Source organism: Enhydra lutris, unplaced genomic scaffold, assembly GCF_002288905.1.
Source record: "Enhydra lutris kenyoni isolate GAN:26980312 unplaced genomic scaffold, ASM228890v2 scaffoldscaffold11, whole genome shotgun sequence".
Classification (NCBI taxonomy): Eukaryota; Metazoa; Chordata; class Mammalia; order Carnivora; family Mustelidae; genus Enhydra; species Enhydra lutris.
The window spans coordinates 171,657-235,159 of record NW_019154095.1 but is presented as its reverse complement, the minus strand read 5'-3'; the positions used below and the strand labels follow the sequence as shown (position 1 = coordinate 235,159).

At 48.2% G+C, this 63,503-nt stretch overlaps 1 protein-coding gene and 1 long non-coding RNA gene across 7 annotated transcripts; one reads left to right on the top strand and one right to left on the bottom strand.

Annotated features, from left to right (window-relative positions):
- Positions 1-21,038: 21,038 nt before the first annotated feature.
- LOC111144590 (zinc finger protein 596) lies at positions 21,039-37,844 on the bottom strand. Of its 6 annotated transcripts, none has more exons than XM_022498960.1 (6): positions 37,813-37,844; positions 30,908-30,992; positions 29,158-29,284; positions 25,441-25,536; positions 24,890-24,972; positions 21,039-24,425 (listed from the first exon to the last, which is right to left on the bottom strand). In XM_022498960.1, exons 2-6 carry the CDS (start codon positions 30,917-30,919, stop codon positions 23,178-23,180), a joined length of 1,566 nt encoding a protein of 521 aa, XP_022354668.1. In that variant the 5' UTR covers positions 30,920-30,992; positions 37,813-37,844; the 3' UTR covers positions 21,039-23,177. The 6 variants fall into 6 exon arrangements, with proteins under 6 accessions (XP_022354668.1, XP_022354669.1, XP_022354667.1 ...); XM_022498961.1 differs by lacking the exon at positions 37,813-37,844 and adding an exon at positions 37,133-37,476; XM_022498959.1 differs by lacking the exon at positions 37,813-37,844 and having other exon boundaries at positions 30,908-31,530.
- Positions 37,845-38,209: 365 nt separating this feature from the next.
- On the top strand, positions 38,210-39,616 carry LOC111144598. Its single transcript, XR_002640415.1, has 3 exons — positions 38,210-38,334; positions 39,304-39,464; positions 39,587-39,616. It is a non-coding gene; the product is annotated as an uncharacterized LOC111144598 (long non-coding RNA).
- The last annotated feature ends 23,887 nt before the right edge of the window (positions 39,617-63,503 follow it).

Here is a 63,503-nt window from a genome sequence, read left to right as displayed (position 1 = left end):
TTCTCTCACCTCTTGAGAGAGTCATATTGATTTTCACTGTGTGTTAATGTGGTGAATCACCGTCATTTAAAAAGTACTGATTCAACTTTGACAAAGCAGGAAAGAATGTCCAATGGAAAAAAGACAGTCTCTTCAACAAATGGTGTTGGGAAAACTGGACAGCCACATGCAGAAAAATGAAAGTGGACCATTCTCTTACACCACACACGAAAATAGACTCAAAATGGATGAAGGACCTCAATGTGAGAAAGGAATCCATCCAAATCCTTGAGAACAGAGACAGCAACCTCTGTGACCTCAACCGCAGCACCTTCTTCCTAGGAACATTGTGAAAGGCAAAAATGAACTATTGGGACTTCATTAAGATCAAAAGCTTTTGCACAGCAAAGGAAACAGTCAACAAAACCAGAAGACAACTGACTGAATGGGAGAAGATATTTGCAAACGACATATCAGATAATGGGCTAGTATCCAAAATCTAGAAAGAACTTATCAAAGTCAACACCCAAAGGACAAAGAATCCAATCAAGAAGTGGGCAGAAGACATGAACAGACATTTCTGCAAAGAGGACATCCAGATGGCCAACAGACACATGAAAAAGTGCTCCACATTACTCGGCATCAGGGAAATACAGATCAAAACCACAATGAGATACCACCTCACACCAGTCGGAATGGCTAATATTAACAAGTCAGGAAATGACAGATGCTGGCGAGGATGAGAGAAAGGGGAACCCTCCTACACTGTTGGTGGGAATGCAAGCTGCTGCAGCCACTCTGGAAAACAGCATGGAGTTTCCTCAAAAAGTTGAAAATAGAGCTACCCTATGACCCAGCATCGCACTACTGGGTATTCACCCTAAAGATACAAATGTAGTGATCCGAAGGGGCATGTGTACCGGAATGTTTATAGCAGCAATGCCCACAATAGCCAAACTATGGAAAGAACCTAGATGTCCATCAACAGATGAATGGATAAAGAAGATGTGGTATATATACACAATGGAATACTATGCAGTCATCAAAAGAAATGAAATCTTGCCATTTGCGACAACGTGGATGGAACTAGAGGGTATTATGCTTAGTGAAATAAGTCAATCAGAGAAAGACAATTATCATATGATCTCCCTGATATGTGGAAGTTGAGAGGCAACATGGGAGGTTTGTGGGGTAGGGAAGGAAAAAAATGAAACAAGATGGGGTTGGGAGACAAACCATAAGAGACTCTTAATCTCACAAAACAAACAGGGTTGCTGGGGGGAGGGGGTCAGGGAGAGGGTGGCTGGGTGATGGACACTGGGGAGGGTATGTCCTATGGTGAGTGCTGTGAAATGTGTAAGCCTGACGATTCAGAGACCTGTACCCCTGGGGCTAATAATAGATTACATGTTAATAAAAAATAAAAAATTTTTAAAAAGTATTGATTCAAAAAAGAAGTACGATTGATCCTTTCATTCATGGGAGGATCTCTATATTGTTTTAATGTCTTACCCTTTTTGTATATCATTGAGCATTTTTGCTTGTATGTGTGTGGGTATATATGTATATATAATGTATGTAAACATAATATACCTTTACATTTTTAAAAAAAGATTTTATTTATTTGAGAGAGAGAGAGAGAGTGAGAGAGAGCATGAGAGGGGAGAAGGTCAGAGGGAGAAGCAGACTGCCAATGGAGCTGGGAGCCTGATGCGGGGCTCAATCCTCGGACTCTGGGATCATGACCTGAGCCGAAGGCAGTCGCCCAACCAACTGAGCCACCCAGGTGCCCTGCCTTTACATTTTAACATTTTTTTTTTTTTTTACATATTAACATTAAAATAAAATCTTTATTTTTTTCAGCTTTACTGTGGTATAATTAACATTGCAGTTGAATATACTTAAATTATAGAACATGGTAATTTGATATACATGTGCATACATATACATAGTGGTGGATTCCCACAGTCAAGTTAACCAACACATATATCACCAGTTGGAAATCCAAGTATACCTTCGGACTTCCCACAAAACCAAGCTACGAATAGGCTATCGTTGCCCGGAAGCCTTACCGATAATGTAGTTAGTCATCACATATTTATACCTTCTATGTGTTACACACTGTGTTTTTACAGCAAAGTAAGCCAGAGAAAAGAAATTATTGACATTAAGAAAACTGAAGGAAGATATACAGTGTGTTACTGTACCGAAAACAAGGCATGTGTAAGTGTCCTGTGCAATCCATGTGTACATACATACATAATACATACGTGTGCATGTGCATGTTCGTGTGGTGTCTTCTCCCACAGCACCCAGTCAGGCCTACGCTTGTCTACACACCCAAGGGAGCATTGACCCTGGACCTCTTCTCACAAGTCAGCTGCTGGAAAAGAAGCCCACTGTGAGATCCATGTGCCCTACAGGGTCTCCCATTAGAAGAGAGTGTCACCTCACCCCACAGACAGGTCAGATCAGAGATGGCTGTCATGCATCCAAACACTCCGGCTGGGACCCTGCACTCATCATCACCTGCCTGGCAGATGGGCCTGAATGCTGCCCCCGTGATGCTCCCTAGACTCATGACCTGAGCCTTGTCCTAATCCATCAGGCCCAAATCAAGTGTCATAATATGAATTCAAAGCTGAACTCACAGACTGCCACGTGGACCCGGGCTCAGGACTCTAAGCTCAGCCTCCAGGCATTGGGCAAGGGCTCTGACAGGTGCCCACCCAGACCCAGTCCCTTCCAGATCACCCAGTAGAGGGCAGACACTGAATTTGGAGCCTGTCCAGACTCTCCAGTTTCTGTGCATTGCAACTGGACTTGGACCTGAAGCAGCCCCATGGGACAGGAGGACGCCAGCCAGGGTGCTGGGCACTGAGCTCACCCAGGGCCGTCTGTGCCCGCCTTGGTCCTCGCTCTTCAGCTCCTAGCTGTGTTGTGGGCCACCCCTCAGAATGGTCGCCCCACATCAGACAGTGCAAGATGGGGCTCCAGTCCCATGGCAGCTCTGGTTCCCTCCTCCACTGCAGAGCCTTCCGTTCCTCCAGACTGTCCCTCTGTCCCCTTGAGTGATGACCCCGTGCAGGAGGTGAGCTCACCCTTCAGTCTCATGGGACGTGGAGGTGACTGTCGCATCCACACAGGGAGAGGCAGGGAGCTGCTGTCCCAGGTCCAGAGTGTCCCGTCTCCAGCCCATGTGCCCATGGGGGAGTCCTCGATGGTGCATGAGGCACATGTGCACCCACTGCCTGTTTAGTTACGTAAATATAAACTGTATTGAACCTGGAACTTATTAAACTGGCATATCAACTATTTTTAAATTAATGACTTTTATTAAAAATGAATCAAATTGTGTGAGTAGGTTTTAAATTATAATGTAAATAGAATACTACAAAATTAACCTGCATTTGGTCTGCGAATAATTAAATTTTTTTAAAAAACATTTTTTCTAAAGATTTTATTTATTTATTTATTTGACAGAGAGAGATCACAAGTAGGCAGAGAGAGAGAGAGAGAGAAGGAAGCAGGCTCCCTGCCGAGCAGAGAGCCCGATGTGAGACTCAATCCCAGGAGCCTGAGATCATGACCTGAGCCGAAGGCAGAGGCTTAACCCACTGAGCCACCCAGGCACCCTGAATGATTAAATCTTGATAAAGTTTGGGAAAAGCGCCCACCTATCTGGTGTGCATCTTTTAAGCAGTGTCCTGTACAGAGACAAGAGTTTTTGGCTCTGTTGAAGTGTTTCAGTGGGAACCATTATGGGGAATAGTCTATTGTCTTGTATATATTGGTTATTACACATCATTATAAATATGTCTTTATTTTTTAAAAAAATTATTTAGTTATTTGAGGGAGAGAGAGAGCACACACAGGTAGGGGGAGCAGCAGCAGGAGGAGCAGCACGCTCCCCACCAAGCAGAGAGCCCAATGTGGGGCTCGATCCCAAGACCCTGAGATCATGACCTGAGCCAAAGGCAGACGCTTCAACCAGTGGGCGACCCAGGAGTCCTTAACTAATTTTTGAAAGACTTATTTACAGGGGTGCCTGGGTGGCTCAGTCAATGAAGCATCTGGCTTCAACTCAGGTCATGATCTCAGGATCCTGGGATCGAGCCTGACATTGGGTTCCCTGTTCAGCGGGGAGCCTGCTTCTCCTTCTCCCTCTGCCTCTCCCCCTGCTAATGCTTGGACTCTCTCTTTCTCTGTTAAACAAATAAAATCGTTAAAATAAATATATAAATACATACATAAAATTATTTCAGGGGCACCTGGGTGGCTCAGTGGGTTAAGCCTCTGCTTTCGGCTCAGGTCATGATCCCAGGGTCCTGGGATCGAGCCCCACATCGGGCTCTCTGCTCAGCGGGAAGCCTGCTTCCTCCTCTTTCTCTGTCTGCCTCTCTGCCTACTTGTGATCTCTGTCTGTCAAATAAATAAATAAATAAAATCTTTTAAAAAAAATTATTTCAAAAAATTTTAAAAGGTTTTATTATTTATTTGACCGAGATCACAAGTAGGCAGAGAGGCAGGCAGAGAGAGAGGGGGAAGCAGGTTCCCCGCTGGGCAGAGAGCCCGATGGGGGACTCGATCCCAGGACCCTGAGATCATGACCCGAGCCGAAGGCAGAGGCTTAACCCACTGTGCCACCCAGGTGCCCAAATTATTTCACTATTAATAAAATTCTCCCAAATGGGATATATAGGTATGTTAACTTTTAAGCACTGAAAAACATTCTGTAAATTAGTTTTATTTATCAAGATTTATTTATCTGGGATGCCTGGGTGGCTCAGTCTGTTACGTGGCTGCCTTTGGCTCAGGTCATGATCCTCGTGTTCTGGGATCGAGTCCCGCATCAGGCTCCTTGCTCCATGGGGTGCCTGCTTCTCCCTCTGCCTCTGCCTGCCTGTGCTCTCTCTCTCATTCTAACAAATAAAATCTTAAAAAAATATATTTATTTAACTGGGAATAAAAGGGAGCTTGGTAGGACCTGTGCCTAATTAAAAACACAACCTCTGAGGCAGAATTCAGCTCTGGTGCATCAGGATATGCACAGAAACAATGTTCTGGAGTGGACCTTATGTGTATTAAATTCCGGAAGGCCCTGCACCCACACGGAGTCCTCTGTTTTCTCATACTGGAAGCAGTTGTTCAGGTTTTCTTTATTTTTGTAGCAGGTGTTGAGTTTTAAAACATTTTGGATGTCTATGCTCAATGTCCAAGATGCCAGCTCTGTGTTGTCACTGTCGTGGTCTGACTGGAGCCTGTGTGCACCCAAGGGTTTACATGGGGTCCACATGGTGGGAATGGGCAGCAGCATTTGAGAACCATGGAGCTGGAAATGAGATCACCGTGCCTCATGCTGTCTACATCTTCTAACCTCGGAAAAATGGCAACTATCACCTAGAACGGTGGTCTGGCTCTGTCGGGGGGAGTTCCTTCCGAAGAGCACGTAGCTACTCCTCCCTCCCTCACTACATTTGCCTTAGCGGTGCTTCCTTCTGTCGATGGGATTTCGTCCCTCAAGTGCCAGCTGCCCCCTGCAGAGCAAGGAAAGGTCCATGGCTGGGCCAGTCCCCAGGTCTTCCGTGACCCATGAGATGCCTAGTCTCCATGTTGTGGGGTCACAGGCTGTTTGTACTAGCCCTGGCCTCATGGTCCAAATCCTGCCTCCTTCCTCTAGCATGGCTCTGCATTTCTGGCAATACTGAGAGGGTCTGGAGAAGCAGAGAAAATTCCTCTCCCTTCTGGAATCTTTTAACAACAAAGGGAGTTAAAGAATTTTAGGCTCAAACATAAACAGCAATTAGAACATGGGGCTGGGGGTGAGGAGTGGGCTACAGCTTGCTGGACGTGCAGACACAAAGAGGTCAGGAGGCATGAACGCACTGTTAGAGCAGCACCACTGCTCAGTGCCCCTCCAGAACACTTGCACTCAAGTCTACGACAGTTGTGTGTCTTACACTGTCCAAGGGGTCCCAATAGGAAATCAGCATTGAGAATCATTTAGCTAAATGCTGCTGCTTAAACCATAACATGCTTACAGATCTCCTGGAGAGCCAGGTCTCAACACCAGGAAATAATAATTGAAGAAGTTTGGGATGGAACCATAAAATTCCACCTTAAAAAAAAAAGATTTTATTTATTCATGAGACAGAGAGGAAGAGGCAGAGGCAGAAGCAGGTTCCCCAGTGAGCAGGGAGCCCGATGTGGGAGTCAGTCCCAGGATCCTGGCATCATGACCTGAGCTGAAAGCAGCTGCCCAACCCACTGAGCCACTCAGGCGCCCCCTGCTTTTTTTTTTTTTTTTTTTTTTGCATTGCATTTTAGAGAGGCCACCTCTTCATCCAGGCCATCTGAGTGGCCCTCCCCCGACTGCTGTCTAACCACTGTGCTGAGGTAGGACTGGATTTCTCCTGAAAAAAGCAACAGTTCTTCAGGCACAAGCTCTTCAACAGAATGCCTGGAAGTTCTTTTTAAATTGTGATGACAGCAAAGAAAAGCAATTGACTTACACTTCAGTGCGCAGGCCCTCCTGTTTGCCCACCAGTTTCCATTAGCTCTAACTCCAGGTTAGTGAGCAGACGCTCAGAGGCGTGGCACGGGGACCGCGACTGACACTGTGGGCCCCTGTGAACCCAGGAGGCCTGAGGTGGAAGTGTAAGGGCCTGACCCTCCCAGAGGAACTTACTTGTAAACCACGGATGTAGGGGCAGGCCAGGCCAGATGGAGACATCCAATCAGTGGGGCGTGTATATATTTGCTGAGGTGAGTTGAGATCACATTGGCCACCTGTGTGTGGGCCGGGCTCAACCACCTCTATAAAGGTTAGTTTGCGAGGCTGGGCGGGGGCAGGGGGAGTAGTAGGAGTAGTAGGAGTAATTAGAGTAGCTGTTAGGGAGAGCTGTTAGAGCCCTTAGTTGGGAGAGCCATCAGGATAGCCACGCTGTTGGGAACTGCACCGCCCCTACCGCCCGGGAGCAGCCTCGCCACTACCGAGCCGCGGCCCCGCCGCCAGCGGCCTCGCCAGGGGCGGCCTAGCCGCCAGCAGCCTCGCCACCACTGAGCCGCGGCCCCGCCGTAAATGGCCTCGCCGCCCCCAGTGGCCTTACCGCCCCGAGCTGCGAGCGGTGTTGCCACCCTGAGCCGCGAGCGGCCTTGTCGCCCCGAGCCGCAGCCCCGCCGCGAGGGGCCTCGCCGGAGCTGCGTCATTCCTGGGAGCGGCTTCCTCGACGTGAGGCCTCCTTGGTGAGTGGCCTAGTCAGGAAGCAGCATCATCTGGGGAGAGGCCTCGTCTGGAGCAGGCCCGTCAGGGAACGGCCTCGTCCAGAGCGGCCTTTGCCTGGGAGTGGCCCCACCGCCGTGTGGCCTCATCGTTGAGCAGCCTCGTCTGGAGCGGCCTCGTCTGGGGAGCGGCCTCGTCTGGAGCGGTGGCCTCCTCTGGGGAGCAGCCTTGTCAGAGTGGCGTCATGGGGAGCAGAGTCTGTGTCATCGGGGTTGTTGTCCTCCTTGTCATCATCGCTGTCGTCGTTGCCTCTTTGTCATTGGGAGCGGCCTTGTCCAGGGAGTGGCCTCGCCGGAGCAGCCCATGTCCCGGGAGTGGCCCTGTCTGGGGAGCAGCCTAGTCCTGGGAGCGGCCTCGTCCGGAGAGGCCTCATCTGCAGAGCAGCCTCATCTGCGGAGTGGCCTTATCTGGAGCGGCCTTCTTGGGAGTGACCTTGTTGGGGTCATCATCGTCGTCTCTTTGTAAGAGATGGCCCCCACCAGTTTGATTTTTGATGCTTGGCGCGAAATAAAGCTTTGTTTGATTTTTGCTTTGTGTCAGTCTCGTTCGTTTGATCACAGACCCTAACATTGGGGGCTCATCCGGGATCAAACGATGAGACCTGAGCCAGCATCGGAATTTTTGGGAAAAGCCTCCAGAGGTATTGGGATATTGGGTATTGGGATCTTGTCTGTCTGTGTGGTTGGAGCTCCAGGGTATGGCCCACTGGGGAGAAGCTGGACGTAGCCATGCTCCCCAGGGCTGGAGTGGATGCGGGGACACCCCATCCCTCTGCTGATAGATCGACTGGAGGTTCAAGTCCCCCTGGGCTGTCTCTGGGGGATCGAGTCCCCCTAGGCAGTCAGGGGATCGCCGGGGGGTTTGAGTCCCCCTGGGCAGTCAGGGGCCTGCCGGGGGGTTTGAGTCCCCCTGGGTGGTGGCCGGGGGGGTTCAAGTCCCCCTAGGCGGTGGCTGGGGTGTTAGAGTCCCCCTAGGCGGTCACCGGGGACTGAGAAAATCCCCACCAGCGGCAGGAGAGCTGGGTCTGCGGTTGTCTTTTTGTCTTTTTGTTGTCTGTTGTGTTGTTTGTTATGATTGAAGGGATGGGGCAAGCAGAGAGTAAGGGGACGCTGACTTTCGTCTCTCTGTTCCTCATAATAGATGTGGGGCTTCTCCCTCACTCATTTCGTGTGTTAAGGGCTATAACTGGAGCCAACTGGGGTTAGTCTAATGCTGGGTTAAGGTGCCCAATGCTGATGCTCATTGGAGCCGGGTGTGGAATATGAGTGCCTAGTGGGCCACTTTTGGTAAGCAGAACTGGCACTGCGGGATGAACCAACCTCAAGACAGAGACTTTAAGAAATACTCTCAAGCAGCTGCCGAAACTCCGTTTGTTTCGGGGAATTCCTTGCCTTCTCTGGCCTGACGTGGACTGCCTAGCCCCTCCCCCTTGCTGGCAGGGAAAGCATGGCATCTGAAGTGGAATGGGCCCAGGTGGAACATGAGGTCTGTTGGCGGAGGGATGGCTGGGCTGATGGTTAACTGTCTGTCTCAGGGTTTTAATGGGTAATTGTTAAAGTAGCTTTCTGAGTCTTCGGTAACCTGAAGCTTTGAAGTTTTGCTTGGATGACAAATGGGATGAAGTGCTAGGGCACTGGTTGCTGGAAGTAGGTTGGTGCTTTTGACATCTATTGGTAAACATGTTTTGTGCTTAACTGCTATTGTGACAGTTCACAATTGGTTAATATTTAGTCTTCACTAGAGATTGAGATGTTTCTAAGAAAATGTAAATGGTTTTGTCCACCCAGAATTGTAAATGAGACCTCTTTGACTCATAAGGCATTTCCCTGATATGCAAAGTTATTCAGGAAGTTCTGCTAAATCAGTGATAAACCTTGGGTTACATTTGGGTAAATGCTGTAACTACTCCAGAGGTTCTATACATTTCCTAAAGTTTTAATGTTTTGATAAGGGTCATTATTTGATATTTAACCATATCTATTCTGAGTTTTTGTCATTTGTAATTGTTTTAATTCTCTTGTAAGATGAATTCCACCTTAAAGGAAATTCATATGGGAGACTTTCAGAACAAATACAGGTCTTTAATGTGTTGAAGTCCTGGAACTGAAATGGGTAAGAATTTCCAGAAGTAAAAACTGCACTCGGACTAAACAGAATTAGTACGGTGCCTCAAGGTAAGAATGAGTCTCCAGGAATGTTCCTAGAAAGGCTTATCGAAGCCTACAAAATGCATAGCCCGATCGACCCTGAGGCACCCCAAATATCAGAGGGCAGTGAATCTTGCTTTTGCCAGTCAGTCAGCCCCAGATATAAGGAGGAAACTTCAGAAAATCAAAGGATTTGAAGAGAAGAATCTGACTGAGTTAGTGGGAATAACAGAAAAGGTGTTTAACAACAGGGATGCACAAGAGGATGAAAAACAGACAAAAAAAATCTGGTTAAGGTTTTGGCATTACATGAGGCGGGGAGGAGACAGGTAGGGGATAGTAAATGGAAGGAAAAGCCTAAGCACAGAGAAGGCAGGCGGGAAGACTTAGATTCAGATCAGTGCGCATACTGTAAGGAAAAAAGGACATTGGGCCAGGGACATTGCCCCAAAAAGAAGATGGCAATGCTGGCCACCAGAGTAAAAATTAAAGTGGAGGGGAAATCAGTTGATTTTTTGGTGGACATGGGAGCCCAATTTTCGTCATTACTTAAACCTATGGGAAAACTATCTGGAGGGGAAGTTTGGGTACAAGGAGCAAATGGCACAGAGAGACATAAGTGGACAACAGAAAGGACTTTAAATTTGGCCTCAGGAGTCGTTAAACATTGATTTTTGGTCCTCCCTAATGCCCCATATAACTTGATGGGAAGAGATCTCCACAAGTTAAGAGCTGGCATTCAGTTCTCGGAAGGAGGCATGACTGTAACCTTGAGACAACCCACTGTACAAGCGCTTATGGCAGCACTAGATGAATACCTCCTTCATGAGCCAGTCTCAAAAACAGAGGAAACAAAGGGGGGGAGCCTTCTCCAAATCCTACAGGATGAGTTTCCTGAGGTCTGGGCAGAAGGGAAGCCCCCTGGCTTGGCCAAGGAACAACCTCCAGTGGTGGTACAATTAAAGGTGACAGCTACGGTTGTTCGCATTCAGCAGTACCCCCTTCCCCAGGAAGCAAAGGAAGGGATCAGAAAACACATTAACTGCCTCCGGGGAGACGGGATCCTAGTTCCTTGCAAATCTCCATGGAACACACCTTTTCTGCCCATCAAAAAGGCTGAGACTGGGGAGTACCGACCCTTTCAGGACTTGCGGGAAGTTAATAAATGGGTTGAAGATATCCACCCGACAATGCCTAACCCCTATACCTGACTCTCCCTCCTGGGCCCCAAAAGAACTGTGTATACCGTCTTAGATCTCAAGGATGCATTTTTCTGTACATCTTTAGCAAGGGAATCTCAGCCCCTTTTTGCTTTTGAGTGGTCTGACCCACAGAAAGGGTTTCAAGGCCAGCTCACCTGGACAAGACTTCCCCAAGGATTCAAGAATTCACCCACCATTTTTGACAAGGCCCTACATGAGGATTTGCGTGAGTACAAAACCTCCAACCCAGGAGTCACTCTGTTACAGTACGTTGATGAGTTGCTAGTAGCCGCTGAGGACTATGAGTCATGTTTGCAGGGGACAAGAGCTCTCTTACAGACTCTGCAGGAAAAAGGGTATTGGGTGTCAGGGAAGAAAGTGCAGCTCTGTCAGAGCCATGCCACTTATCTAGGCTTTGATCTCCACGAGAGAGTGCGTTCACTGTCTGAGTCCAGGAAACAGGTGATCACCCGATACCCCCACGCCACCACGTCCCGACAAGTGAGGGAGTTTCTTGGGTCAGTGGGCTACTATAGGCTATGGATACCGCAGTTCGTGGAGATAGCCAGACCTTTCTATGAACTGGCAAAAGGAGGGCTCGCTATGATAGAGTGGACAGCTGAGGCCAAAGGAGCATTTCGGGAATTACAAACAGCCGTACTGAGTGCCCCAGCATTGGCCATCCCAGATATTACCAAGCCCTTCCAATTGTATGTGGATGAAAATGCAGGGGTGGCCAAAGGAGTTTTGACTCAGACTCTGGAGCCTTGGCAAAGGCTGGTAGCCTATCTTAGCAAGAAACTAGATCCAGTAGCGACTGGGTTCCCCCTTGCCTCTGCATAATTGCTGCCACGGCCCTCCCGGTCAAGGATGCAAGTAAACTGACTCTGGGTCAAAATCTCAGCTTGACCATCACCCACGCTATCGAGGGACTTTTCCAGACTCCACCAGACCAATGGATGACGAACGCCCGAGTGACAGGGTATCAGGTGCTCCTCCTCAACGAACCAAGAGTGACCTTCCGGCCCCCGGCAGTGCTAAATCCAGCCACGCTGCTGCCAGAGGAGCTAGCTGACCATCCACACGACTGTGGGGAGGTCCTAACCCAAGTCACAGGAATAAGGCCAGATCTCAGAGACATCCCCCTCCCGGATGCCGAGATGACTCTGTTCACAGATGGGAGTAGCTACATGGTCAATGGAAAGAGGTATGCGGGGGCTGCGGTGGTTTCTCCTGAGCAGAAACTCTGGACAGCAGCCCTGCCACATGGAACCTCGGCGCAGAAAGTGGAACTGATTGCACTCACTAAGGCACTGCAGATGGCCAAAGGTAAAACCGCCAACATCTATATGGACAGCAGGTATGCCTTTGCTACTCTCCATATACATGGGGCTATTTATAAAGAAAGGGGCCTATTAACAGCAGAAGGAAAAGGAATTAAAAACAGAGGAGAAATATTGGCTCTCCTCCAGGCTATTTGGGACCCAAAAGAGGTGGCTGTTATGCATTGCCCGGGACACCAAAAGGGGACTGATCTGATTTCAAAAGGAAACCAATTGGCAGATCAAGCCGCAAAGCAAGCAGCCTGAGAAACAGTGCAAGAGCTGGTTATACTCCCAGCTCTAGCCCTACCAGAAAAACCAAACTATTCAGAAGAAGATTTAAAGTATTTACAGAAATGGGTTAAATTGGACTGTGAAGGGGACTGGGCTAAGAGTAAAACAGGAAAAATAATTCTTCCTCGAAGATTAGGTAAGAAGTTAGTAGACCAGATACATCAGGGTACTCATTTGGGGACACGCAAACTCAAGGAACTTATAGGCAAGCAGTTCCAGGTTTCTAAATTAGGGCGTATGGTTCAGGATGTAGTTGACAGATGTGCTCAATGCCAGGCAGTTAATGTGGGAAGAACTAGAATGGGAAGAGGGAAAAGAGAAAGGGGTAAGGAACCAGGAATTTATTGAGAAATAGATTTTACAGAAATGAAACCCGGAAAATATGGGCACAAGTATATGTTAGTTTTTGTAGATACCTTTTCAGGCTGGGTAGAGGCTTTTTCTGCCAAACATGAGACAGCAGGAGTGATAGCCAAAAAGCTACTAGAAGAAATAATTCCTAGGTTCGGGCTGCCTCTCGCGATCAGGTCAGACAATGGCCCTGCATTTGTGAGTTCAGTCTCACAGGCATTGGCCAAGGCTGTGAGCACTAATTGGAAACTACATTGTGCCTATTGGCCCCAGAGTTCCGGGCAAGTAGAGAGAATAACTGGACTCTTAAAGAGACCTTGACAAAACTAATTCTGGAGACTGGCGGTGGATGGGATGATCTCCTTCTTTTTGCCCTCCTCAGGGCATGATGTACACCCTACTTAAACAAGGTGACTGCATTTGAAATAATGTTTGGGAGACCCCCCGAGGACTTGGGAGTCCTCGGCTACAAGAGGTTGCCCTAGCAGAAATGACTGATCAGTCTGTACTCCAGTCACTGCAAGCATTACAGTCTGTCTTAAAAAAAAAGCCCATGCAGGGATCTGGACTGCCCACACTGGGACAGAGACAGAGACAGAGGTGGAACCACATCCTTACCAACCCGGGGACTTGGTTTGGATATGTGGCTATCAAGTGGGAAACTTGGAGCCTCGCTGGAAGGGATTGTTTACTGTTATCCTGACCACCCCCATGGCAGTAAAAGTAGAGGGCATTAGGGCCTGGGTTCACATGGGTCACATCAAGCGAGCCGAGAACAAGGACACCCCCCCCCCAGAGATGGAAGCCACAGTCGATGGACCCCGCTGACCATGGACTAAAGCTAAGACTAAAAAACTGTGAGTTTATTGTAGCTCCTTTTGTTACCTGTTTATGTAAAGTATAGGTGGGAAATTAGATGAGCAGAATTAGGAAAAATGGAAAAGGTTATACAAAGCGCTGAATGGCTAACCCATCAGCCGACTGCACTACTGTTACTTTTTGTCCCCTGTATTATAAACGCCCTAATGTCATTTGTACCAAAGAAAATTAGAGCGATAAAAATGTTAGTCTTACATTCTCAATATAACCCCCTTACAACAGGAGAACATAGAACTGGCTGAAAAGTCAAGGATTTGACTAATTTCCAAAGAAAAGGGGGGAATGTAAGGGCCTGCCCCTCCCAGAGGAACTTACTTGTAAACCACGGATGTAGGGGCGGGCCAGGCCGGATGGAGACATCCAATCAGTGGGGCGCATATATATTTGCTGAGGTGAGTTGAGATCCCATTGGCCACCTGTGTGTGGGCAGGGCTCAACCACCTCTATAAAGGTTAGTTTGCGAGGCTGGGCGGGGGCAGGGGGAGTAGTAGGAGTAGTAGGAGGAGTTAGAGTAGCTGTTAGGGAGAGCGGTTAGAGCCCTTAGTTGGGAGAGCCATCAGGATAGCCATGCCATTGGGAACCATGCCACCCCTACCACTGGGGAGCAGCCTCGCCACTACCGAGCTGCGGCCCGCTGCCAGTGGCCTATCCACCACTGAGCCGCGGTCCTGCCGCGAGGGGCCTCGCCGGAGCTGTGTCATTCCTGGGAGCGGCTTCCTCAACGTGAGGCCTCCTCAGTGAGCGGCCTAGTCAGGAGCAGTATTGTCTGGGGAGAGGCCTCGTCTGGAGCAGCCCCATCAGGGAACGGCCTCGTCCAGAGCGGCCTTTGCCTGGGAGTGGCCCCGCCGGCGTGTGGCCTCATCGTCGAGTGGCCTTGTCTGGAGCAGCCTCGTCTGGAGCAGCCTTGTCTGGGGAGCGGCCTCGTCTGGAGCGGTGGCCTCCTCTGGAGAGCAGCCTTGTCAGAATGGCGTCATGGGGAGCAGAGTCTGTGTCATCAGGGTTGCTGTCCTCCTTGTCATCGTCACTGTCGTCGTCGCCTCTTCGTTGTCAGGAGCGGCCTCGTCCAGGGAGCGGCCTTGCCGGAGCAGCCCATGTCCCAGGAGCAGCCTTGTCAGCAGTGGCCTCGTCCTGGGAGCGGCCTCGTCCTGGGAGCGGCCTCGTCCAGAGTGGCCTCTTCTTGGGAGTGGCCTTGTCTGCGGAGCGGCCCTGTCTGGGGAGCAGCCTCGTCCTGGGAGTGGCCTCATCTGTGGAGCAGCCTCGTCCAGAGTGGCCTCATCCAGAGCGGCCTTCTTGGGAGTGACCCTGTTGGGGTCATCATTGTCGTCTCTTGGTAAGAGACGGCCCCTACCAGTCAGTTTGATTTTTGATGCTTGGCACGAAATAAAGCTTTGTTTGATTTTCGCTTTGTGTCAGTCTCGTTTGTTTGATCACGGACCCTAACAGAAGGTGGGCTGGAGGCTGGCTGGTTTACACCGACAGGTGCCGTGACCTCCAATCAAAAGAGAAAAGTGTCTGAAGTAAACTTCACTCAGAGGCTTTGGGAACATGGATCCTTTGAGCACCAAGTACCACACAGACCTCAGACCTTCCTGTGTCATCCTTGGGGCAGGTCTGAGCAGATGGGACCTCCGTCCTGGAGGCCTGCAGTGGCCGAGACGGCTCCTCCGCCGGCTGTTCCTGTCCCTTTGCTTCAGGGAAAGTTAATTTCTACAATTTAAATCCAATTTAGTCGATATATTTAAAAACATAAACGTACTTAACATTTGGGGAAACCGGTGTTACTTGCGGGAATGTCAGAAGAGGGCTCCTGCTTAGAAACACCCTTTACGAAATGCATGCGGCAGGAGCGGCGCCAGGACGGCTCAGGCGACCAAGCGCAGGGTCTTGGGTCCCAGCTCAGGTGCCACCTCAGGGCTCTGGGACCGAGTGGGGCTCGGCAGGGGGTCTGCGCCTCCGCCCTGCGCCCCGGCCCCACCGCCTGCCAGCGCCTGCCCTCTCTCCAGCAAGGAAATCAGTCTTTCTACTGAAAACAACGCCACAACAATGACATGGAAGCAGCACAGACGGCTGGGAGCCGATCTTGCCAAAACCCAGTGTGCAGGAACTTTGGGGTTTTTTAAAGGAAACAGAAAAGTAAGATTCCACATTAAAATGCGGTGAAGGAACTAGTGCGTCAGTCGAAAACTGCAGTACGGTCTCTCTGTTTTTGAGACGTTCACGGAGGAGCACAGACTCCCCGGAGACCCAGACTCGCTCGCTGCAGAACGCCGTCCCCAGCCGCCCCCGGACGACTGGACCTGGAGGTCATCGCTACGGGGCTGAATGCAGGGACCCAAACGGAGAGCTGGAGGCGCGCCCGCCGGCCCAGGGCTGCTCGGCCACCCGTGCGGACGCGGACCAGGGCCGAGTGTGGCCCCGCGGTCTCCCGCGCCGGCCGGTGCGGTGGCTCCAAGGCCGGATTCACCGCAGCCTGTCGGCCCGAGGACTCCACGTGCGGCTGCGCCCACGGCCCGGCCTGCCCCGGCCCGCCCCGCCCCGCACACCGCGGCCCACCTGCTCCCGCAGCACTCGAAGTCCTCTCCTGATGGCCGGGAAGGAAACATCTGGCCTTTATGGCGTTTACTGCTTCATGCTGTGACCTTAACAACCCCGAGAGACTCGCAGGACCGATGCCGTCCCGCACAATGGTGTGGACGCGGACTGGCGGCAGTAGGTGGTGGCGTGGCTCCCCGGACCCGCCCTCCTCGGGACCCCGCCTCCGCGTGACCCGGAAGCGCTGTCTGGAAGCACCGCCCTCACCTGTGAGCCGGAGGTTCTGGCGGTTGCAGAGCCGGGCTGCGCGACCGGGGTGTGGCCCTGTCTTGCCCCAGAGCCCGGACCTGGGAGGGGAGGCCGGCCCTGCCCGGGACACCCCCGGCCCTCCGTCCGGAGGCCCTGCGGGCTGTGCCTGCCAGGCTGTGTTTACCTTCCGCCAGGCAGCACTTCCCCCGGGGACCTTCCGGATTCGGTCCCTGCGAAGGTGCAGGTGGGCGCGGGGCGGGAATGGTTCCCTGTGCACCTGCGGGAGGGGTGCAGAGGGGGGACGGGTCCGTGTGCACCTGCGGGAGGGGATGCAGTGGGGGGTACGGGGAGTGGCTCCATGTGCACGTGGTGGGGTGCAGAGGGGATGCAGAGAAGGACAGCGACCTGGGGAAGCAGCAGGAGGACAGACAGAAAGGGGCTCAGCACACAGATGGAGGAGGGGCAGGTGAGAGAAGGGTAGACACCGGAGTCCTCGTAGTTTGTTTTATCTTCTCCCTGTATAGTGTCATACTGGGATTATGAAGACTCAGGAGTTTTCTACTCTTTGCTGTATTCTGAAAATATTCTTTGGAACTTAATAATTTTCCCTGTTTAAGTGTACATTTGTTAAGGAGAGTTTTTTTTTTTTTTTTTTTTAACTTTGGGAGCAGCAAAGTTTAGTTTAACCAGTTTGTGTAACAATGAATTTTCTTTATGTGATCTTTTAACTTTGTGGGCTGTAAACTCAAGTTTCTGACTATGTATGTGCTCCCTTTATGCCTTCTCAGTGAATGTTCACGGACGCGCTGAATGATAAGTGATGTTTTGTTGGAACAAAGCCCACGATGATGAACGCGCCACACAGAGCTCTTCACTCGCGTGGCCGTCCTTCATGGTTCCCAGTACTGGTAACTGGTTCTTAACTTCCTGTTTTCTGAGAGTCTAACGTGGTGTTTGAGAAAAGTGCACTACTTGAGATCATTATGACGAAAACCATGATAGAGAAGTTGCTGAGGAGTATGAGATCTGGCCTGTGATCTTTGCAGGTAGGGTGGGAAGGGGAAGCCTGTTCCCGTGAGGGTGCTGGTGGTTGCAGCCTGCCGGCTTCTGCTGACCTCCGTGACTGTCCCTGCACGTGAACGGGGTTCCAGGGTGGTGGGCAGGTGAGGACCAAGACTGTTTACACTAAGCACAGACCATAGGTGTCTCTTCCAAGGAGAGGGGCACCCAGCGATGTGTCGTGAGCTTGGGGAAGGAAAAGAAGAATGCGGAGGGAGTTAAGGAACCAGGAGTGGGTGGGACATGGGGAAGCTCCGGAGCAGGAGAAATAAGTCTCTGCCCACCTTCCCCTGGAGATCAGTGCTCTGCAGGCACTAGCAGCGTCTTCAGCGTCTGATTTCAAGATTTCAACCCACTGTTGCCAAGTGACCTGTGGGTTTCACTAGGATAGGAAGACTTTCTGAAGAAACAGAAAAACCGTACTCTGGGTCTCCGTGTTGAAGTTTATTGTCACTGTGAGTTCTGAAGTAAAGATTCACGGCAGCCAAAATCTCCATTTCAAAGGGGGAAAAACACTGCATTGATTCTGTAAAAATCTATTAGGAACCGAAAGAAGAAAAGGGAGATCCACACACAGATGAGGGCAGGAGTAAGCAGTAAAGGAGAACGAGGCTGAGTCACATCTACTCGGGGACTTAGAACACCCAGCCTCAGTGGCTGGTGAAGCCCCGTGGAGACAGCCTGGCTGCAGTCCCAAAGGAGAGGCCTGGGCAGAGCGTCCTCCCCTCAGGAGGGATTTCCCACTGAGCATCCCCACAGGGGCCGTAGTTCTAGGGCAGTTGACGGGGTCTGGAGTTAAACATTTGTCTGCATCCGCGCAGTTTGGAGTGAGCTGCATTTCGTGTTACCACGTCTCTGCCTCTTCCGGGAGCCCGGGCTGTGTGTGTTTGCCTCCATCCGGGGTCCGTTCCGGGGGCCCGGCCCAGCCTGGAGCAGGAGGGGATGGGAGGTAAGACTTCCAGCTCTTGGCGTCCAGACCAGATGGGCCCGTTCTGACCTGGAGGCCAGTTGAGGGCCACTAACAAGGGTCCCGAGGTCACTTATGCTACACGAGTCTCACACACAACACTGTTGAGCCTGCCTGCGTTCATGTGGGTTGGGGTGGAAGGTTGCCGAACAAATCCCAGAAACCTCCAGCCACACAGTACAGTGCTGGAGTTTCTGTGGGTGGTGTCCCCGTGTTTCAGTAGAAAGAGGACTCCTGATGTGTATGGCTGTGGCACAGGAAGGTATGTTGATTCCAAGCTCTGAAAGGCATAGTCTCAGCACTCAGGAGTGAGTTGCCTTGGAAGGAAGCTCAGACAGGAAGATGAGCAGGAGTCAGGAATCCCTCTTCCTTAGAAGAAGAGTTACTCTGTCCATTGTTATGTCCTCTCCCTCCTGAAATGCGATTTTTAGACTGACTAATGTTCAGCTCTCAAGGATCCTAACACGTGCTCACTGTCCCTCACGGTGTTTTCTGAGTCCTCTTCCATCTCTAGATAGATCCCATCTATGAACCACTGACATCAAACTTGTGAAGCATTTCCATTTGGGGTTGAGTCGTTGGACTTCATGTGCAGGTAGGGATTGGAGATGGGGTGAGTACTACGGTTTCAGTGAGGTAGGGTAGCAGGGATTTTCTGGGGACCAAAGCAGAATGCCCTGTCAACTCTGAGTAGGGACAAGTTAATGTGCAGGAATCACTGGGAAATCCTGGAAAATAAGATTGCTAATGGAAAGTTTGATCTCCCTGACTTCATAATGCATTCCAGCCCTACAAAGTGAGCCTGTGTGGATCTGGCCTCAAAATATTAGTTACTTGGAATAAAGTGGGAGAATGTAGAAATCTACATGATGGGATGGGTTTCACTCTACAATTGCTTTTTAAAAATGAGATTAGGGGTGTCTGGGTGGTTCATTTGGTGATCTCAGGGTCCTGGGATTGAGGCCCGCATTGGGCTCCTTACTTTGTGGGGAATCTGCTTCTCCTTCTCTCTTTCCCACTCTCCCTGCTTGTGCTCTCTCTCTCTCCCCCTAATATTTTTCTTTAAGATTTTATTTATTTAACAGACAGAGATCACAAGTGGGCAGAGAGGCAGGCAGAGATGGGGGGGGGAAGCAGGCTCCCTGCTGAGCAGAGAACCCGATGGGGGCTCGATCCCAGCAACCTGGGATCATGACCTGAGGTGAAGGCAATGTACAATAACAGAGCCCGGCAGGCGCCCCTGTATGTGTCTTTAAAGCTGAAGTGCGTCTTCTGATGGTGTTGTTTGGGTATTGCTTTTGGTGCAGCTACCCACTCTTTCTATTACAGAATTTAGTCCGCTCACGTCTTTGGTAACTGCTGGATGGGTTTACTGATGCCATCTCATTTGTTCTCGTCTAGATAAGAGAATTGTCTGTGGGTGTTGATGGTTTTCTATAGTGCTGTGCTTTGATCCTGTCTTTGTATCTTCTGTGTGTCAACTGTTGCTCTGTGGTCACTGGAGACTTCCATAAAACATCTAGATGTGACAGTCTAATGTAAGCTGATAAGCAACTTTACTCCCCTTATGTTTTACATTTTTGATGTTTTCACATTGTGTGCCTTTTAAAAATTATGGTAGCTATAGATATTCTCAGTACTTTTCTCTCTTAATCTTGCTGCTGGAAGTAAGTGGTTAATGTATCACCATAAAATAGGATCGCAGTATTCTGAATTTAGCTATATAACTACATTAAATGCTTATTTTGTTATTTTTAAAAAAGATTTTAGTTATGTATTTGTCTGAGAGAGAGTGAGCATGAACAGGCAGAGAGGAACAGGCAGAGGGAGAGTAAGAAACAGACTCCTCGATGAGCAGAGAGCCCGATGCGGGGCTCCATCCCAGGACCCTGTGATCATGACCTGAGCTGAAGGCAGATACTTAACCGACAGTGCCACCCATGCACACCTATGTTCTTTCAAATCTTGTATTTACTGTATCGTTTCCCATACCTTTTCTATGTGTGGTCCTGCTCTGAACTCAGGTCTCCTCTTGGGGGGTGTGGAATTCCTGATTGTAGGCCTTCTCTTAATACTGCAAGGCTGGGCCAGGTGCTGACAGCCTTCTTTTTGCTTTCCCTAGTGTGCTGTCAAGTGCTCCTGTTTGACTCCCAGTCCTACAGAGTGGGGCCAGTGCTGTCTGCACGCTCTAGCCAGCTGCAAGGCCTCAGTCTGGATGCAGTTGGGAGTGCACTCAGGGAGCTGAGCACCAGGTTTGGAGATGTGTGGGTGATGTGCACTGAGCACTAGGGGGTTCCGAGGGGTCGTGAAGTCTGCAGTGGAGTTAGTAGGATCCACGTCTTTGATACCCTGTAAGACATCTACATGCTCTTCTCACGGGATTCCTGGCCCCAGGTTATGTAGCTCACCCTGGTATTGTAGGGAGTGCAGAAAAGACGTGGGTTTCTTTGGCTAGAGGTCACTCACTCAGATGCTCTCCCTTTCCCCTGTGGGAAAGAATGTGGGCCAGAAATGCTGTCTCACAGCACTAAGGCATGCCCTTTTTGGGGAACGGGGATCCAGGTAAAGTGAAACTGTTACTCTTGCCCTTTTTAATGCACCTGGTCTTCAGCGATCTTCCACTTGCTCCAGCCGTGTGCTGGACCTCCATCAGAAGGCAGCCGCACTGGTTTGTATGGTTGACATAATGGGGGATTAACATAAACACAGTACCAAGAAACTAAATTAGGAAAGGGCAGATAACCAAACCAGGTTCCCATGAGAAGGTATCAGACTTTTAATGTGATTCCAACTTGTAAACTGTGGCGATTTTTTTTTCTTATATAAATAGTTACTGTTTTCAAAATTCTGACAAATATATTATGCATTAAACTTAGAGATGAATCATTCTTTGGTCTGAAGTATGTCCAGGTGAATTATTTCCGTTTTGGCCCCGAATAGCTCGCATTGGACCAACTAACCAGTGGCAGCGGTGAACCCTTCATGAAGGACGCAAGCAACTGCCCTGTGGCACTGCAGTGTAGCCTCTTTGGGTGACATGACATGACCTGAGGAGAGGGAAGCCCGCCGATGTGGTCATCATATTCACACCGGCTTCTTCTACTGAAGCACCTGGAAATGAACACCACAGAAGGACAGTCCGGAGAAGTAGGCAGCTTGTCCTGACTGAAACAAAATCAACTGGAAATTGGTTCAAGTGAAATACTGAGGCTTCTGCTTCCAGATAAGTTGTTGAGTAGAGACAAGACAGACAACAGGAAATTAAAGATTCAATCAAATAAAAATTGTACTGTTTTAAATTCAGAGACTTGTGAAATCAGAGAGGACTGTAAGAACCATGAAGAGACCATCCGATTTCCACAAGTCTGGGAATTTGCTTTGTATAGAAACTGAAAATCATGGGCAAAAAAACACTATGAGGAAATAGCAAGTAGATGGATATATAAACATGTGGACTGACATAGGCTGATAGAAATATAGAGAATCTCCAATCCTGGGATCCTTTTCCCCATAGGTTTTTAGGTGGGGATAAGGAGGAAAAGCATTTTGTCTTCTCAGTTTATAGTACTTTGGGAGGTGTCTTCATAAATCTAGAGGAACAACCCGGAAGACATTAATGTCTTGAGTGAAATCAAAACTCCTGCCTATCCCGAGCATATTTCAGCTCCTGGATGGAAGAAGTGATGTTTCCTCACTTGAAGAGAATAATAAACTCGTCTGGGTAAAACCACATCAACGTAAGTCTCCTCCTCTTTTTAAGACAATGTGCAAAGTTAAAAAATACAAAAACATCTTTGCAAAGCAGCAGGAAAGGTGATGGAACAAATTCTCATGTATCTTTGGAGTTAGGAGGAAAATGTGTAATATTACTACACAAAACAGAAGTTATAAGAAACACAAGAAGATGGAGAAACTCAATAGTTCTAGGTTTGGGAAGCACTGTTCTGTTGGTGATGTTAACAGGTTATTTTAAGACTTTAAACACAGCAAGCAAATTAGGGTGAGGAAACATCAATAAACACACCAATAATTTCTTCAAACCTAAGGAGAGAGTTGAAGCAGGGACTGAAAAGGGCATTGATCCTCACTCATAACAGTATAAATTAATTATAAGCACCTGTATTCTCCTTTTTGCCATGTGTGAACAAGGATGCCTAAGCACGTTCAAGCGAGTAGGATCAGTGACTTGGCCTGTTACCTGGTGTCTCCCGGCTTTCTGCATTTGCCTGTGGGGGGGACCTGGGATGCAGAGGTCTCCTCAGTTGGGTGACTTGTGCATTTGTGGCTGCATGACAGGGATACGGGCAAGGCCAGCTTGTCTCTGCTGCTGCTGCTTTCAGCTGTGCCAAACCGGTGTTTGCATTAGTAGAGGGACTGCTTTGTCACTACAGACAGTACTGTTAGGTCAGGCAATTTAGGCTTTCTGCACACAGGATACTCCAAATGTCCTCAATCTTTATCATGTCCTAGTTCTCATTGAACACAGCCCTTTGGCAACAAAATTCTCCTGTCTTCCTAGGAATGTCCCCCCCCCCTTATTTGTTTTAGCAGACTTCTGCATGCCAGATGTGTTGCTGAATGAATGAGTGCATGGTGATTACAGGTCTAGAGACTCTGCTGCACAATTTGCTTATTTAAAGGATAAAGCAAAGTATTTCTGCATTAATTACAGACCTGTTTTCTCTGACATGCCACTTCTCCATTTTGTTCGACAGAACTGTGGGTGAAGATTCTTCCATACTCCATTTATATTCTTCCATGTCAGTCCATTATGTGAAGGTTTGGTCACACAGGTGTGACCCACATGCACATTCTCTCCACTTGGGATTACCTTCAGTTGAGTGAAGTAATAAGGATGGAAAAATGCTCTCCCACACCGATTATAAACCTAGTGTTTCTTGAGTGTTTGAGCTCTCAAGAGTGTTTATAGTTTGAAGCTATAGGTGGTGAATCGTCTACACTGATTATTTTTACATGTATTTTCTCATGTTGTTTAAGGTTAAAATATTTACTGAAGGCTTTCCCACATACATAACATTTATATGGTTTCTCTCCAGTGTGGATTCTCTTATGCAATCTAAAGTTATAGCTTCTATTGAAGGCTTTCCCACATACACTGCATTTGTATGGTTTCTCACCGGTGTGAGTTCTCTCGTGTCGTCTAAGGACAGAAGAGTGATTGAAAGCTTTCCCACATAGGTGACATTCGTATGGTTTTTCTCCAGTGTGAGTTCTCTCATGTCTTTTAAGGACAGAAGAATCAGTAAAGGCTTTCCAACAGAGGTGACATTCATACGGTTTCTCTCCAGTGTGGGTTCTCTCATGTCGTCTAAGGACAGAAGATTCAGTGAAAGCTTTCCCACATAGATGACATTCATAGGGTTTCTCTCCAGTGTGAGTTCTCTCGTGTTTTCTAAGGTGAGAACAGTGAGTGAATGCCTTCCCACAGAGATGACACTCATATGGTTTCTCTCCATTATGAGTTCGCTCATGTTGTCTAAGGTACGAAGTTTTACTGAATGTCTTCCCGCATAGATGGCACCCATATGGTTTCTCTCCAAAGTGAGTTCTTTCATGTTTGTTAAGGTCAGAACAGTGAGTGAAGGCTTTCCCACATAGATGGCATTCATGGGGTTTTTTCCTTGTGTGAATCATCTCGTGTCGCCGAAGGTTATAACTCTTACTGAAGGCTTTCCCACATAGATGACATCCATATGATTTCTCTCCAGTGTGAATTCTCTCATGTTTTCTAAGGTCAGAACAATGAGTGAAGGCCTTCCCACACAGATGACATCCATGTGGTTTCACTCCAGTGTGAATCATCTCATGTCGCCTCAGGTTAGAACTTTTTCCAAAGGCTTTCCCACATTCATGACATTCAAATGTTTTCTCTCCATTCTGAGTAGTAATGGTTTGTCTATGGGCAGAGCTTTGAATAAAGGTGTTCCCATGCTGATGACATTCATGTGATTTACTTGTAGTGTGACTCTGCTTATGTGTATTAAACGATGGGAAACGACTGCTGTCTTTTCCACATTCTTTGCTGATACAGGGATTCTTTCCCATTTTAGGTACCACATATTGAGTCCATGTTAGTATTTCAGTTAAATTTTCTCCAAAATCATTGCATTCAAAAGGATCCTCTTGAGTGTGAGATCTCTGCTATTCAAAAGGAAATGAGAGACTGTTGAAAAAGTTCCTCAAATTTATTCCTTCCTTCCTTCATCTACATATAAATTCTACAGTCATCATTCAGGGACATGTCCTACAACACTGTCTACATTAGTTACATAAACATGTATGTATTCCTCTCCAGGAAGCATAGAAATTTTCTCTTTTTAGCAGCCCAAATGCAGAGATATCTGATTAAAGACAATGTTTCAAAACAATACTGTGTTTCAGGTGTTAGGTATGTAAGTTATGATCACGCAGCTGTCTGTTTACAAGACCTTAGGTTATGGTTTTGACTTCAGATTAATTTCTTCCCTAAAATCAAACTAACCAAAACTTCTTGCTGTGAAAACCCTTGATTCCAGCTTAAATTATGATTGGGTAATGGTGCCCAATTCCTTCCTTATTCAATACCCATATCTCTCAAAGCACAGGTTCATCCCCTTGAGGCTTACCGTTGCACTGACTAATGCTGTGTCCTTCTTGCAGACATGTTGCATGAATATCATTTCTTGTTTTTTAAGATCATCTTCTCTATCTGAAATGATTGGGGAAAAAATTGCGATAGTGACATTGACAGAATTAAAATGCTGAAGACACTAAATGTTCATGGAATGTATTTTGAATACTGATACAGAGATGGGAAAGAATGTCAAATTAAGGAATACCACAAGGAGAAGAAACACATAGAACATCAACAGTTGACATTTTCAGGACTGAAAGATGAGAAAAATAAGATGGAGATGGCAAGCTGGGGAGGAAAAGAAAGGGAAAATCTTCACAGAAGAGAATCATGGAAAGGGACATCTGGTGTATTTTAACTTCAATAGTACATAACTATTACCTTCCCAAAGACAGAACAGAAATTGACACCTGTTAAATATAATGACAATATCTAAACAAATTTCCCCCTATCATATTGTCGATCTTTTTAAAAAGCAGCTAAGTTTCATTTGATGATTCTTAGGGCCTACTCACTCACTTAGTAGCTCTTAAGGTAGCTTACCCAGACTCTGGCATTGCAGCAAACCTAGCCCTTCTTGTGAAAGGTGCTCTCCTGGTTCCAAGTGGGAAATCGTATCAGATTTGTAGAGCTGTCTGCCTGTTCATAGAAAAAAGAGAATTGAATTTTGACTTCTGTGTAGGACATGGCATAATCATCAATGTAGGGCCAAATAATGGGAAAGAATGAGGTAACCTCTGAAAGTCCTCTCCGGTAAGAGTATGTTGAAAACAACATGGATAGTCCTTCACCAACAGAAGGTTAACTCTTGACCTTTCCCAAAGACTTTAAGGACCTGTCATTATTGATGCCTAACTAAGTTCAGAGACCAACTGTGCAATCTTCAATATTTTAACACAGTGAGAAGATATAAGTTCTCACAGTGTTTGAATATTATATCATAAATGAACCCAATAAATAAAACTCCACCAGAAAAAATCTAGATTCTGCATGGAAAACCACTTATCTGTTTTTTGTTTTGTTTTGTTTTTGTTTTTGTTTTACTTAAGATTTATTTATTTTAGAGAGACCCAGGGTGGGGGAGGGGAAGAGGGCGAGAGAAACTTAAGCAGATTCTGCACTGAGCATGGAGCCACTTTATTGTTCAATCCCACGACTCCGCGGAGATCATGACCTGACCTGAAATAGAGTTGGACCAGCTGTGCTACCCAGGTGCTCCTGGTTTTGTTTTGTTTTTTTTTTTTTTAAATACCCATGGTCTGATCAGTCCCCACAGGAAAAAAAAATTTTTTTTAAAAGTCAATGTATTTACTTACCAATTCAAAAATAATGAATTCCCACCACTGTTTGGGTGTTGTGGAGATTGAGTAGCAAGAAAGACATGAAACTGTGTGAGGAAAATTACATTCTAGTGGGATGACAAATCAAAGTACAATGTGAAGATTGTTGTGAGGCAGTTGTAAGAAGGACAGTTTTCAGTGAGAAATGAGGAGTCTTAGCCACACAGCTGTTGAGTGAATGAGTGAATAGAAATATACGTACAGTGGAATTTTGATTGGAATGGCATTAAAAGTATAGATTGCTCTAGACAGTATAGACATTTTAACAATGTTTATTCTTCCGATCCAAGAGCATGGAATGGTCTTCCATCTTTTTGTGTCTTCTTCAATTTCTTTCATGAGTGTTCTGTAGTTCCTCGAGTACAGATCCTTTACCTCTTTGGCTAGGTTTATTCCCAGGTATCTTATGGTTCTTGGTGCTATAGTAAATGGAATCGATTCTCTAATTTCCCTTTTTGTATTTTCATTGTTAGTGTATAAGAAAGCCACTGATTTCTGTACATTGACTTTGTATCCTGCCACATTACTGAATTGTTTTATGAGTTCTAGTAGTTTGGGGGTGGAGTCTTTTGGGTTTTCCATATAAAGAACCATGTCATCTGCGAAGAGAGAGAGTTGGACTTCTTCATTGCCAATTTGGATACCTTTTATTTCTCTTTGTTGTCTGATTGCTGTTGCTAGGACTTCTAATACTATGTTGAAGAAGAGTGGTGAGAGTGGGCATCCTTGTCGTGTTCCTGATCTCAACGGGAAGGCTGCAAGCTTTTTCCCATTGAGGATGACATTTGCTGTGGGTTTTTCATAGATAGATTTGATGAAGTTCAGCAATGTTCCCTCTATCCCTATATTTTGAAGTGTTTTAATGAGGAACGGAGGCTGGATTTTGTCAAATGCTTTTTCTGCATCAATTGAGAGGACCATGTGGTTCTTCTCTCTTCTCATATTAATTTGTTCTATCACATTGATTGATTTGCGAATGTTGAACCATCCTTGTAGCCCAGGAATGAATCCCACCTGGTCATGGTGGATAATCTTTTTAATGTGCTGTTGGATCCTGTTTGCTAGGATCTTGTTGAGAATCTTAGCATCCATATTCATCAGTGATATTGGTCTGAAATTCTCCTTTTTGGTAGGGTCTTTGCCTGGTTTGGGGATCAGGGTAATGCTGGCTTCATAGAAAGAGTCTGGAAGTTTTCCTTCTGCTTCAATTTTTTGAAACAGCTTCAGGAGAATAGGTGTTATTTCTTCTTTGAAAGTTTGGTAGAATTCCCCAGGGAATCCATCAGGTCCTAATGCCATTCCAATCAAAATTCCACTGGTATTCTTCAAAGAGGTGGAGCAAATAATCCAAAAATTTGTATGGAACCAGAAGAGACCCCGAATCGCTAAGGAAATGTTGAATAACAAAAATAAAACTAGGGGCATCACGTTACCTGATTTCAAGCTTTACTACAAAGCTGTGATCACCAAGACAGCATGGTACTGGCATAAAAACAGACACATAGACCAGTGAAACAGAGTAGAGAGCCCAGATATGGACCCTCAACGCTATGGTCAGTTATTCTTCGACAAAGCAGGAAAAAATATACAGTGGAAAAAAGACAGTCTCTTCAATAAATGGTGCTGGGAAAACTGGACAGCTATATGTAGAAGAATGAAACTTGACCATTCTCTTACACCATACACAAAGATAAACTCAAAATGGATAAAAGACCTCAACGTGAGACAGGAATCCATCAGAATCCTAGAGGAGAACATAGGCAGTAATCTCTTCGCTATCAGCCACAGCAACTTCTTTCAAGATATGTCTCCAAAGGCAAAGGAAACAAAAGCCAAAATAAACTTTTGGGAGTTCACCAAAATCAAAAGCTTCTGCACAGCAAAGGAAACAGTCAAGAAAACAAAGAGGCAACCCACGGAAGGGGAGAAGATATTTGCAAATGACAGTACAGACAAAAGATTGATATCCAGGACCTATAAAGAACTCCTCAAACTCAACACACACAAAACAGATAATCATATCAAAAAATGGGCAGAAGATATGAACAGACACTTCTCCAATGAAGACATACAAATGGCTATCAGACACATGAAAAAATGTTCATCATCACTAGCCATCAGGGAGATTCAAATTAGAACCACATTGAGATATCACCTTACACCAGTTAGAATAACCAGAATTAGCAAGACAGGACACAACATGTGTTGGAGGGGATGTGGAGAAAGGGGAACCCTCTTCCACTGTTGGTGGGAATGCAAGTTGGTGCAGCCTCTTTGGAGAACAGTGTGGAGATTCCTCAAGAAATTAAAAATAGAACTTCCCTATGACCCTGCCATTGCACTACTGGGTATTTACCCCAAAGATACAGATGGAGTGAAAAGAAGGGCCATCTCTACCCCAATGTTTATAGCAGCAATGGCCATGGTTGCCAAACTGTGGAAAGAACCAAGATGCCCTTCAACGGACGAATGGATAAGGAAGATATGGTCCATATACACTATGGAGTATTATGCCTCCATCAGAAAGGATGAATACCCAACTTTTGTAGCAACATGGATGGGACTGGAAGAGATGATGCTGAGTGAAATAAGTCAAGCAGAGAGAGTCGATTATCATATGGTTTCACTTATTTGTGGAACATAACAAATAGCATGGAGGAGATGGGGAGTTAGGAGAAGGCATTTGGGGGAAATTGGAAGGGGAGGTGAACAATGAGAGACTATGGACTCTGAAAAACAATCTGAAGGGTTTGAAGAGGTGGGGGGAATGGGAGGTTGGGGGAACCGGGTGGTGGGTCTTAGGGCATGGACTGCATGGAGCACTGGGTGTGGTACAAAAACAATGAATACTGTTATGCTGAAAAAAAAAAAAAAAAGAAATATACGTACATACGTACATAGTAAACACTAAGAGACTCACCAATTGAGACGAGGTGACTGATGTTCTCCAGCATCACATCTCTGAAGAGTTTTCTCTGGGACCTGTCCAGCAGGGTCCACTCTTCCTGAGTAAAGTCTACAGCTACATCCTCAAACGTCACTGATTCCTAGAAGATTATGGACGTTTTCAGACAGGACCATCCCTGCCAATATTCAGGGGCATATGGTACAGACAACCGCACTAAGGAAGTGGGGGCTGCACGTACAGAAAGCTCAAACAGAATGCTGGGTTCAGTCATCATTTTCAGTGCACACCTGGACATCTGACTTTCAGATATACCCAGACACATTCACAATACATACATTTCATTATGGAGATATAGAATGAGGTGTGATCTAACCTGTGGGTTTTGCAATAAACTTGTAATTGAGACTTCCAGATAATGAGTATAACAGTCTCTCTGGAACACTTAAAACTAAAACACTATTTCCCACCAATTTCAAGTAAATCTATGGACTCATGACACACCCTGCCACTTTTAAAGTACTTTGACAAGATTATTCCCCTATACGAGCTCAGTTTCATCATCTATGATATGGTGTAATGACCTTTTATGAGTTCTTAAAGATCCAATGACATAGTAAATGCTAACAGCAAACATTTAAATGCAACTTCTAGTTTTACTATCTAATAACTACCAGAGTATTGAAGCAATGTCCATAATTCTGTAAAACTGAACAGAATCCACACAGGATATGAGCTCAGCAGCACATCCTTTAATCTTCACATAACAGGTGTTCATTATAAAGCATAAAGATAAATGGTTCATTATAAAGCATAAGGATAAATGGCTCATGAGCATGAGTCAGAGGCTGAGACTTCCCTAAGGAAGGATAGTAGCGTCCGGACTCCTCCTATTGCCTGAGGCCCTCCAGGGATCTGTTATCATCATGCTTTTCTTTATCTCTTCCCCTGGCTCACTATGCTTAAGCCACTTTACTGTTCCTGTCTCTTAAGCTCATCGAAAATTCCCGGGGGTCCTTGGGTTTCATTTTACCTCCTATACTCCTTTTCCTGAATTATACTCAAAGTTAAGAAAACAATATTCCCTATACATTCTTTCCAGTTACCAAATTTGAACTAAGGGAAATTATAAAGAGGGCAATAAAATCAGGATTTGGGACAAAGGAAGTAATGACTTTTAGTTTTCTCTTTTATAAGCTTCAAAAAGTACAAACACATTCTATCAAAACTTTTAAGAGGTTTAAATTGGGGGAAAGAAAGGAGGACTCCTCCTTGGCTTCTCTGGCATGACCGTCATTCATTTTCCCTCAGTATTAATCAGCAACAACCTCCCCTCCCCCCGGCACATATAATACTGCATTGACAGAGCTCACATGTGGGAACATCTGACTTTCTACTGGACTGTAAAGTTATGCTCCTTTTTCATCTCTATCACCTGTACTGACCTGAATCCTAAGCCCACTACAGTTAATAAAATGGTTAACAAGTGCATTTTTGGTGCCAACTAGGGCATGGGATGGCTATGAAAAAAGAACTTCTCTCATGTCTCCTGAAAATGTAGGGCATTAACTGAATCTGACACCTCAGCATAACATTGGGAAAGAGATTACCACATGATGAGTCCTTGACCAAACATGACCATTCCACAGTTCTTGGAAAGCTTGAAAAACTTGAGTGTACTTAGAACATGAATGCCTGTGGGATTTATGTCCACACGATGGCAACAGACACCCTATTTCAGTAGGAAGAATAACTCCCTACTCACTTGTGAGTCCATTCTTAGTAGCTCAGTTGCCAAGTATCTTCTGGGTTTTCACTCATACACAGTCTCTCAGCAACGGGAGGCAAGGCTGAGGAATGAGAAAGGAGCCAATTAAACTATAGCTGCCCACAATGTCCACACCCACTTGTTACGAAGACCCACTCCACCTGGAAGTAATCCCCAGCAGACCAGACAGAAACATGCAGTGCGCTCCAAAGGAAACGGGGAGAAGAGGTCAGCTCTCCAAAGGTAAGGCTCTACTACTGCTTGGAGAGACAACAGCAATACCCTCAATTTAGGAAGAATGTGAAGAGCCAGTTCCCTCCAATTACCAAACAGGATTTCTTGCACCTGCCACATGCGGAAGCACTGTGAAATTTCCCAGACTTAGGTATTAGCTTGTTTATTAGCAGTTTCCCTAACTCCTCAGCTCTCTGGTGTCTCAACTCCATCCCTATACTTCCCTGTCCAGCCCTCTGGATACACATATCATCCATCATTGTCTCCACCAAAATTGGCCTTTAGATTTGTTCTGAATGGGTTTGGTTATGAAGCAAGATCGTTAAGTATGAATTTTATGGGGGTGACCGGGTGCTTCAGTTGGTTGGGCATCTGACTTTGGCTCAGGTCATCATCCCAGCTTCCTGGGACCAAACCCCACATCACCAGGCCTCCCTGCTCAGTGGGGAGTCTGCTCCTCCTTCTCCTTCTGCCCCTCCCCCTGCTCATGCTCTCTTTAATGAATAATCTTAAAAAGAAAAAGAACGTATTTAATGGTAAGATTAATCAATTAAGTGACTTACTTCATTTTGAGGGTCAAAGGCACCCACCTTACAAATTTACCCCTTAAAATCCCCTGCATCAGAAAATTGCAGGAATATGTGGGTTACAGCAGAACTCATGTCTAACAATCTTTATGGGGTAGTACTTCCAGAAATTAAAGAATGAAAGGATTTTAGGAGGACGTTTATTTACTCCAGCTGAAGTTTTAGAAATTTAGCTGAAATCTGCATTAGCTGAAACTTCCCTGAATTTCGATGTTTGATTTTGTGTATTTGCCTGTGAAAGCATTTATAAATTTTAACTCCTCCCCTAAAACATCCATAGGAAGTAAGTGTATTTCATGGACAGGTAATAATAATGAGTCATAAACAGCAGTAGTTTAACTTACCCATTTGTATCTCATGTCAAGAAAAGATAAAGTTTTATTTTATGTGATTCTGTGCTTGGGAGATAAACATAATTTGTTCGTTTCTTCCTCAAAAGAATTCTGCTAATTATGGTTTTGTTAACTAATTTAATAAATGCCATCATTGGAGAGGTTCAGGAAACTCCAGTAACATGACAAACTCCATGCACACCGGCACATACATTCACATAAGTGGCCATCAGAACAGTGTTACAGGCAGAATCTGAATTTTCCTTTGCCTTTCTCCCACTCTCAAATTTTAGGGATTACACATCACACCTACATTTTACCCGGAATAGTACCCCTAACATTAACCATGAGAGACCCCACCCTGTGTTTACAACCTACTGTCCTTGCTTTTTCAAGAATTTATTCCTGCGTTCACATTCTGTATGGCGTGAGAACCACTGCACTGCCCCAATTCCCAGACATCAGCCTCCAGCCTGCCTCATTTTTTACTACCCAGTTTAATTCAGTTATTCATCACCATAGGTATTTACCCGGCTAATGCTATTTATCTTTTTTACTATATCTGCTGATCGAGGGTCCAACGGAAGGTGACTCCACATACCTGCCTATCCCATGACCGTATGTGGCAACACAGGACTAAGACACGGACCCTCCTGTATACGTCAAGTCACAACTCGCAGTGGCTTCCAAATGTATCCGGCAACACCATTCTTGTTCGGTAACTAATGAATCTTCCATGCTCCTTAAATATTTCAAACCTCCATGCCTTTGAACTCACACATTCTGATTTCTGCCCTCATTTTCCAAAAAATGAGTTTTCCTACTAAGTAAATGAATTATCTAACCTGACAGATTATTCCTTATTTTTCTTTTTGACAGATTCTTTCCAGAGTGAGTGATCACTGTAAGCACTGATTTTACTATAAAGAGGATATTTTTTCCATTTTATTTTATTGTGCCAAATACACCCAATGTAACATTTACCATCCTAATCTTTTTTTTTTTTTTTTTTTTAGATTTTATTTTTCAAGTAATCTCTATACCCAACGTGCCCTGAGATCAAGACTCACATGCTCCACTGACTGACACAACCGGGCATCCTCCACCCTTGTCACTGTAAAATGTACAGTCCAGTGATGTCAATACATTCATAAGTGCACTTATCACCACCATCTGTCTCCAGAACTCTCCATCTTCTAAACCATTAAACAACTCCCATTCCTCTTCCCACCCTCACCCTCTGACAGTCATGGAATTTCTACTGTGTATCCCTGGATGCTGGGATCATGACCCGAGCTGCCAGAAAGCCCTTAAATAATTTTAAATACCGCAATAATTAGATCACATCAACAGATCATTAGAAAAACATTTGACCTTTCAAAATAATTGAGAATCTTTAAAATTCACGTCAAATAATAGGGAATCCTTCTTGCTAATCAAGAAGATGTCAGGAAACAAACTCAGCAGCAGACAAAGAAGCAGTCCTGCTCACGTAAAGGCTGAGAAGAAGGGGCCGGCCAGGGTTGCCCCTACTCATCACCGCCTGGGACACATGAGTCAGGACAAAGAGAAACATAAAGGAAACACAGATACAGACTCAAGGACCTGGAACTGCAGTCATCCTCAGAAGAGAGGACTTCAAATCCCAAAGAACAGGAGAATGCTTTTTAATGATCAGACCTAGTATGAATATTTTCAGAAGCGGACAGATCTATGCTTAATATGCTCAAGTCAATACTTTGTTTAGTTATAGTAATTCAAAAACAAGCAATCACATAAAAAGTCTCTACTTACAACAACAAAATATTATGGCTCCCATTTGAAATCATCATGTAGACCCATGTAAAAATGTTTTAAGAACTTTTTGAGGACATAAAATGACAAGAATAAAGCCTACCAGACCAATTCTTAAGCTAGAAGACACTGTGACATAAAAACCTCAGTGACTATAGAAATTTGGTACAATCCAAATTTAAAAGTAGCACATAGTATTTCATATAAAAACTGAGAATTACCTTAAAAGTCAATTTTGTGTCAATTTTGATTTTGGGTAACAGTACAGCCAAAACAATTTGGAACAGAAAAAAAATGAAGGTAGGTCAAATTACCTATGAAGATACATTATCTGAAGCTTTAACACAACTTAAGTAGTTAAAATAAAGCAATGTTCAATGATACAATATTAGAAGTAAATGGATTTTTTTTTTTTTAAAGATTTTATTTGACAGAGAGAGACACAGCGAGAGAGGGAACATAAGCAGCAGGAGTGGGAGAGGGAGAAGCAGGCCCCCTGCTGAGCAGGGAGCCCAATGCGGGGCTCGAACCCAGGACCCTGGGATCATGATCTGAGCTGAAGGCAGCCGCCCAATGACTGAGCCACCCAGGTGCCCCTGAATATGATATTTTTTAATGTGAAATAGGTGATGCCTTCCTTTCACAGGAAAAATACAAAGGAAAGGGCATGAAGAAAGATTTTGGTTTCAATGCATAAACATTGTAAGAACAAAGTAGGTGTCTGAGTATGTATGATTAAACTACAAAATAAAAAAATAGTATGTAAATGCACATGAAAAAGGAATTAGAAAAACATTTAGTAACTCTAAAAAAATAAAATACATTCAGTCTCTTTTAAGTAATTAGAAAATGGAAATAAAGAGTTGTCATTTCATCCAAATCTACATGTTGTATGCACATAATGAAATCCTGGCTCTTGCAGGGGGAAACTTCATGAGTTGGTCATGGGTAAAGATTTCTTTGCAATTTCTGGGAGCCATCAGGCCAGAATCTATCATAACACGAAAGGTGCCATCTCTAGGTCCAGCAAACTCCTGACTTACGCAGACTGTAGGGACCCTCAGAAGCCTGTGGAGGGCTGTATTCCTTATGATCTATCAACAGTAAAGGCGCGTTGGGATCAATGTATTGTGAACAATGTTAAAATTCTCTTTATGTTTGGCATTTAGGTTGATCTTAAATAGCAACCAGTGAATAAAACACCATGAGTTGAAATGCCACCTCAATTTGTCCTGGCTATCAGCTTGTGATCTCTTCCTTCTATTGTAAATTCCTAATATTTTTAGCTCAAATGCACACATTCACTTTGTTAAGCTTCAAATTCATTATACAACCAGGTATAACAAATCTCCCCTTATTGGTATTCTTTTCCAGGATTGTTCAGGTATTGCTGAGATTAATTTTCTTTAATCCTTGTGTGTAAAGAGCTAATGGTACATCCAGATTTGGTCCTTATACAATACCTACTGGCAAACCTCACTGAGACTGTAGTACCCAGTCCTTGTCTCTAATCACAGACAGATGGAATTGGTCTGCAGTTGGGAGAGTACAGAGGAAAAGCCACGGGTAAATGAGGAAATGTGTTAGGCAGGCTACCTGAGAGTCAGAGATTGGTATGTCCTAAAAACAGCAATTCAGGAAGCAGAATAATCAACAGATAAGTGAACTTTTCCAGAGAAAGAGCCATTCCTGAATCACCATCATTATCATCTTTCTCCTAGTTAGGAAAATGTGCCATTCAGGATTTTGAATAAACTGTGGGGAGGAAATCAGCATGCAGACTAGGTGGTCCTCTGTGGTCTACTAAAGCACCAGGGAAGAGGAATGATAAACTTGCAGATGGAGAAGAACAAGTGTCTGCCCTGTGCTTCACAATGCCCGATTCCTGCTGAAGCCCACCTGTCATCCGATATTCAGGGGAATGGGAGTCTGTGTGACCCTCCCTTTCAAGTCACAATCCTTGCAGTCTCTTGCAGTATAGGCTGAATACAGGATTACCAAGGGAGGATGTGGAGTTCTCCTCCTGTCTCTGTGCTCCCAGGCTCTCCCCCATCTATTAACACTCACTGCACTTTATCCTCCCATCCCAGAACCAAGGTTTACCTCCCCATTGGAGAGATATGTTTGTTCTGTGCTTATTTTAATAATTTTTGGTCTTTCCCTTCCCAAAGGTCTTGTGCTTTGTGTGTGGGTGTTTTGGGATAGGCAGAGATGACAGAAGGAGAGGCCCGGGGAGAGTAAACTATCATTGCATTGGCCTTATGCATGCACTGGAGTTGTGTTCGATAGTGACAAGGCCTGCCCTTCTCACCCCTGCCGCTGAAGGTTCCAGACCCTATTCCAGCCTCCTGAGCAGCAGCAACTTCTCTACTTCATGGTTTTACTCACACTGATTAAAAGCTTTTAATTTCCCTTTTTTCCAGAACATCACATCAATACATCAAAAAAATGTACTGTTGGGGCGCCTGAGTGGCTCAGTTTGTTAGGCCTCTGCCTTCCGCTCAGGTCACGATCTCAGGGTCTTGGGACTGAGTCTTGCATGGGGCTCTCCGCTCATGGGAGAGTCTGCTTCTCCCTCTCCTGCCCCTCGCCCCTGCTGGTGGGGGCTCTGTCTAAATAAATAAAAACTTTAGAACCACATAAAAAAAGAAAGGAAAGTGTTGAATATTAGACTACCTGTTTAAACCTGGTTTTGAATGTGAAGACCTGAGTCCTCAATATATCCAAGAGCTGCACATGGAAACACTGTAGCTGCACAACGAAACACTGTAGCGGCGCACAGAAACGCTGTAGTGACGCACAGAAACGCTGTAGCTGTACACGGAAACACTGTAGCGGTGCACAGAAACGCTGTAGCTGCACACGGAAACACTAGCGGCACACGGAAACGCTGTAGCTGCACTCAGAAACGCTGTAACTGCGCACGGAAACACTGTAGTGATGCACAGAAACGCTGTAGCCGCACACAGAAACGCTGTAGCGGCGCACAGAAACGCTGCAGCTGCATACGGAAACACTGTAGCTGCGCACGGAAACACTGTAGCTGCACACGGAAACGCTGTAGTGACGCACGGAAACGCTGTAGTTGCACACAGAAACGCTGTAGATGCACACGGAAACGCTGTAGTTGCACACGGAAACGCTGTAGCTGCACACGGAAACGCTGTAGCGGCGCACAGAAACACTGTAGAATTATCTGCTAACCAACAAGGAACACTTCTGTATGTAATAAAGACAGGAAAAGCACTGCGGACTCTCGTCTGAATGTGACTTACCTGATTTAACAAGGAGAGCAACTTAGGACTTCACAGCAATGTCCCTTGCACTGCCCGGCGCCAGTGCTGGTCGGTCTCACCCGACTGTCCCTACTCCCTCGCTGCTTTGGCCTCACATGCTGACCTGTGTTCCCCGGGCCACTTCCTCCCTCACGTCCGCTGCTCCTGTCGGAGTCCTCCGTGACCACCCCTCCCGGCCTGCACGCCACTGCGCGGGGAGCCCGCCGTCCCTTCCCGGTCTTTCCTCCTCACCCTGCCGACACGCCGCGCCGCTCTCCGGGACGGAGGCGCTCCCTTCCCAGCGGGACCCGGCACGCGAACACGCCGGCACACGCAGCCCTGGGGCAGGTCTGGGGCGCGGGGACCCGGGCCCGCTCTCCCCCCGCGGCGGGGACTCACGGGCCTCCCCGAGGCGGGGACGGACACCCGGCCGCCGGAGGAGGACGGCGGCGGCATCGGGGAGGACTGGATTCTGTGGAGGCCTCGGGGCGCCTTCGACCGCAAACAGACACGGACTACCGGCCCAGGGAGCGCAGGGCCCGGCGACTCCCCGCGGGTCTGACGGGCGGTTGCGGGGCCTGGGGCACCCGCAGGAGTCCTCGGCCCCGGGGCGTGGAGAACGGAGCCAGGAAGGAACCGACGAGCCCGGGTTTAAACCTCAAAGACCACAATCCACTTACCAGACCAGAACCTTCGCTTCCGGAAATCCTCTTCCGGGTTAGTAGGAAATTACGTAAGGGGCGGGGCCTTTACCCTCGAAGCCAAGGTGGGGCGGGGCCGTGCGGGAGCGCGTCCAGCGTGGGGCGGGGCCGGTGCAGCGGGCGCGGCCCGCCCGGGACGTGGCAGAGGGAGGGTGAGCGGGGACCGAGTGGCCGCGGAGGGGCGGGGCCCGGGCGCGGCCAGCGTGGGTTCTGGGGAAGGCAAGCGCGGCGTACCGCGGCCACAGCGGAGGGGCGGGGCGCGGCCGGCGTGGGGCGGGGCCCGAGGGAGGACTAGGCGGAACCCGGACGGGTCCCCGGCGAAGGGGCGGGGCCGCGGCCGGCGTGGGGCGGGGCCGGGGCCGGCTGCGTTGGGAGGTAGGAAGAGGCGGCCGCACACTCTCCGGTCGGCCCCACGGTCGGTGCCGCGCGCGGTCCGGCTGGCCGCTCCGGTCGGTTGGCGGCTGCTCGGTGTCCGCGGGAGCTGTTGGGGGGCACTTCCAGGTAGGACCGGGAGGCGCGCGGCCTCGTGTCCCGCGTGCGCAGACGCGTCCCGGTTGGGGTGACAGGTGTGAGCGCGGCCCCCGTTGTCTGGGCCGGCGGGGCGCGGCGGCCCGGCGGGGGCGGCCTTGGGGCGGCGGGGTTCTGCGGGGTTCGGCGGGCAGCGGGGCTCTCGGAGTTTTAGGAAAAAAACCAGGAGGCGTGTTAAAGCGCAGTGAAGGGTTCTTTCCTCAGGGTGTGGGGCTCTTTCTGCTTGGGGTGTGGGGACCCCGCAGTGTTGCCGTGGACGGCGGGTGGTTGTGCTCCACTGAGATGCGGTGCGCCACGTGGTAACTCACACCGGGGAGCAGAGTGGGATTCGTGGGCAGCAAGTTACTAGGAGGAAACGTGAGGGTTAGGGTTGGTGAGAAGAGTGACTTGATAGGTTTCTTGCTGAAGGCGGTCTGGGATTGTGGGTTCGTGCAGGGTAAGGACTGCCCGGATACTGTGGGGCCTGAGGACAGGCTCTCCGAAATGTACAGTGACATCGGTTATTTTAAGTAAGAATTACTTAAGAGACAGCCCATGCCAGAAGGACACCCAGACTCTCCTCTTCCTCCCCGGGCACGAAGTAAATCCGCCATGTGGAAGGCTCGTGTACAAAGGAAGCCGATTCAGATTCTGAGCCAGCAGAGCCGTATGCAGACTTCGTTCAAACCGTGAACCTGGTTGATGGCCCCTCCACGCGCACTGTACATCTGCTTTGTGGACGAGTCACCTAAAGGAGAACCGGCTTGTCCTTGAGATGCCCATCAATGCGCCCTGCATTCCTTGATGCTAACCCTAACCCTAAAACTCGTGATTCCGGCAGTGTGTTAACCTGTACGCTTTTGAGTTTTTACAAGATGTGAAAAGTTTATAATGCTCTGGGGCGCGTTCTCTGCGAGGAGCATGTTTCCTGGGCAGCTGGAGTGAAACTCTCTTTTTCCTCAGGTGTCTTTGCTTTGCATCAGCATTTCCTGTTGTAGTCAGCAGGGTTCAGAGCAACTCTGTGGGAAGAGCCGCGTGTTGTCCGGCAACTGCCGACTGGCGCTCGGTGCCCGCCGAGGACCGCTGTGCCCGTCCAGCTTCTCAGCACCTCATGGGCGTGTTGCGTGAGTTCTGACTGATATCCCGACCTCCTCAGCTTGCGGTGACGGGCTCGATGTTTATTCTAGCTGTTGAAGCGTGCTGGTAATGTTCGTTCTCTTTTCTTTCTTTTTTTTTTTCTTCAAAGATTTACTTACTCATTTTAGAGAATGAAAGAGAGTGCGAGCAGGGGATGAGGGAGAGACAGTCTCAAGCAGACTCCCATCTGAGTGTGGAGCCAAATGTGGGCAGATCCTACCCTGAGATCATGACCTGAGCTGGAGCCAGGAGTCAGATGCCCAACAGACTAAGTCCCCCAGATGCCACACTGGTAATGTAATGTTCCTTACGTGGGAATAACCTAGAGGGGTTGGAGTTACTGGGTTGTTTTAACTTTGCATTATACTAATTGATGTTATTGATAAAAGCTTTGAGTAAATTTTCTGGCTAGAAATTTGAAGAACTGAATCATTCAGCTTGGAAGAGAGGGAACATTTGCTGCTTCTGGCCAAATAGCACTTTCAGGAGACCTCCCAGGAGATAGAGCTGGGAAGTCTTTTTTTTTCTTTTCTTTTTTTTTTTTATAAAGATTTTATTTATTTATTTGACAAAGAGACAGAGATCACAAGTAGGCAGAGAAGCAGGCAGAGACAGAGGGGGAAGCAGGCTCCCCGCAGAGCAAAGAGCCCAATGTGGGGGCCGATCCCAGGACCCTGAGGTCATGACCTGAGCTGAAGGCAGAGGCTCAACCCACTGAGCCACCCAGGCATCCAGAGTTGGGAAGTCCTGATTGCTGAGGAAGCCCTAGAGCCCCTAGAGGTAGCCAGTACCAGAGGGGACCGACAGTCCTTAGTGTGAGATGAAGCCTTAAGAGGACCCTGGGAGTGTGGGCCCCTGCACCCTGAAGGCTCTGCCAGTGGGTGGAGTGGGCTAGACCTCCATGTGGCCAGGTGCCCCCCCCACCCCCGACCAGATTCTGACTGTGCATGGGCAGGTGAGGAAGGTGGGGTGAGGTTGGGACCTGGACTGGGCAATGTCTGGCCAAGCTGGGTGACAGGAGGACATTGTTGGGGGATTCATGGCATCTGCCTTTTTCTAAGCCTTAACCTACATAGTTGGGTCTCTCTCTCCTTAGGGCAGACCTGGAAAACTTGGATTTTCCTGCAAGGTCAGGGCCTGCCCACTGACCAGGAAGCTGGCCGAATGTGGCACCTGGGAGCCCATGGTGTGGCCAGTCTGCAGGGTGAGTGACTGTCACCAGTTGAGAGCTGCCGTGTCAGAAAGTTTCAGAGGACAGTTTCCTGCTACCTGGAGGTTATACACACAGAGGTAGACTCTTAATGTGGTGGAAGTTTTTCAGTATTGGCTGCTACATCTGCCTAAATTATGTTCCTGTATTAGAAAAATGCACATATTTCATGCAATGAAATGCTGTAGATACGTGCACTGCCTTTCTGCACAGGACTGTGTGGCTGCTGGGGTATTCTTCACTAAGACAGTTAGGAGATTGGATTCCTAGTAACCCCATGGGCACCCCTTCAGGGGAAGTGAGGTTTGACACCTCAGAGATACTTTGGAATGGGAGGGCTCCTGTCTGGGATGGTGTTGGGGTGGTTCCAGAGTGAATCATGGCACCAGTAACCTGGAGGCCTGGACCGGCCCCACTGCCCTCACGTGGTGAAAGAGGTGCTGGACTTGGCACCCGTGAGCCACAAACCACAGCAAGGCCAGCAGTGTGGGCACAAGGCAGCGTGTGAGAGCGGCCCGTGAGGAGCAGACAGTATCTGCCTAATGTTGTCAGTCATCAGGAACACTGAATGTATTTGCCTCAAGGGCAGAGCTGGAGGAATCTGGTGGGGTGGTGCGGGATGTTCTGGGGACCCTCCAAACAGACCTCTGGGAGCCTTGGGTGTTGAAGGATCCCTGGGCCCAGGGGGCCATCGAGTTCAAGCTGCCAATGTTTGAAAGCATTTCAGGGAGAAACCACTCTTTTTTTTTTTTTTTAAGATTTTATTTATTTATTTATTTATATTTCTTTTCAGCGTAACAGAATTCATTGTTTCTGCACCACACCCAGTGCTCCATGCAATCCGTGCCCTCCTTAATACCGACCACCAGGCTCCCCCAACCTCCCACCCCCCGCCCCTTCAAAACCCTCAGATTGTTTTTCAGAGTCCACAGTCTCTCATGGTTCACCTCCCCTTCCAATTTCCCTCAACTCCCTTCTCTCCATCTCCCCCTGTCTTCCATGCTATTTGTTATGCTCCACAAATAAGTGAAACCATATGGTAATTGACTCTCTCTGCTTGACTTATTTCACTCAGCATCATCTCTTCCAGTCCTGTCCATGTTGATACAAAAGTTGGGTATTCATCCTTTCTGATGGAGGCTTAATACTCCATAGTGTATATGGACCACATCTTCCTTCTCCATTCGTCCGTTGAAGGGCATCTTGGTTCTTTCCACAGGTTTGGCGACCGTGGCCATTGCTGCTATGAATATTGGGGTACAGATGGTCCTTCTTTTCACTCCATCTGTATCTTTGGGGTAAATACCCAGTAGTGCAATTGCAGGGTCATAGGGAAGCTCTATTTTTCATTTTTTGAGGAATCTCCACACTGTTCTCCAAAGTGACTGCACCAACTCGCATTCCTATCAACAGTGTAAGAGGGTTCCCCTTTCTCCACATCCCCTCCAACGCATGTTGTTTCCTGTCTTGCTAATTTTGGCCATTCTAACTGGTGTAAGGTGGTTTCTCAATGTGGTTTTAATTTGAAGGGGAGAAACCACTCTTGACTGTGGTGATATGTAGGTTTGGGAGCCGAAGCTGAGCCCCACAGCCCACAAGGTTGCTGACAGACAGAAGTTAGGTAACAAGGAAGGGGCAACAGGCACCCACAGGCTGAGCCCAATTGTCAGGGACCCACTGGGTATGCATCAGCAGAGGCTGGCTGAGAGGTGTCTGACCAGGCAGCCCAGGCCCGAGGGAACACAAGGAACTGAAAAGGCAAATAGGAGGGAGGGCAATCTTGGGCACCGGAGCAGGCTACGGATGGACCCCTCTGACCTCCGCACAGACCCCAGGGAGCTCTGTTCGAGAAGCCCAGGGACGCATGAAGCCCCCAGTTTCAACAGGATCTGTTTGTATCCAGTCTGAAGCTGCTGCCTTGGAAGAATTTGAGACTGTAAGCGCCCTCTACCCTGGGTGGTGCAGTTTGGGTCGTTGGTCGGAGCCCAATATTCCACCACGGGCTTGGCCAACAAAGTTGTGGGGGTGGGTAGGTGAATGAGGAGGGCTGACTGCACACTCAAGGGCTGCTCAGGCCGAGGGGGAAGCCTGGACTTGGAACAGGAAATTGTACATAGAACTCTGGCCCCAGAATGTGCTTCGGACCTCAGCAGGCCACCATGGGCCCGATTGGCAAGGTGTCTTGGCAACTAGCAAACGTGTATGCATGGTTGGAGGCCATTGGTGGGGGCTGACTGCACAGATGTGGCTGCCGTGGGCCCGGGATGGCCTGGATCTTGAGAAACAGCCATGAGCAGCGCCCAGGGGTGGCTGTAAGTTCCTGGCGGGCTGTGGCATCTGCAGAAGCCACACTCTGTTCTAACAACTGCATGTACCACCCCTGAAGGCCGAGCTGGAGCAGTCTGGGCTGGCTTGACAGGGAGAGACTGGAGGGATGCTCAGGCTGCCCTCCAGAGAGGCACTTCATCTTAGCTGGAGAAACCTGGGACCCTTCAAGCAGCCAGTCCACCTGGGGAGGGGCAACCTGCCACTTGAGATTGTTTTCATGTGGGCTCCCGATGCCATTCTGATGCTCTGGAGTTGACCTGGAGCCCCATAGGACAGGAGGCCATGGTGGGCTGGTGGGCTGGCACGGTGCAGGTCAGGGTGCCAGGGTCCTGGAACAGGGCAGTTGTAGGAAGAGGCTGTGTCCCAGGTGTGTCTACTCTGTGCATCCCTGAAGTCAGTCTCAGTGGAAGTCTTGGCTGACACAGAGGTGCATATTGCCACTGGAGGCTGAGCTAGAAGCAGTGGCACACCCTTGTCAGCTCTGGTCTGGAGGCAGCCCGGCTGGTGTATCTTTCACAAAAGACCCCCGGAGCCTGGATTGCTGGTAAAGCTGGCAGTCCCATCAGGCAGGCAGGCAGGCTCGATGGGGACTGAGTGCTCCCACTCTGTTTTTTTTTTTTAAGATTTTATTTATTTGACAGAGAGATCACAAGTAGGCAGAGAAAGGGGGGGCGGGGTGGGGGGAAAGCAGCCCCCCCGCTGAGCAGAGAGCCTGATTCGGGACTCTATCCCAGGACCCTGAGATCATGACCTGAGCCGAAGGCAGAGGCTTAACCCACTGAGCCACCCAGGCGCCCCTGCTCCCACTTTTAAGCTGCCTCCTCGGAAACATTCTCAGGGGTGGGCTCCCTCTGCCCAGGAGGCTCTGTTGGTGGTCGAGATGTGAGCAGAGTTCCGCAGGCAGAGAGACACCCGGTCTCCTCAGCGCAGGTCAAGGTGGGGCTCGGCATGCAGAGGCAGGGACTAGCAGAGGGCACGTGTGCAGCGGGGTTGGCTCTTGTGCATGGGTGTTGGGCTCTCCAAGTCCTCTGCTTAATTCCCAGCTCTGTTACACAAAGGAGCCTGTTCCCTGCATCCTCCCTGTCCCCCAAGGTAAAGCTGGAGGAACATGGACTGCCTTGGCCAAACAGTGCCCATGTGGCTGTCGGGGTACCCTTTGCAAAGACACGCCTGGGAACCTTGATTCCTGTAGCCCTGGGATACCATCAGGTACACAGCCAATTGTGGGGACTACTGTTGACTCAGAAACATTTTGTGGGGGAGGGCGCCCTCCGCCCTGGAGGGTGTTCAGGTGTTTTGAGATCCACTGGAGGCCCAGAAGCCTGGAGGGCCCTGGCTGGCCCCGCTGCCCTTAGTGGCCAGGAGGTGGGGTGCAGTAGAAGTCGGGGGCACTGTGAGAATTGCACAATGTAGGGGATCCCAAGCCCAAGGGGCCAGGCAGGTGTTGTGAGTGGGTAGGAAGTGTGAGGGTAGCAAGCATCTGCCTCATTTTCATCATTGAATCTTGCTCTGAGGGTAGAGCTGGAGGAATCTGGTGAGCCCTCACCCCCACCCTGGGCAAGTCTGTTGGGGGACCCACCAGACAACAGATCTCGGAGAGCCTTGGCTGTTTGGTAATCCCTGTCCCCATCAAGCATGCAGTCCAAGAGGCGTCTGTCTCCAGCCAATTTCAAGCTGCCACCTTTGAAAGAATTGTGGGGAGTAAGGTGTCTGAACTGGGGATACGGGGGTCCGGGGGAGCTGGCTGGATTCCAGCAGGCCAAGAGGAAATCAGAAAGACTCCTGGATGCCTTTCACATATGGGCCTGCTGGACCTTACGCTCCTGTGCACATGGTCCTTAAATAGATGGGGCAGGCTAGGGCCTTTTCTAGGGACTCGTTTAAGTAGAACTGGCTTCCTTTCAGCAAGTTTATCTCGGTGTGAAGGGTAAGTTGTATCCCCAGAGAGAGAGAGAGGTCCATGTCCTGACCTCAGGACCTCATTCGGAAGGACCTTTGCAGATGTAAGCGAGTAATAGGAGCCATTAGAGCGTCCCTAATCCTGCATGACTTGTGTCCTTATAGAAAGAGGAGGGGCATAGACACGGGAAAAGCCATGCAAAGACAGACAGTGATGGAAGAGGCACCTCCATGCCCAGGGGATTCCTGGAGCCTCCAGAAGCTGTGGTCCCTGCGTTGGGGGCCTGGGGGTGGGGTGGGGGGAGCAGACTGTTCATGGTTCCTGTGTGGTGAGGGGTGGGGCGGCGGGTGGTTTCTTGTGCCCTGCGTGGTGGATGGTGCTGTGTCTCCTGCATGGCGGTGGTCTCAGAAGGTTCCACATCCCTTGCGTGGCGGGGGGGGGGGGGGGGGGGGGGGGGGATGGTTCTGTGACCCCTGCATGGCTAGTGGGGGAGGGGTCCCAGATGGTTCCGTGTCCCCTGCATGGCCGTGGGGAGCAGCTCCCGCGGGACCCTCAGCAGCAAGCTGGTTCCACAGGAGACCGCAGGCGCTGAGCCCCCGCCCCTGTGTGGCCAACACAGCCTTCTTCTTGGGCCTTGGGTGGGGCAGGGCAGCCCTCCAGATCTGACCATAGTGCAGGTTACTCCGCCCACCGTGTGCGGTGCGGCTGTGAGTCACAGTTACTGCGGTGGAAGCACGTGGGGTGAACACGGATTGGGCTGGACATGGGAGTGAAGGTGGGACACTGGCCTGAGGGTGGGTGACGGTGAAAACATGGTGCTCAGGCGAGAAGCCAGACCCAGACGGCCACGTGTCTGTGGTCCCGGGGCTGGGGGTTTCTGCAATCACTGTGGGAACATTGGCCACTCGTGAGGGTGTGGCACAGCCCTGAGGTTCGTGTTTCCAGTGAGGCAGGTGTATGGCGTGTGAAGTCGGCGTCCCTGCAGGTGCTGGGTGGGAAACAAACAGCTCGGGGAGCTGGGAGTGGGGCTGGCATGTCTGACCACGTGCCCTGACCGGTCCGCACCGACTCTCCTCGCCACCCAGCAGAAGGGGTGTGGACCAGAGCAGCCCTTCTTTCTCTTCCAGGGGTGGACAGCGTTGAGCTGTGTGCCAGCGACCAGGGCAGCAGCGTGGTGTACGGAGTGATGGAGAAGCTCGGCCCCTGGCTGTGCTCTCTGAGTCCTGAGCCCAGGGTTCAGCGCATGGGGTCTTCCTCCTGGGCATCGCTGCCCTGTGTCCCTCAGGGGAGGGGGTTCTGCGTCCGGCCTGGGGCTTGAAGCAGACCCGCATTAGGATTTTCCTTGTAGAAACCATGCCACTTCTGCTAGTTTGTTGGGAAGAACACCTTTTTAAAAGTAAAGAACTTTACACTTTACGTATTACAAATTATTTTGTGTATGTGGAAATATAAAATGGTAATTACAAAGCCATCATCCAGATCATGAAACAGCACAGAGATTAAGTGCCCAGGAGCACATTGCCCTGGTCAGAACCTCCTCCCCGCCCCCAGACAACCGTTATTGATTCTGGTGGTGACGGTATTCTGGTGCTCATGGTTGGCTCCACAGATGCGCCCAGAAACAACTTGGCCCAACTCTGTGTGTGCAGGAGACACTAGTGCACTTGGCGTTGTCACCCCCCACCCTTTTTCCAGTTTTTAAAAAATTTAAATTCAGTTAGCCAAGCAATACCACATCATTAGTTTCAGATGTAGTGCTCAGGGATTCATTAATTGCACAGAACACCCGGTGCTCATCCCACACATGCCCTCCTTAATGCCCATCACCCAGTCACCGCATCCCCTCACCCCCTCCCTTCTGAAACCCTCAGTTTGTTTCCCGGAGTCCAGAGTCTCTCATGGTTTGTCTCCCTCTCTGATTTCTTCCCCTTCAGTTCCCCCTCCCTTCCTCTGTGGTCCTCCACGCTATTCCTTACATTCCTCGTAGGAGTGACACCATATGATAATTTTCTTTCTCTGCTTGACTTATTGCACTTAGCTTAATTCCCTCCAGTCCCATCCACAGCAACATATAGTAATAGTCATCCTTTCTGACGGCTGAGTCATATTCCATTGTGCATATGGACCTCATCTCCTTTATCCGCTTGTCTGTTGAAGGGCATCTTGGCTTTTCCCACAGTTTGGCTATTGTGGACATTGCTGCTGTGAGCATCGGGGTGCACGTGCATCTGTATCTTTGGGGTAAATTCCCAGAAGTGCAATTGCTGGGTTGTAGGGTAGCTCTAATTTCAACTTTTTGAGGAACCTCCATGCTGTTTTCCAAAGTGGCTGCACCAACTTGTATCTGCACCAACAGTGTAAGAGGCTTCCCCTTTCTCCACATCCTTTCCAACATTTGTTGTTTCTTGCCTTGTCAATTTTGGCCATTCTAACTGGTGTAAGGTGGTATCTCAATGTGGTTTTGACTTGAATCTCCCTGATGGCTAGTGATGATGAACATTTTTCCATGTGTCTGTTAGTCATTTGTATGTCTTCTTTGGAGAAGTGTCTGTTCATGTTTTCTGCCCATTTCTCTGTCCACTTCTTGACTGGATTGTTATTTTTGGGGTGTTAATTTTGAGAAATTCTTTATTGACCTGAATACCAGCCCTTTATCTGTAATGTCACTTGCAAATATCTTCTCCCATCCCATGGGTTGCCTTTTAGTTTTGTTGATGTTTCCTTTGCTGTGCAGAAGCTTTTTATCCTCATGAAGTACCAATAGTTTATTTTTGCTTTTGTTGCCCTTGCCTTTAGTGACGTGTCTTGAAGTTACTGTGCCCGATGTGGAACAGGTTAGTGCCATATTCTCCTCTAAGATTTGGATGGATTCCTGTCTCACATGAGGTCTTTCTTCCATTTTGAGTCTATCTTTGTGTGTGATGTCAGAGAATGTTCCAGTTTCATTCTTCTGCATGTGGCTGTCTAGTTTTCCCAGCACCATTTGTTGAAGAGACTGTCTTTTTTCAACTGAATATTCTTTCCTGCTTTGTCGAAGTTGGCCATAGAGTTGAGGGTCCATATCTGGGCTCTCTATTCCGTTCCACTGATCTACATGTCTGTCTTTGTGTCAGTACCATGTTGTGTTGGGTGATCACAGCTTTGTAATAGAGCTTGAAATCAGCCAGTGTGATGCTCCCAATGTTTTGTTTTGTTTTTCAACATTCCCATGGTGATTTGGTGTCTTTTCTGATTCCATACAAATTTTAGGATTGTTTGTTCCAGCTCTGTGAAAAATGCTAATGATATTTTGATAGGGATTTCATTGAAAATGTAGATTGCTCTGGGCAGCATAGACATTTTAACAATGTTTATTCTTCTGACCCATGAGGATGGAATGTTTTTCCATTTCTTTTTGTCTTCCTCCGTTTCTTTCATAAGTTCTGTAGTTTCTAGAGTAAAGGTCCTTGACCTTTTTGGTTAGGTTTATTCCAAAGTATCTAATGGTTTTTGGTGCAGTTGTGAATGAGATTGATTCCTTAATTTCTCTTTCTTCAGTCACATTGTTAGTGTATAGAAACACAGCTGATTTCTGTGAATTGATTTTGTATTCTTCCATGTTGCTGAATTGCTGTATGAGTTCTAGTAACTTGGGGGTGGAGTCTTTTGGGTTTTCCACACAAAGTATCATGTCATCTGGGAAGAGAGAGAGTTTGACTTCTTCTTTGCCGATTTGAATGTCTTTTATTTCTTTTTGTTTTCTGATTGCTGAGGCTAGGACTTCTAGTACTATGTTGAACAATAGTGATGAGAGTGGGCATCCTTGTATTTGACCTTAGGGGAAGGCTTTCAGGTTTTCCCTATTAATAATATTGGCTGTGGGCCTTCTATAGATGGCTTTTATGATACTGAGGTATGTTCCCTCTATTCCTACAATCTGAAGAGTATTAATCAGGAAAGGATGCTGTATTTTGTCAAATGCTTTCTCTGCATTGATTGAGAGGATCATATGGTTCTTGCCTTTTCTCTTATTGATGTGTTTTATCACATTGATTTCCGAATATTGAACCACCCTTGCATCCCAGGAACAAATCCCACGTGTTGTGGTGAATCATCCTTTTAATGTACTGTTGGATCCTATTGGCTAGGATCTTGTTGAGTATTTTTGTATCCATGTTCATCACGAATATTGCTCTGTAATTCTCCTTTTGGTGGGGTCTTTGCCTGGTTTTGGGGCTAGGGTAATACTGGCCTCATAGAACGAGTTTGGAAGTTTTCCTTCTATTTCTATATTTTTTAAAGAATTTGTTTATTTGAAAGACAATTGGAGAAAGACAACTATCATATGATCTCCCTGATATGAGGGAGTGGAGATGCAACATGGGGGATTAAGGGGGTAGGAGAAGAGTAAATGAAACAAGATGGGATTGGGAGGGAGACAAACCATAAGTGACTCTTAATCTCACAAAACAAACTGAGGGTTGCTGGGGGGAGGGGGGGCGGGAGAGGTGGGGTGGGGTTATGGACATTGGGGAGGGTATGTGCTATGGTGAGTGCTGTGAAGTGTGTAAACCTGGCGATTCACAGACCTGTACCCCTGGGGATAAAAATATATGTTTATAAAAAAAAAAAGACTTTATTTATTTGAAAGACAGAGATCACAAGCAGGCAAAGAGGCAGGCAGAGAGAGAGGAAGGGAAGCAGGCTCCCTGCCAAGCAGAGAGCCCAATGCGGGGCTCAATCTCAGGACCCTGGGATCATGACCTGAGCCGAAGGCAGAGGCTTTAACCCACCGAGCCACCCAGGAGCTCCTATTTCTATTTTTTGAAACAGCTTTAGTAGAATAAGTATTATTTCTTCTTTAAATGTTTGGTAGAATTCCCCTGGAAGCCATCTGGCTCTGGACTCTTGCTTTTTGGGAGGTTTTTGATGACTGCTTCAATCTCCTTACTGGTTATGGGTCTATTCAGATTGCCTGTTTCTTCCTGGTTCAGTCTTGGTAGTTTATAAGTGTCCAGGAATGCATCCATTTCTTCTAGATTGCTTTATTTGTTGGCATATAGTTGCTGGTAATAATTTCTATGAATTGTTTCTATTTCCTTGGTGTTAGTCCTGATCTTTCCCCTTTCATTCATGATTTTATTAATTTGGTCCTTTTCCTTTTCTTTTGTATAAATCTGGCCAGTGGTTTATTGATCTTATTCTTTCAAAGAACCAGCTCCTAGTTTTGTTGCTCTGTTCTACTGTTTTTGTAGTATCTATTTCATTGATTCTGCTGTGATCTTTACTATTTCTCTTCTCTAGCTCGGTTTCGGTCTTGTTTGCTCTTCTTTCTCCAGGCACTTTAGGTGTAAGTTTAGCTTGTGCATTCAGAATTTTTCTAATTTTTTGAGAGAGGTTTGGATTTCCCTCTTAGGATTATCTTTGCTATATCCCATAGGTTTTGGACTGATGTGGTTTCATTCTCATTAGATTCAATGAATTGTTTAAGTTCTTCTTTAATTTCCTCATTGACCCAATCATTCTTGAGCAGGACACCCTTTAACTTCCAAGTGTTTGAATTCCTTCCAAATTTCTTCTTGTGGTTGAGTTCTAGGTTCATAGCATTGTGGTCTGAAAATATGCAGGGGGAAAATCTCAATCATTTGGTATCAGTTGAGACCTGATACCAAGTGTATGGTCTATTCTGGAGAAAGTTCCATTTACACTCAAGAAAAACAAATATTCTTTGTTTTAGGATGGAACACTCTGAATATGTCTGTGAAGTCCATCTGGTCTTGTGTGTCATTCAAAGCCTTATTTCTTTGATGATCTGCTGGGATGATCGGTCCATTGCTAAGAGTGGAGTGTTGGGTCTCCTACTATTAATGTATTATTAACATGTTTATTTTGGTTATTAATTGGTTTGTATAACTGTCTGCTTCCATGTTGGGGGCATATTTACAATTGTTTACTCTTCTTGTTGAACAGACCCTTTAAGTGTGATATAGTATCCTTCTACATCTCCTACTACAGTCTTTCGTTTAAAAATCTTTCTTGCCTGATATGAGAATTGCTACCCCATCTTTCTTTTGAGGTCCATTAGCATGGTAAATTGTTCTCCATCCCCTTATTTTCCATCTGGAGATGTTCTTGGATTCAAAATGAATCTCTTGTAGACAACATATGGATGGATCCTGCTTTCTTTCTTTCTTTTTTTTTTTTTTAAATCCAGTCTGCAACCCTGTGTCTTTTCATGGGCGCATTCAATCCATTTACATTCAGAGTAACTACTGAAAGATAGGAATTTAGTGCTATTGTATTGCTTGCAAAATCCCTATATCTATAGATTTTCTAGATATCTCTGGTCTATGTGACTCTTGGGGTCTCTCTTCACTTACAGAATCCCCCTTAGTATTTCTTGCGGGGCTGTCTTGGTGGTCACATATTCATTCCGTTTCTGCCTGTCCCGGAAGCTCTTTATCTATCATTCATTCTGAATGAGAGTCTTCCTGTGTAACGTATTCTTGGCCACATGTTCTTTTCATTTAGTATGAATTTGTCCTGCCAGCCCTTTCTAGCTTGCCAGGTCTCTCTGGACAGGTCTGATGTTATTCTGATGTTCCTCCCACCGTATATAAGAAATCTCTTCCCCCTAGCTGCTCTCAGGATAGCTTCCTTGGCTCTAAGATTTGCAAGCTTCACAGTTGTTTATCAGGGTGTTGATCTATTTTTATTGATTTTAGGAGGGGTCCTCTCTTCCTCTTGGATACAAATGCTTATATCCTTTCTCAGATTAGGGAAGTTCTCAGTTATGACTTACTCAAGTATATCTTCTAGTCCTCTCTCTCTCTCTCCCCACCCCTCAGGGATCCCAATAATTCTGACACTGGAACATTTCATGGCATCATTGATCTCTCTGCTTTCATGAGCTACTGGCTGCCTATCCCTGTTTTCCTCAGCTTCCTTCTATCAGCTTATCTTCTAGATCACTGATTGGTTCTTCTGCCTCATTTACCCTGGCTGTGAGAGTATCCAGTTTAGACTGTATGTCATTTGTAGCATTTTTAAGTGTGGCCTGTTTAGATCTCATTTCTACCCTTAGAGATTCCATGTTGTCACTAATGGTTTTCTTAAGCCTAGCTCTTAAGTTGATGATTACTATCCTGAATTCTATCTCTGACATTTTGCTTAAATCCATGTCCATTAGTTCTGTGGCAGAGGACATTGTCTCTGTTTCTTTTCTTTGTTGAGAGTTCCTCCTCCTAGTCATTCTGTTGAGGGATGGTTGAGTGAATGAGCAGAGTCCAAAATATCAACCACAACCTGAGCAAGATTTACCCTAACAAAATCAGGAGTACTCAGAAGCCACCACTGAAAAACAAAGCCAAAATGAAACATAAGAATAAACTTAAAAAACAGAAAAATTTTAATAAGGTGGGGAGAGAGGGGGGGGCAAAGCAGGAGGTTTCAGTTGTTCCTCTGTGTATTCTGGTATGTGTGTTAGAGGACACTGTGTCCCAAAATTACTAGGAAGGTAAGACTTGTATATATAAAAAGGTAAAACTGAACAGAGTGAAAAACGGGCTAAAATAAAGCATATATCTATAAAAAACACAGGTGTGGAATGATACAAGTTGAAAAGCAAGTATGAAAATTGAGTTGATATAATTGACATCTAGTTGAAATGAAAAGAAAAATACAATAGAGAAAAAAGCATGAGAAAAGGGAAATGAAAGAAAAGGAGAATTTTATCTGAAAAACAAGTCACGAGGCCACATCTGGAGCTCAATATACAATTTTCCCCTGGCGTTGGTGTTTTATAGTCTTGTGGGATCCATAGGATTGTCGTCCACCTATTCTTCCAGCCTGTCTTCTGGGGAAGGGGCCTGCCACTGTTTCTCGGGTAACCCGCCTGTGCAGAGTTGTTGGGTGTGTCGTCCACATACCCCCATCCTCCACCCCCGTCAGGGGGATGGGCTCAGTGGAAACAGGTCTTCTGTGTGACTTTTGTTCCCTGAGGGCTTTCCATGCCTCTTCAGAGCAGCAGAGCAGAAATGGCTGTGCCCAACCTCTGGCCCAGAGCAGAAAATTCGCAGTCCGCCCTCTTTAATAAACCCTCCAGGACAAACAGTCTCTACCTCTGCACGCGCCACTGAAAACCACAGCCTTCCATGGTGCATGCCCATGGCAACTCTCTCAGAGGTAGTCCAGGGGCCCAGGAGAGCCTCTGCCCTTTGTGATTCTAAGACTAGGAGCAGTTGGGGGCTTGCATGTGCATCCAAAGCTCCTAGGTCAAGTCTGGGCACAACTCTGGGCCCTTTCCTGTGAGTTTTTACCCAGTTGCAGGCACAGGTTCCAGACTTTTTCAGGCTGTTCAAGGAAAGAGTTGTTATCGACTGGCCTGGTTTGCAGTTTATTCCGATCTGAGCTGAGAGTCCCTTCTCAGGCTTGCTGATCATAAGCTGCTTCCCGGCTCCACTGCTTGGGCCGTCGACCATTTCAGGAATCTCCTTTTGGTCTGTGGTCCCCCATAACCTGAGACCACACAGCCCCACCTAGAATTCTGCTTTTTCATCCCCTGAGCCCCTTTCAGGGAGGGATGCCTCTCCCTGGAACAGATTTCTCAGGTTCTGATTTTGTATTCGGTTTTATATCACTTTCTAGGAGCTGACTTATGGAGGCTCCCTCCCCCTTCTTTTTATCTTCCATATCTCTCTGCAGATTCATGACTCCATGAAGAAAAGCAGTGCTTTTCTGCTTGTAGAGATCCAGATAATTTCTTACATCTCAGGCTGACTTCATGGGTGTTCAAAATGGTTTGATAGCTATCCAGCTAAATTCAGGGGACCAGTTTAAATGGGGTCCCCTAGTCCTCTGCCATCTTGCCTGCTCCCTACAGACCTCTTTTTTTTTTTTTAAAGATTTTTATTTTTATTTATTTGACAGAGAGCGAGATCATAGGTAGGCAGAGAGGCAGAGAGGCAGGCAGAAAGAGAGGGGGAAGCAGGCTCCCCACTGATCAGAGAGCCCCATGTGGGGCTTGATCCCAGGACCCTGAGATCATGACCTGGGCCGAAGGCAGAGGTTTAACCCACTGAGCCACCCAGGTGCCCCTCTATAGAGCTCTTTTGAAAGGCTCCTTGTGAATGAGCCCATTTGGGACTCTGGCAGCATGTCCATCCCTGGGAAGAGGGATACCACAGCCCCATGCTCTACACAGGAGGACAGTGCAGCGGGACTCATCCGGTGCTAGAACCAGTGGCAACACTAATGGCAGAGTTGGAGACAATGCCAGATTCAGAAGATGAGCCTGCTGCAGCCCTGGCTCTAGCATGAGCTTCGACGTTATAGCCTACGCCAGCAGGAGCCTTGCACCAGCTCCGGAGGCTGGTATCTCTGGGACAAGCTCCCCAGGTGGAAAAAAGCTCCAGCAGCAGCTCTCGTGCCAAAACTGGAGGCAGAAAACACTAGTCTCAAACGCAAATGCCAAAAAGAGAGGCCCCTCTACCACCAGCTCTGTGACAGCTCCAACGATTTTTCTAGCACTAGATGCAGAGCTAGAACGAGATCAAGTCAGAGACAGGTCCAGAACTTGCCTTGGCACACCAGTTCCGAGCTGGAGCCTGGCCAGCTGCAGAGTCAACACAGGCTGCAACTGGGGCTCTAGTTCCTACACATGAGCCACCAATAGCTCAAGCACCACCAGCAGTAGCACCCCAGAGAGACAGACTGCTCTGTCACTGGCTCCAGGGATAGAGCCAGGGCATGGATTGGAGCTACCGCAGCTCCACATCTGGCTCCAGCCTCACCCCCCTTGTGGAGCCAGTGCTGGCTCCCACCGCAGGGCTGGAGCTGGTGGGCTGTGCACAGCGAGACCAGATCCAGCCCTGGCTCCAGGGACAGAGCCCGCGCTAGCCCCACCACCGCTCCCGCTGGTGAGCCATCACCAGTGCCAGTTCCAGGACCAGAGTTTTCCTGTCCCCTCTGGGGAAGGCACTCCTTTTTTTTTTTTTTTTTCCATTTAATGATTACATGTATGTTATGTTTTAAACTTAATATAAAATAAACTTTATCTTTTTAAGCATTCAAAATTGTCAATTCACTGACATCAACTACATTTTCTATGCTATGCACCATCATCAGTATCCAGTTCCAGAACATTTCCATCACCCCAGAGAGAAACCCCGCACACACTAAGCAGTCGTCACCAGCCATTCCCCACTCCTCTGCTCCCTGGCAACGATGAATCTGGCAGCTGTCCCTACTCATTTACCTATGGTGAATTTTTTATACCCATGAGATCATATAGTACTGGAATTTTGCATCTAGTTCCTCCCACTCAGAATGTTTTCAGAGATCACCCAGGTGATAGCAAGTACTTCATTCCTGTTATGGCTGAATGAATCCCATTATATGAACACACCTCGTGTTTATCCATACAACTGTGCATGGACATGTGGGTTGTTTTCATCTTTTGGTTATTGTGTATAGTGCTGCTATGAATACTTATGTGCAGGCTTTTGTTAGAGTGCCTGTATTCAATTCTTCTGGTTAGATAATGAGTGGAATTGGGGCAAATGATAATGGTATGCTTAACATACCATTATTGGAGGACTTGCTATGTGCTTTGCAACAGTGGCTCTACCATTTTACATCTCCCCAGCAGTGTATGAAGGGTCATATTTCTCAAAACCTTCTCTCTTATTTCTGTTTATTCAGTATAGCCCACCCTTGCCCAGGCATGGGAAATACATCATTGTGGTGTTGGCTTGCATTTCCCTGCTATCTAATGATGATCATTTTCCCATGTGCTTACCAGGCCATCTGTCTGTCTGCTTTGGAGAAGTGCCTACTATTTTTAATGGGGTTGTTTATGTTCATAAGTTTTAAGAATTCTTTATATAATGTAGATGCAAGACCTTACCAGGTTTATGATTGGCAAATATTTCCTACCCGCCCCCCCTTTTTTGTTTCTTTACAGTCTTTTGAGATTGTCCTTTCATTCACAGAAGTTTTTAACAATGATGAAGTCCCGTGTCTCTGTTTTTTCTGTTGTTGCTTGTGCTTCAGGTGCCGTATTAGAGACACCATTGCCAAATCCAAGAGAATGAAGTCTTAACCCTATGTGCTCTTAGTTTATTTCTACAGTGTTAAGAGTTTTCACTCTTAGATTTAGTTTTTGATTCATTTGGAGTTAACTTTTTTTCATAGTGTAAGGTATGTTGTGACTTCACTCTTTGTATGTGGATATCTGGTTTCCCAACACCAGTTGTTGGAGTCACTGTTTTTGCCTCACGGAATGATCTTGGTACCCATGTTGGAAAATAGCTGACCATACATGCATGTATTCCTTGATTATCAGTGGTGTTCCATTGACTCCTAAGTGTTGGTCTTCTCTGCTTATACCTTGCAGGAAATATTACAATCTCAAATAGAGGTTTTTTTTTTTTTTTTAAATTCTTAGGATTATTTGCATATAAGATTATGTCTTATACAAATAGACTTTTTCTTCTTCCTTTCCATTTGGGAGCTTTTAATTATGCATCTTGTGTAATTGTTCTGACCAACCTTCCATGACAGCATTGAAATGAAGTGGTGGAAGTGGGCTTCCTTGATTTATTTGTCATCTTAAGGAGAAAATTCTTCCTTTCAGTCTTTCACCATCGACAATGATACACATATGAGTTTTTTCATAAATATCTTTTATCATAATTCTTAAAGGATTCATTTATTTTAGAGAGAGAGAGAGAGAGGACAAACTCGAGAGCAGAGAGGGGCAGAGGGAGAGAATCTCCAGACTCCCTACTGAGTTTGAAGCCCTCCCTGGACTTCAGTCTCACCACCCAAGAGATCACGACCTGATGCCAAACCAAGAGATGGACACTCAGCTCACTGAACCACCGAGGTGCCCCTCTTTTATCACGACTTAATCTTCTATTTTATTGAGAGCACTTACTATGAAAAGGTTGGGATTTTGTTGAAGCTTATCCCACATCAATTGAGATGATCATGTTTCTTATTGATGTGGTATATGACATTAATTAGCTACATTGTATTTATATACCTGGTGTAAATCACACTCGGTCCTTTCAGTGCGCTGCTAGGATCTGTTTGCTAGAATTCTGTTGAGGACTTTTTCATCTCTCTTCATAATGGATTTTGGCCTGCAGTTGTGTTTTCTTGTAAGGTCTTTGTGAGTCTTTGGAATCAGGGCAATGCTGGCATTAGAGGATGACATGGAATGTTCCCTTCTCTTGTACTTTTTGCAGAATTTCAGAAGCATTGGTTTTATATCTTCTTTAAATGTGTAGGACAAATCACCAGGGAAAGTATCGGGTCCTGGGCTTTTCTTTGTTGGGAAATTCTCAGTACTGCTTCAGTCTCTTTACTTATTATAGGTCTACTCAGGGTTTCCATTTCTTCTGGAGGTAGTTTTGGTAGTTTGTGTCCTTCTCCAAATTATCTGCTTCATCTCAGTGAGCCAATTTGTTGGTATAAAATGGTTCCATTTTTGTCTCTTTTATCAATTTGGTTAATCTCAAAAAGAAAGAACTGTTGTTTTCACTGATTTTCTTGAGTGCTCTTCTCTTCCATTTATCTCTGCTCTTCACAATTTCTTTTTATCTATTAACTTTGATCTTCTTCTCCTCCTCCTCCTCCCTCCTTCCTCCTCCTTCTCTTTCTTCTTCTGCCTTCCCTCCTCCTCCTCCTCCTTTTTTTTTTAAGATTTTATTTATTTGACAGACAGAGATCACAAGTAGGCAGAGAGGCAGGCAGAGAGAGAGGGGGTGGGAAGCAGGCTCCCCGCTGAGTAGAGAGCCCCATGTGGGGCTCGATCCCAGGACCCTGGGATCATGACCTGAGCTGAAGGCAGAGGCTTTAACCCACTAAGCCACCCAGGCGCCCCCCTCCTCCTCCTTCTTAACCAGAGGAACCCAATAGCAGTAACAGACTCCAGCCAGCCAGAGGGCCACTGTCTAGGTCTGCGTTGTTGGGCAGAGAGGCAGTTACGGACTGGAGTAGATCAAGCTACCTGGGCAATTTCTACCTCAACTGGCATTCCACACCACCCCCAGACTGTAATTTCAGGCTGAACCTCTCCTACTGCAAGGTATGATGTCCAACAATAGACTGACTGGGCTTCCCATGGACCAATCACAGCCTTGAGCAACTGTGCTCTGGGAACAAGAAGAGTAGCTGAATTTTGCCAAGGAGCACTGTCCATAGGCAGGAAACCCTATATAGTACTGGAACTATCTTTTGTGCACTTCCTTCACACCTTCCCACATGTGGGTCACTGCCACTTGGCCCATGGACACCCAAGAGCACCCATTCACCCAGGGTGTCTGATCAATACTGTGTCAGCCCTTCAATTCCACCACCAGACACCCAAACACAGCACCCAAGACCAAGAGGAGCCCTCACTCCAAGTCCTGTGAGCAGCTCAGATGCAGCCCCTACCTATGCAGCAGGGACATTGCCTACATGCTCTGCATGCCCTCAGCCAGCTCCTCCAGCCCGATGTGGACATAGAGATCAATGTGGATTTCGTCCCAGTGTCCCTGATGGTCAGGAAAAGAAGGTGACAGCCCTACCCTTTCTCCCTGACAGACATCCCTTCCTGGGGCCTGGGTCCCCACTCCACATGCACAAGGGGCCAAGAAGACTTAGTCTCTAGAAGCCTCTGAACTAGATGCTGACATGAGGGTCCCCTGAACAATCCCGTGTTTCTGACGGTCTTGCAATTCTTCTCATTCTGGAGTTGACCTCCTGGTCGTCCTTGGAAACCTCAGGTGCCATCTTAGCCTCAGGCAGCACCTTCCCCTCCTCAGCCTCCACCACACCGTGGCAGCCTTGGGCTCACATGAGCCTTGTGTCTCAGGGTCTGCCACCACAGCTCCTCACTGCCGCTCTCTTTCCAGCAGTTGGGTGGTGGTGTTTCCCATCAGCCTGGATGTGAAGGCTGGCACCATGTTCAAGAGTATCCTGCTGAACTAGGCAGATGGAGCATCCCTTTGGTTCCCTCACTCAGACCTCTCTGGGTACTGACCTCAATGGAACAGCTACTCTGACAAGAAGCCATCTCTGGACCTTCCAGGCATTACACCAAGGCCTGGGAGGAGGCAGACGACCACCACAGCCCTCACTCTACACAGGAGGAAACTGAGGCAGCCTCCTCACCCCTGGCTGGTGCTTGGATAGCCATAATTGAGTGGGGGAAATAACATGCCCACCAAGCTTCCTCCAAATCTAGGATGCTGTGGCTCTGATAAGACTGCCTGGATTGTGTCCCCTGAACCCTGCAACCTGCAATGACCCCCAACTCCTTGCCCCAAATCCAGAGAGCCCTGCATAATCTGGTAGATGCCCTCCCCAGTGTGCACCCCTTACCCCACTCCAGCCTCTGTAGGGCCTTCCTCTCCCAGGAAGCCCATCAAGAATTTGCCAACCCTCCCCATGGTGCCCATCCAGGATGGCCTCACCTCCAAGGCTGGACTCAGAGACCACTTCCTCACTTCTGTGCCAGCTCACGCTGTGGGTCAGATTGATCTGGGTTCAAACCCATAGCAGGGCCATGCCACAGCCCCGTGCCAGCAAGCTTCTATGGTAACATTTGGGAACTCAGTTTTCTACTTTGAAAATGGGGGTCAGTGACTCCCACCCTCAGGAGAGTGTGTTGGGGACTAAAGCAGGGAGATGAAGCTGTTTGGAGTGCTGGACCTTGGGGACCGAGGGGTGCTGCCAGGAAGATAGGGGGAGGAGTTGTAGATGAGGAAAAGGGGGCCTGACCTCCTCCCCGCCCAGATGTGTCCCCTTCCCCTCCCATGACCCAGCCCCGCACCAAGAGGAACACTGGAATGGAACATGGGCGGGGGGGGGGGGGGGGAGGGGGGGGGGGGGGGGGGGGCAGGATGGCAGGATGGGAGTATATTTCATTTCTCTCTAATCCCCCGGTCTCCATGTCCACTCAGTCATCCCTCCCCCGCCCCATCTAAGAGGAGATGAGGGTGCCTGAGCAGGTAGGGGAGACAAGGAGCATGGGGAACCATCCCGTGGTGTTGCACGCGCCCGCTGCCACTTCGGTCCTGCGCATGTGCTGTCTGCTGGTCTGTGCGCGCCAGCCTGCGCAGGATCTTCCTGCCACTGATGACCGTTGGTGTTGGGACCTCGCCCGTCCAGAGCTCTCTTGTGCCGCGCCTGCCCCAGCACCGGCCCCGCTGAGCCCCACTCGTGAAGGTCCTCGTCCAGCCCCTCCTGGGACAGTCGGCAGACTGAAGGCAGGAGAAGCAGGGACTGGCCCGGGACCCACCAGGTGAGCAGAGGCTCGGGGAACATGGAGGGTTCCGGCTCCCTAGGCTGGGGCTGCACCTTCCCTTGGGGTTTCCTTGGGAATGCGCACCCCTAAGATCCTGGGGGACCCTGCCCACCGCTCCCATGTGGGGTCCTATCCTCTGGGCATCCTCGTGTGGGCACAGGCACACAAACTCCCCAAGTAGGATCAAAGGGGAGTGGACCCTGGAGGAGTCAAGGGAAAAGAAGAGGTTGGAGGGCTCTGGGCTGTGGGGTGTGGACATTTTCTCCTGGGAACATGCCCAGGGCCACAGGATGAGGGTGGGGGAGACATGCCAGGCTTATGGCCAGGGGTCCCCAAGATGCCCAAAGGGCCCCCATAGGCACCCACCTTCTAGACACAGCCACCTCCTTACTCAGTTCACTTGGCTGCAGATGTTCCAATGAAAAATCCGTTCTCCTACTGTATTCTGATGTCCCGAGGATATGGTCTCAGGAAAGCTGACAGTGAGAGCCTTTTCCTACATTGCAGGCTATGGGTCAGATTATCTGGCGGTTTGCCTGGAGGAAACCAAAGGTAACACAGGGAGGCCCAGAGCCAGCCAGTCCTGCCAGACACCACTGAAACCCGACTGTGCAGCCCCAGGTCCCCTCCTCCTGTGTGTGTGCATGTGTGTGTGCGTGCATGTGTGTAAGAGGGCTCATGATGGGGGGGGCACCCTGAGCAGGAGCAGGCTGATGAGGGGTCAGATGCCTGCTGGGTGGCTCATGTTCACAGCCCAGGTCAAGGCTGGCTGGGTGGGATGGGCTGTGGGGGGGCAGCATCTGTCTCCCCAGAATTTATCCCGAGCCCTGCAGGTATAACTCTCTGCCTCCCAGGTGAAGGGCTATGCATGCACAGGTCTGTGTCTGATCTGGGAGCAGCAGGGGGACTGGGCAGGAGGACAGTGGGGACAGCTGGGCAGAGCCGTGATGCCTCCGGGCCAGCTACCAGTCTCTGTCTTCGCAGAGCCCCATGGAAGCTGCATTGTCTTCTGCTCCTGCATCTGGTGGCTAACAGTGGGCAGAAGTGGCATTCAGAGGCATCTCCCTCCTTCCAGAGCTGCTGATGAACTTGGAGCCGGCCTTAGTTCTTCAGATGGTGGAGCAGCTGTGAGGGGAGAGAAGCTCATTCGAGGGCCTGCCTCTCTGTGTGCCTTTGCAGAGACAGAGCACAGCCTAGGGCCTCCCAGAGAAGCCACAGCCAGGAAGGAACCCTCACCAGGATGTCTTCTTCACTGCCATCCACCCACTGGGTGCTCTGAGCCTAGTCCTTGCTCCTGGCCCTACACCAGCCTGTGAGGGCCCCTACCTGTGGGGCCCAGCACTGACCTAACCCCACACACCCACAGTCACCCAGGCCCAGCCTTCTCACCCTCCAACTTGGCCTCTGTGGGCTCCTGGTCATGGACCACAGTCCAATGTAGGACCACCAGGGACAGTGGCCTGGGCGGTGTTGGAGGCCTTCCAAGGCTATCCCCAGTCCCTGCTCCTGGAGAGCCCTGTGCACCCACTCCCTGAGTCAGGGAGGAGGGCATGTCCACCAGCCTCCTCTTGTCATCTGTGGCCTTCTGCAAAGACAGGGACCAGTAGATGGCCCGGAGACATCAGACCCCTGCACGGCCATTCCCCACTGTCCTCCTGCCCAGTCCCCCTGCTGCTCCCAGATCAGACACAGACCTGTGTGTGCACAGCCCTGCACCTGGGACAGTGACCCATCCCTGCAGGGCTCTGGGGATAAACCCTGGGCAGAAGCTCGAAACCCCCCCACACCCAGTCCCACCCAGCCAGCTTGACCTTGTACATGACCTGCCCACTGGGCATCTGACCCCTTATCAACCTGCTCCTGCTTGGGACATCTCCAACCCATATGAGCCCTCTTCACACACACAGGCACACACAAGTGCACACATGCGCGTGCCCACAGGGAGGGGACTTGGGGCTGCACAGGTGGGATCAGAGTGTGTGGGGCTGGGTGGCTGGCTCTGGGCCTCCCAGTGTCACCTTTTGGTCCTTCTGGCTAAATGGCTAGAGGTGTCGGGGATCCCTGATGTGGCATCCCCAGTGAGGGAAAGTGTTTGCAGGGTGCACTGTCCTCTGCCTGCAGCCTTTGAACTTTGGGATACAGCATGCAAACATGTTCTTCATTCGAGGATCTCCAACAAAATGAACTGGGCTGGTAGCTGTCTCTGGAATGTGGGTGCCTGATTACCTGGGTTCCAAATTCTGTTGGGCTCTGTTGTCAGGGAAGTGAGGTCACCACTGCCTGGGGCCTGCTTATCCAACTTCCTCCTCACACAAGAGTCCCCCCAAGGGACCCCTCCCCCCAGCTGCTCTATGCTCACCCTCCAAGCCCATGTCCCGCTGTGGGGACACAGAGCTGGTTCAGACCAGGCTCCTGCTCGTGCCCAGGGCTGTGACCCCGGACAGACTGTGTGCCTCTCAGGGCTTCCCCAGTCTTCCTGTCTGCATATTGGGAGTGTTCTGGCTTCTGTTTCTAGGGATGCCACTGGGGGGGGGGGGGGACCTGTACATACATTCCATACCTGCTATCACAGGAGGCTGGTGCACACACTTGGCAATGCAAGGGTGAGCCAAGGGCTGGTCTTGGCATGGAACATGCCAAGGGGCCTGGATCTGCTCTGGGGTCCAGGCAAAACCACCCTCCTCCTACCTGCTTCCCATCCCCCATGGGCAGGTTGCAATGAACGGATTCAGATCTTGTCCCTGGTAATGCAGACTTCCAGGGGCTCCCATTAGGTTTAGGATCAGGTCCCAGGGCCTCGTCTGCACCCACATGCTGGGCAGTCCCCACGGCAGTTCCCAGGCATTTCTGAATCCTGGTCACACATCCCTGTGGAATCCTCTTCCCTCCAGGGTGGATGGCTTGTGTGACTGTGCTCTATGGAATAGGATGGGGTAAAATGATGGGATGTCATTTCCAACCTGATTGAGGAAAGTCTGTGACTTCTCCTTGCTCCCTGTCTTCTGTGTTCAATCTCTGTTTCCTTCTCTATGTCCCCCAGGAGCAGGATCTGTGGGCTCCCAGGGGTGATGTGAGAGACCTCAGGAGCCTCCCTTGTCCCCGTTTCCCTCTCCTGTCCTGGTGTTCAGTTCCTTCCTGAGGCCTCCTCACCCTGACCAGAGCACTGACTCTGGAACCCTTTCCAAATGGGGACCCTGAGGCTGCAACAAGGGGGCTCCTGACCTTGGCCCCCAGACCAGTGGTCCAGTGCTCTGCCATGTTCTGCAAACCCAGGTCCTCAGCCCCCCAAGTCCCCAGGCTGTCCTCTGCTC

Excerpts from the sequence above, each read along its gene's own strand:
- LOC111144590 (XM_022498963.1), bottom strand. Across the intron at positions 24,989-25,447 it reads TAGGTTTGCTGCAATGCCAG|TCCCCAATCATTTCAGATAG; the intron begins AGTCTGGGTAAG and ends ATCGCAATTTTT. Across the intron at positions 24,426-24,889 it reads CAGCATTAGTCAGTGCAACG|CAGAGATCTCACACTCAAGA; the intron begins GTAAGCCTCAAG and ends CCTTTTGAATAG.